This window comes from Nelumbo lutea, chromosome 7 (assembly GCF_056320005.1).
Source record: "Nelumbo lutea isolate HS-2025 chromosome 7, American lotus-T2T, whole genome shotgun sequence".
Lineage (NCBI taxonomy): Eukaryota > Viridiplantae > Streptophyta > Magnoliopsida > Proteales > Nelumbonaceae > Nelumbo > Nelumbo lutea.
Genome location: NC_142690.1, coordinates 28968148 through 29040087, shown reverse-complemented (window position 1 = coordinate 29040087; position 71940 = coordinate 28968148). Strand labels below are relative to the sequence as shown.

Here is a 71940-nt window from a genome sequence, read left to right as displayed (position 1 = left end):
CAGATATGAAGCAAGGTGTTTTTCAAAATATTCCCTAGCATTGTCTGATCTGAACACCTTTATTCGTATCCTAAACTGTGTTAGCACCATCTGATGAAATTGCCTCATTAAGGATGGTACCTCATCTCGAGATCTCATTAAGTAAATCCAAGAATATCGAGAGAAATCATCCGTAAATAAGAGAAAATATCGATAACCACCCATAGAAGGAACATAATAAGGTCCCCACACATCAAAATGAATAACATCAAAAAGAGATGAACATCTTTTATTATTAGCTTTAAAGGAATGTCTACAATGCTTTTCAAGTTGACAACCTTCACACTCCAGACTTAACAAATTAACAGACTCAAATAGCTTTGGAAACAAAAAACTCAAAGAAGAAAAAGGCAAATGACCTAAGCGATTATGCCAAAGCATAATCTGACTCACAAATCCCGACTCACTATCCCTGCTGACATGATGACCCTAATGAGGAGGAAGCACATCTAGGTGGTAGATTCCATTCACTTCACAACCACTCCCAATCATCCTCTTTGAATCCAGATCCTGCAAGATATAATGACTAGGAGAAAAAATTACTAAACGATTCAGGTTCTTAGTCGAACTACTAATAGATAATAGATTAGTACTCAATCTGGGAACATGAAAGACAGAGGGAAGGGAAGTGGTATCACTAATCTTGACAGACCCCTTCCCAGCAATGGGAACATAAGATCCATCAGTTGTGGAGACTGTCTCTGCCAAAACAGAGCTGGTAAGAAGAAAAGATAGTGGAACTATGGGTCATGTGCTCTGAGGCTCCAGAATCTATAATCCAAGGAGGTCCTTCCTTACCTGTAGTAGAAACATAATTTGCAATGGTATGTGAACTACCTGTATGAGCAAAGAAAGTAGAGTGTGCTCCACCAAAACCACCAGTACCTAGCTGTCCACCTGTTACTGAACTAGAACCGGCTATAACACGTTGGTTCAGAAACCACCCATATCTCTCAAGTTCGGCCCTCACTCCAACAGCTACAACAGACTCCAGAGTAGCTGTGTAGGAAGGGTCGGTATGCCACCAGTGACTGCCATGTGAGCATTTCCCTTCTTGTTTTTGAGTCTATTCGGCACAAGATGGGGATGAAACTTCCAGCAAGTATCTCTTGTGTGTTTGGGCTTCTTACAGTAGTCACAAATCAAATCATTTTTGTCTTCCTTCTTGATTTCACTGCCACCCCAATCTCCACCTTGTTTAGGTCTCACAGTGCTAACCATGGCTGATTGATCAAAACCAAAATTTTTAATCATCACATTTCTCCTGCTCTCTTCCCCTAACACAAAGGCATATGCTAGGAAGGGTCGGTATGCCACCAGTGACTGCCATGTGAGCATTTCCCTTCTTGTTTTTGAGTCTATTCGGCACAAGATGGGGATGAAACTTCCAGCAAGTATCTCTTGTGTGTTTGGGCTTCTTACAGTAGTCACAAATCAAATCATTTTTGTCTTCCTTCTTGATTTCACTGCCACCCCAGTCTCCACCTTGTTTAGGTCTCACAGTGCTAACCATGGCTGATTGATCGAAACCAAAATTTTTAATCATCACATTTCTCCTGCTCTCTTCCCCTAACACAAAGGCATATGCTTGGGAGAAAGTAACAATGTCCTGGAAAGAATATGTTGTCTTGCAATATCATACTTGGGATTAAGGCCAGCAAGAAATTCAAACACCCTATACTTCTCTAGGAGCTTCTGGTAGGCAGTTGCAGCCTTAGTGGTTTCCCAAACAACTGTCTCCAAATGGTCAATCTCCTGCCACTGGGCTTTAAGGGCTGAAAAGTAAACAGCAATAGGTCTATCTCCCTGCCTTGTAGCAAGAATCTGATTTCTCAACTGATAAGTCCTAGCAACATTCTCCCTTTGTGAATAGGTTTCTACAACCCCATCCCATATTTCCTTAGTTGTAATTGCCCACAAAAAAAAAAATTACTTATGTGGGGCAGCATGGAATTACACAGCCAAGTCATCACCATATAGTTTTCTTGTACCCACTTGGAGCTGTTAGTTTATGGTTTCACTTCTTCACCAGTGGTATACCCTAACTTCCCACGAGCACCAATGGCCATCTTTGCAGATTGTGACCATTCTAAGTAACTTGAACCATCCAACTTAACTGTAGTGTTAGAGTCGGCTGTACAAGGGTGGTAAAGTCCTTTTATGTTTAGTTATATATGTACTACTCTGCTGATGTGGCTCTCACTTAAGTGAGGGCACAATGGTAATCCTTGTATATCTTAGAAGAGTATAAATAAAAGAAAGGTCAATTGTAATGTGGATTTGATAGATTATTTATTCCATTAGTTTATAAAATATTACTTTTGAATATTATTCTTTTTAATTTTTAGTTCAAATTATTAAACATAAAGATGTATTATTTATTTGGATTACAAGTATATACAAATTTAATAAAAGTTATTTTACTTCACTTTTTAAGGGTCAATCAGGCACATTCTGTATTAGGTGACCTAGGTTTGTATTGCTTCATGCACACTTTTTAGTAGAAAGGTGAAGTATATTGGTGGTGTATCAGTGTGTATCAGCCAATACAATGTGATACGAACCAATACGCATCTATATCAACTCAATATGCCCCAATATGATACACCCTGTATCAGACGTATTGTATCAATATTTCAACCTTGGCCCAAACAAAGGAAGAGGGGTGTCAGATTAGTAGCTGTCACTAAAACTTCTACCAAACTCTCATGGTCAAAGATCCTAAATTGCCTTTTCATGCTCATGCTAGAGCATCCCTCAGCAGCGATGCATTACACCTTAACCCAAATATAGTGTTAAGTGAGCAAGGATATGCTAGGATGGTCCCTAGAAGCAGATCACCACCCACCATTCCCCTTCCACCTATTGGGAGCAAATTGAAGCTGGCAGCACTCCCAACTTCACTCTAGTCTTTCTAAGGACCCTTGAATCCCAAATGATAACCAATCTCTTAATAGACCACTTAAGTTTGTTCTTCAATCTCAGCTCAAGAGGCTCCAGCTTCATCTCTTGCAACATCATTACCTCTAGATTGTTTTTTCTCAGAATATTCCTTACAACCATTCTTCTTCTTTCATCTCTCAGGCCTCTAACCATCCAAGATGCTAGCTTCAACTTCAACTTTAAACTCCACAGCCACTGCCACTAAGCTTTAGCATTCTCCCTCTACTCTTCACCAATTATTCCCTCTTTCCCCCCTTCCTCCCAAGCCTCACCCCCTTCCCTGATGAGATTCCTTTTGTTTTGTTCTCTTCTACTTTTCTCAAATTGTTCAATTGCCTTCCTCACAATCCCTTCCCCTCCTAGGAAGAATAGGCCCAAAGAATTCCATGAAAACATTAAAAAAATGGGTATAGAAGAAAACACTAAAAAAACTGGGAAAACTTGGAAGGACTAATCCATGAAATTCCAAGTGAAGAAAATATTTTTATAGATCTAAATAGGCATGTGGAGGAAAAGTGCAGGATATGTATGGTATGGTGCATGGAGGGTTTGGGTTCAAGGAGAGCAATGAAACAACAAATACAATTTTAGAATTTGCAATTGCTTATGATATGGCAATAGTATATACATATTTTAAAAAGAAGGATGGACATTTAATAATTAAATTTATGAAATATCATAAGTGCACTGTATGGAGTTGCACAATCAATGCAATTGGCAGAACAACATTTTATTTTGCACCAACTGAAGGTTGCCAAAAGAAGATGCTTTAGTGCATGTTTGATGCACATTACTAGATGATTAGTCACTTTCAAAGTCTAATGTTTTTTCAGTTTATTTTTCTTTGACAGGTTGTAGACCACGATAGGCAAAAGGGCTAACATACTGAAACATGGAAATGCAAAATTAACCATGCATATTATTTGAAATCAGGGGCAAGGCCATACCTTTGAGATAACATCACCCTTGCGAATCCGAAGTTCAAATGGATTAAGTTCATATTCTGGAACTTCTCGAGGGTTTGATACAGCCATTGGCGTCTTCGTGATTTTCTGCAAGTACATATTGGATAAGCATTCTAAATTTGTGAGATGACTTATCAAGGATGTTTCAGCATTATCCATCAAAATATTAGGAAAACATTGAAATGGTACCGGAACTTTGGCTCCCCTAGCTTTCAAAATGTTGTAAACTTCAACATTTCCATAAAATTTAGCATCAGCAGCTGCCTGCCATGAGAGACAATGCTTTGTCAAGTTAAATACAAAATAGCAGTATCAGAATTCATAATTTCTGTTTGATATGGTGGCATTAATTTAGTTTGACTTCCAAAAGACACCAACACAATGAATTTAAGAATAGATAAGAAAGGAAAATACAACACAATGCAGATAGGAAGCACTACTATCAATTAATATTTCAAGAGATTGTAGTAGTGACATATTTGAACTAACAATTAACAACCATCAACAATAATAAACTTCAAAACAAAAAAAAAAAAAAAACAGAAATTTCAAACAAGCAAACAAAATAATAGAAAGAGAACGATATTTTGCAGCAATCAATGGAAGTAGACTGAGAGCATGTTGCCAAAATCTTACAATTTATGATACGATTCATGATTTGAATCATGAATGCCAAGGTTTTGATTTGAATCATATGTCTAAATCCTTCTCAGGAAAAAACCTCATGAATTTTATTTGAATCCTACAATTTGATTCATGAATCTTGCAATTTATATTATTCTTCAATACACTGTGATTCAATGCCCTCACTAGAAAATTTATATTGCAATTTATATTCATGAATCTTGCAATTTATTTAGTTATGTCAAGGGAGACTTGTTTTAATGCCCTCACTAGAAAATGATTTATTTATGAAACTTAGGACCAAACTTTCGTTTATTTTTTATCATATGTAACTTAAAGACACTGCTTAGAAAACCGGACCAGATCGGCCAGTTGACCCAGTTGAACCATGACCTAGACCTCTAGCCGGTTCAGTCATACCCTGAAAACCATAATTCATGAAAAAATGGCCAAAACCAACAGGCCGGTCAGTTTAACCGAAAAACTGGTGAACTGGGCCCAGTTTTATAAAACCACCAGGTCACCAAATGAATAGAAATTTCAAAATGGTAATGGCAAGAAATGAACTTTGACCTCTTATTTATATGCATTGTCTTCTTACCATCAATCCAATCTCTTTATTTTTGTTCATTTATGCCTTTTTTAATGTATAAATTGCTTTAATACACATGTATTTTAAAGAAAATATGAGTTGAGAGGTTTGAATTATAGTCACTTGTTTTAAAAACTTAAGAACTAGCCATGTATCCACCACAATCAAGTGTAATAATATTTGTAATTATGTGACCCACAATATATATGTTACATCTTCACGATTCAGCCTCCGGTTTGACCACAGTCGAACCTCTAACCCATGAATGTCTCCTTTTCCAGTTCTATGCCCGGTACGGTTCTCTGAGACATTGGTTAAAGAGCCATTGTATGTGGATTATTTGACTCTAAGTCAATTTTGAGTATATCATCTTAGGATTCTATTGTACAAGTGGTAAACTCTGTTGCTTTTAGGCACATATATGGTAGATATGGATTAAAAACAGGGTAAACTCACTTTCCTATATATATTTAGCCTTTTAGTATATCTAATATTTAATTGTTGACAAGCTTATAAAAAAGTAATCTTATGATTTACTATACAATTCATGATTTGATTTGACTCAACTTTCTCTACGATTTACGATATATTTTGAGAACATCAATTGAGAGCAAGGAAACCAGTTCTGAATAACATTCAACTAGAGAAAACAATTTCGGAAAACCAAATTTTATTGTTGAAACCAAAAATAAGTTCAATATGAATAAAATTAATCATGCACATGATTGATCAAAACCAGAAACTAATAATGCACATAAACATTGTTAAGACCCTTTATAATCTCATAACCTTATAAAACATCAATATTAGGTGTCTCAATGATTCAGATACGGGAGAAAGGAAAGAAACTGTGGATAAGCAAATAGGGCTGCAAATGAATCGGATTTTATCCAATTAGATTCAAATCTGATCCATTTAAATCAAATTTGAATCACCAAATTACACACAAAATCCCAATTCAATCCATCATGTATGTTTGTGCATATATATATATATATACATATATATATATATATATATATATATATATGATCAACAAGGAAAATTTTATTAAATGGAAATTGAGATTAATACAACAAGATGGAAAAACCAACAACCCAAGAATATAAAAGCTTACAATGATGCCTAAATTAATTGCCGTCTCATGACCCCTTGTTTTGCTAGTGTATCAGTCATCCTATTTGCAGTTCTTCCCACCCACTTAAATTCAACCGTTTAAGTCCTTTGAGATACTCTTTTTGAAGATAAATAAAGAAGAAAATTTATTAAGTAAAGAGTAAGCAGGATACAAATGTAGGTGATGAGCAACCACCCTGAAGAAAGAAGAAAAAAGCTACAATCTTCCAACCCTCAAAGGAAAAACTTTCCACTTCCTTAAAAGCATGCCTAAAATTCCTGGATGACAGCTGCACAAGTGCATATTGCCCATGGAATGATCAAGTTTGAGTCCCTTCCACCTCTAACTGTTGGAAACCCAATTGCTTTGCTAATTGTAGGCCATAGTTGTCAAGGCGATGCCTAGGCGACAAGGCGCCCTTGGGGGCTTGCCTCGCCCAGTCGCCAAGCAGTTTTGTGCACTGGGCTATAAAATACTTTTATATTTTTTATTTTTTGACATTATAATTATAAAATAGACATTATTAAACTAGAATATTCATTTTATGTGTTTATATACTAATTTCTTTTTATTATTTTCTTATTTTGTTAGGGTTTAATCAACGCAAACAACTGTTGTATTGAACCCATGGTTCAAAGTATTGATATACCTCTGTGTATTGGCAGAGGTGTATCAGTACTTATAAAGATACACCCCCTATATTTTTTATTTCTTTGGTTTTCAATTTCATTTTTAAATATATATATATATTATTTAAAAAAAATGGGTCCCCGGAAACACCTGTAAACAGGTATCGGGACCCCAAAGATAGAATACAATACACCTAATACGGGGCGTATCGTATCGAAATTTTGATCCTTGATTGAACCCTCAAAATTTTCAAAACCTGAACAAATAAGCAAGGGAAGAACTTAAAATTTTGTCTAATCAACACATTTTCTTCTCCCACATCTTCTTCTTCTTCCACCTTTTCTTTTCTTTTCTTCTTTCCTATAATAAAAGTAGGGGTTCAGCCCCTATATTTTTTGAATTTTCTTTCCTTTGTTCTTTTTCTTCTCATAAAATGTTGATTTTCTAGACTTAAACATGAAATTTATACTTTTATTATGAAAATTATGAATAATTATTAAGGAAAAATGGTTATAGAACCTAGGGAACTACCCTAGGATATATGGTTTTACTCAAAAAAAAAAAATTCCATTGCCTAGGTGGGCGCCTCTAGGCGACAAGGTGCCCCCCTCCCTGTCACCTAGCCTTGCCTTGGCGCCTTGAAAACTATGTCATAGGCCTTGCAGCAATACCATCAATTTGGCTTTCAAAGAATTTCCTTTTCCAATAGGCCCTAATAGAAGAACCTAAATCATTACCTATCACCTAATGACTCTCCTAAGTAGAGGAAATTTATGAAGTATATATATATATATATATATATATATATATATATATATATATATTATATATATATATGTAATATAATATAGTCAGGGCAGGTTTGGGGTCTGGGCCCGGGCCCCACGGTGACAGGTCAAATGGCCATCTCTACTTCACCTAGATGGTTAAAGTCCTTTAGATACCGTACCTTTTGGATAAATAGAACGATAGAAATTGCCTAGATTTGATGACTTAGGAAGAATGTGAGAACAAAATGAGTATTCCCTGGTGTTGGGATGCACATGTAAGTAGGTGCATGGAATGAGGAGTGAAGTAGAATGGATTATATACAAAGAGTGGCTCATAAGCCAATAGTTTAGGCTTTTGGGTTGTAAGTGGTGTTCATCTCTTGTTTACAACTCTTACGCACAGGTACGTGAATGAGCCCCCGGTTTTGGCGACTCCTCATGGTCCGTGACCCTCCTCGAGGCACAAGACCTGGAATAACTCCAAAATTGTCCACCTACCAAGGAAAAACTTACATTTTGCAAAATTAGCAGTTGGTTTTAGAACTAAAGTCGCTCAAGTATAATTCAGCACAGAAATAATAGAACAAGAATGCAGGACTAGAAAGAGAGCAAGAAGAGAAACTGTACCGTACTCCCCCACCGATCACGGGCATCTATATTGGCCTTCCGGCTGAGCAGAAGTTTCACAACTTCAGCATTTCCCTCACAAGCAGCAATATGCAAAGCAGTTCGACCATCCAAATCAATGCTATTTACATCAATACCCTCATTCAGTAAATCCTCTACTCCCTTCACATCCCCCCTGCAGGCCATGAACAGCAGCTGCATAGTGGAATCGAGATTATCCGGCACGGTGAGTTCCTCCACGGAGGGGCTCCGACGATTCGGATCGAGCGAAGACTGTCTCCCAAAACTGAAGCGGAAAGTATTCCGTGTGGGGTCTAACGAAGCCTGACGAGTGAAGCTGAACTTCCCACTTTTCCTCAACGAACTCATCGAGAACTGCCGGGAGATTCCCCGCTTTAACTTAGCAGCGATATCCATTTCCACGAGTTGAGTACTCAAAACAAGTCCTGATTTCCGAATTACTCAACAACCAGCTGTCATAGTCGCATAAAAACCTTCAGCAGAAAAAATGTAGACCAAAACAACAACCTATTTCTGAATCAAAATCGGCCGTAGAAACCAGAAACTTCTGAAACGCCTTCCAAGAGACCCTTCACGTGAATCGAAATTAGGAACTTGGAGGAAAGATGGAGAGCTCGACCGAGAGCTCCAGAACCAGAAATGGAGAGACAAATTCAAGATCAGAAATGGAAATCGCTATAGAACATACAACCCAAGAGGCCTAGATCCGCCTAAGACGTTAGAGGATCGTATAAATGCAGCTTATGAAGAGGAATCGTAGCTTTGAAAAAGGGGAAGAAGAAGAAGAAGAAGAAGCAGCATGGAATATGGATGGTATGGTCGCCAAACGGAAATCTCTGAAAAACGTCGTCTTTGCTTTAATTATTGCTGTTCATTAATTCATCAAAATCCGTCTTTGCTTTAATTATTATTGCTGTTAGTTAATTAAAGTATTAGTTCTACGTCCATTTATGGTGCAAGGAGACGATAAACGATAATGTGGGGTATGGTCTCTTTCTCTGACACACTCAACTGCCACATGTGTATAGGTGCGCAGTACGCATCCCGTTGACGACGAGTCGACGGCTTCACAAACTTCTCAATCGAATTTCCGATTCTTAATTTGTGTTCAATAGTAACTTGACACGTCGTAATCTTTCAATCAAAATTGCCCGTATCTTTCAAAGTGTCAACAGAACGATAACTTGCCACGTGTTAAGAGTTTAGACGAGAACAGGATCCATTAATCGTGTTCAATCAACGATGAATATTATACCTGAAAAGGATAGCTTTTGGGTCTTTATTATCAATAAAATAAAATTTTTAATATAATTTTTAAAATAAAATAACTTTTTAAAAAATACTGTTCATCTGACTGTTTTCCATTCTTTTGTTTCGTGGGGACCACCATCTCTGATGTGAGAAAGGCCTTCTCTTCCCCTTTTTTATCAAATATATGTTATTTAACAAGGGCCAGACCTAGAGTTTTTGCGTAAAACTCTAATGAATTCGGATGACACGCCATCGATGTAGTACGGAAACTTGCTGGCACATTAATTCATTGTAAAATATAATGACCTCTTTGGAGTTTTTTGAAAATCATAAAAATCTCTTTTATGTTTTTACTTTTAAAAAATATACAGTTACGGAGTTGACTCCCTCCCATCATATTGATTTAATATTTTATACTTTTGAAATACCTATTTTATCCTTTTTTTTTGTATCCATTCATATTTAATTTACTAAAATATCCAAATTCCTCGACACCTGAGAGCAGACGTGGAGAATAAAATACAGTGTTCAAAAGGAAAGTAATTAATCACTGGCAATTTCTAACCTATTCGGTGGGTATCCATCGCTGATAAGACGGGTTTTATGATTCTATATATACGGGTATAGATAGGGTACAATAATAGGGTATCCAACCCGCCCCTACCCTTAAATGTAGGAAGAATAGGTTAGGGAGGGTTTTTCATTTTTATGTACAGTTATGATTTAGATTCTCAAAATCAAACCCAATCGTAGATGGATAGGTTCTAAAATGCCATCCCTACATATAATTCAAACTCAATAATTGGGATGCTACATAGCGCATGCTTAACCCTCTACAGTGAAATTTTCTACAACACAATCAAGGATAATGCCTTTGACAAAAAATTTGCTCCAAGAAATGCCCGTTGCAATGCAGGATAAGAGAGATACCAAGGTTGAAAAGTAACAATCTATATAGCTGAACAACAATCCTTTGATTCCTCGTTGTGGTGGTTCTTGAAACCTCATCACCTAAGGGCTTTTTCCGCTTGTCCTCCATCCCTCCATCATTACAGTGTTCAAATGGGTACTCAAGCCAAATAGGAATTCGGTTGGTTGGATATTGTTGCTGCTTAAGATGGGCCGAGGGCAATAAGGTGATTTCGCTTCCAAGCCGAGGGTTGGTTGAAGAATCCAAGGCATGTTGTGGCCGAGGGTCAGTAAGCTAGACCGGCAAAGAGAGAGAGGGAGAACGTCAGAGGCCTCAGGTGAGTATTCGAGGCAGAGACTCCGGCAGCGACATAAGGTAGACGAGGCCTGAGGTTAGAATGCTCAGCTGAGGCCACGAAGGGAGCAAGGAAACTCTTAGTGATCTTAAGTCCAGATGATTACCTTAAGGGGGTTCCTTCTATTATACTTGAAGTTGCCTACGGGTAGGTGGGTGTGGATGGCGAGGATATAGTATGACCTTCAGGAGTGCACCCATCCGAGGCCACCACATGCGGTCGCGCTATTGGCCCCACGTCGTGCATCGGCCTCTACTTTGTTAGCGTGCTCATTTGGTCCGCCCTACATGCCACTGTCTGCCATGCATGTGCGTGCCATTAGTCTGGGACATAGGCACCTACCATGGTTTTTAAAACTGACCCTGTGATCAAACTGGTCAAAATCATTCAAACGGTTAACCATTCGATTCAGTGGTTCGCTAACCAAAATCAACGGTTTTGGAAAGAAATCCGATTTTTGAAAAAAATGAAATCAATAAAATGACCAGTTCCCGATCTGACCATCTGGTCCAGTCCGATTTTAAAAACCATGGCGCCTACATCAGATATCTACTATTCCATCCAATGAAATACAGTAAAATCCCATGGTAATCTGTCTACGGTGACTTTTAATCAAACATATAGCATACATCCAATATATACGCAAGTACGTAACAACATTCTCTTGGACGGTCTTTTCGTCTATTTGGTGAATATTCTATAATAGAGATAATTTTTTATGGTAAAAATTTATAGGTCATACGTCTCTCTAATCCTAGGGTAGGTGAGAAAGGATAATTGATGATCATAATTAGAAGGGGTTCTTGCCCATTGGTGCAACTTTTAGCCTTTAATATCAATAAAAATAAATTTTGTAATATAATTTTTAGAATAAACTAATTTTTTGAAGAAAATGATAAATGAGGACAAAAATATTGTTTACCTCCTTACCTTTCTTTTTCTTCTTCTTCTCCTTCTTCTTCTTCTCTGCATCTGAATTCTTCCAAACTTAAAGCAGAGCATAGTTTCCCTCTCCTCTTACTATAACCTATTCGCTCTATTTGACTCAGCTTGCCGTAGAAGATAAGCCATCTTACCCTCTTACTCGGCGCCTCATTGCAAACCCAACCTTCGAATCCTAAGCTGAAACTGTGCTACGGCTGCTAAAAAGCTCACAGTCTGAACAGGGCTTAGTATCCGAATCACTTTGGTTGCAATGTTTGCTTGTAGCATGTCTGCACTCCCCAGCAAAATCTAATACTCAGTTATCATGCTTTCAAGCACGGAATTGACATTCCCCTCCTCCCCATTCACCGTCCTACAGGGGTGGCACCACCATGCTCTACTGTAGCCTCGCCAGTTCCTCCTCCACTTGCCGCTCCTCCACACTTGTCTTAGCCGTCAGCGTTTCCGTTCTCTACACTTGGTCTTGCGATAGGTCCCCAACGGAATTGGCAAAGAGCCGGAACACCAGTCCGGGTCTGAATCTGCCAATCTAGAACAAGGCCTGCTCTAAGGAGCTGAACCAAGGGGGCGACAACACAAGGAACACGTCCCCGTGAGCCACTCTGGATTTCTCTTCCAAGTACTGTTGGTAGTGTGCCATGATAAATCTCTAAGGTCCTGCTCGTGTGAATCATTCGGAAGAGGAAGGAGGTGAATAAAATTTTTGCCGTTATTTGATATTTTTTCAAAAAATATAATTTATTCTAAAAATTATATTAAATAAATTATTTTTATTGATATTAAGGGCCAAAAGTTGCCCTTATTGGCAAGAACCAGTAACTAAAACAACCCCTCTTTGATGAAATAGGAGCGTATAAAGAAACAAACATCACAAATTTGCAAAAAAGTTTATACATGAATACGATGCCTGTAAACGCTCCCAACGTTTGAAGAGCTCAAATGTCTCAAATGGCAATTGGTAACTGTAGCCAGACGTTGGGAGTCTCCCGACGATGACAAGGAGATATTCCCAATGTACAACTGAAAAAGGCTTGTTGGGATAATATTGAGAGCGTATTATTGATAGTACGGGGTCATTCATTCTTTAATCTCGAAGTCAAAGGAATGAAAAAAAAAAGGCCTGAATTCTTTCTTTATACAAAATCATTTTCGCTTTGTTAAAAGTGCTTTCACCTTTAGCCTTTTACTTACATGGGGCATAACAAATTGGGATCTACTACTCATATCGGCCCCACAGCCATATCCCTCTTTATATCGGTAACATCTCCTATGAATAATAATATATAAGTACTGGAAATGGGTCATAACAAATAAGTACTAAAAATATTCTCAATGTATAATTAGAGTTGTTGTGAGGTCAATGTGAAGAGCAGATCTCGGCTTGGGCATAACCCATTTCATGGTTTCTCACCCCAATGAGGTAAATTAACAAATAACGACAATTCAGTCAATGAAGCGGTGATAATGGGTCAGAATGCTACAAAACCAGTTAATCCACATTGACTAGCTAGCATTGGGATAAAACCGTGAATTATGACCCTCAAATGTATTGATCTGATCTAGGGGTAAGCATGGGTCAGTTTTATTTCATGGAAAAACCTGGAACTTACCTTATAGAGGTGAGTTCCAGATTTTTGGAACTGGAACCTACATTGTTAAGGTTGATTTCACGGTCAATTCTAGCTTTGTTGGTTCTAGGTTCTACTCGTAGAATATGTTCTTTCTTTACTCTCCACCTTTCAAAAAATATAAAACATGTTCTTTAAAAACTTGATTTTCAATAAATATAACATATGGTTTAAAACTTATATTATTTTGTTGATTAAATTGAGTAATTTAATATGTAGATTATCATAATATATTAATATATGGTTTAAAACTTATCAATTATCATTATAATTTAAATTTTGTAAATATTCACATTGCTTAATATCAACAATCAAATACGAAAATGAAAACAAATGATCAAATCACTCAAGTAACTCAATGGTCAAGTGAGCCCATGGCCTTTGTAACCATTAATGCTTGGGATCAAATCTTCACACCCTAAATTTATTTAATGTGATGTATAAAGCCCCAATTTGGGAAGGCTTATTTTTAAGCATTTATTCAAATAAGCACTTATTTTAGGTCAAGATGACACCAATAAGCACTTATGTGTTGGGGAAAAAACTTTGAGTAATTGCTTATTCTAGAAAATAAACCCATTCTGAAGAAGCCAAAATTTTTGGCTTGTTTTTAAGCACTTCTTCAATAAGTGTTTATTGTGCTTTTGGCCTGCCACAAATTTTTCAAAATACCTATACTACCCTCAATTGAAAGAAGCACTTTTATTAAGGGTGCATTCGAGCTGAGACAAGCTGAATACCTAGTTATTCGAGCTTGACTCGCTGAAACACATTGAGGCTTGCACAGGAGCTTGATTTGGGCTAAGACTTGAGCTTAAATTCGACAACTGAAAAACTCATAAGTTTGAGCACAATTGTGAGCCAAATTTGCTATAAAAATAAAATTTGTAGATATAAAAATAAAAATATTAATATATGTAATATTTTTATTATTTATTAATATATTTGTATATACACTTTCTTTTTTATATATTATTTTTTATTTATATAATATATATACTGATGTTGGGTGACCCAACCCAGCCCGTTCGAGGCTAGGAGGCCCAACCCACGAGCGCCCGATCTAGGAATGAGATCCGCTAAAATAGAAGTTACTCTGCTCCCCTCGTACAAAGCCAACCATGGAGCGTCCATGCATCCTCACAGAGCTCTCTGACTGCCCTCATACGACACCCATCCCAGGCATTCATCTTCACCTACCTCTAGGCGGCTCAAGTATAAATAAGGGTGCCCCCTCCAAATAAGGGGGATTGAATACAATCTGCATCTGGACTTGGAACTGGTCTCAAAAACTATATTCTAACTCCCCTCTTTGTACCCCGTACTAACTTGATCATTGGAAACTCTGCCTCGGGCTCTCACCCGGGGCCTCTGACGTATTTTGCCTTGCAGTACCTCGGCCACTTTCCTTCAGCTTTTACAGTATTCGGAGCCCTCCCTACCTTGGCTTGCATACCTCGGCCTCGGCAACAAGCTCCTTGAACCCTAGAAGCATTCGGCCAACTTTCGAAGTCTAGGGGCAAAATTACTTTGTTGTCCTCGGCCATCCCGAGCATCAACAATTGGCGCCATCTGTGGGAACCATCGCTAGGGCATTACCTAGAAGAACTTTAACAAGCTAACAAGTCCTCAAGCTCCAACAAACATGGTACGAAGAACAAGAAATACACAAAATCTTGTCACCAACAAACAATTACAAGTCATGCTCAATCACTTGTAATACTTGACACAGCGAGTCGAGCAAAACTACCCCCAAGTAGGAGGCCGCCCTCAGTGTGGCCGCCAGGCCGGGGAGTCAACATAGAAGGGCCGGCATGGGTCCACCAGCCAATCGGTCCCTAGCCTTGGCCACGTGCAGTGGGCCAAGCCCTCAGAGTCTGGTAGCACCCGACCCGCTCTCTCGAACCACCAAACCTCCCAACCGAAGGGAGGACAACTCCAAACCTCCTAGCCGAATAAAGGAGGAGCCGAAATGATCGTAGAATAGCCGTCAGCCCTCCGGGCAACATCACCGACGCTGAAGGGCCAATCTGAGTGACGAAGGCGGATGCCACGATCGCCTCAGCGCCCATTCCAAGGCTGAGGGCCGGTGTCGAGCCTCTTTCCCTCACGTCTCGGACCTCCGGGACGTCCTAAATGACTGTTGTACTAAGCTCGAAGCACGCGGTCTCAACTCCAAGAACTCTGGAGTTCGTAACAAGCACCACCGCATTCGTGAAGACCGGGATGGCGTGCAGGCCATGCCCGACCCCATGTTCACTGAACTCCAAGCCGAGCTCAAAGCTGTCAAAGCTGAGATCCGACAGGTTAAGGAAGGCCGAACTGACACCTCGGCTGGACAAAGCAACTACTTAGGGAGATTGGATTTCTTCTCCTCTGATATCGTTGTCGAGCCTCTGCCTCCGAACTTCAAGGCTCCCGCCTTGGAGATGTATGATGGGAATACAGACCCAGACAACCACCTGGAGAGCTTCAGGGCACTCATGATCCTATATGGATACTCCAATGCCTTAGCATCCCAGACTTTCCAGGCGACCTTCAAGGGAGCCGCTCGGTAGTGGTTTTCTAGCTTCCCTCCTCGATCCATCACCTCATGGGAGAAATTTTCTAGCATGTTCCTTGCCCGCTTCATCAGTAGTCGACGCCCCTAGAAAAGGATTGTCTCGCTGATGACTGTCAAGAAGAAGCGAGGAGAGAGTTTGCGGTCATACATCAACCACTTCAAAAAAGAAGAACTTGAGGTCCCCTCATATGCTCAATTGCCAAAAGCCAGCCAAAGACGAAGTTGGAGTTCCTAGAAAGGGCTTAGAAATATATTGTCGTCGAAGAGGCTTCGACTACAGATGCCCAAGAGAGAGGCACAGAGCACCGGCACGGAGCCTCCGAGAAGAAGAGGAAGAACAGGGGATCAAGATTGCAACAACAACAACAGGAAACCACTGACTTTGGCCCTGGCTTACAACTAGTACACACCACTCAATTCCACCCACACACAGATTTTGATGCAGATCGGACAGGAGAAATTTATGAAGTGGCCTAAAAAGTGGAAGAAGAACCCTTGTAGGGGGAACCCTAAAAGATACTACAAGTTCCATCAAAGTATTCGCCATGACACCGATGACTATTATGATCTCAAAAATGAGATAAAGTCCCTCATTCGTCGGGGCCACCTCAAGTAGTACGTCGGAGGTGAGGCCGATGCCGAATCCTCTCAGCGGCAACAGTAGCACCAACAAGTAGAAGGCATCATCGATGTCATAGTGGGAGGCACGACCTCGACTCGCAAAAGCCTACGCCAGGAAACTGAACATCTAGGGGTCAACCCCCAAGAAGCAGAAGCAAGAACACCATTCCTTCACGGACGAGGACCTAAAGGGGGTAGCAGTCCCCCATGATGACGCATTGGTGGTCTCGATCATCATTGCAAACTTTGTAGTCAAAAGGATGCTTGTTGATAGTGGCTCCTCGGTCGACATCCTTTTCTATGAAGCATTTGAGAAAATGAAGATAGCTCAGGAGCGCCTCCAATTAGTAGATTTCCCATTAGTCTGCTTCTCCGGCAGCATCATCAAACTAGAGGGAAAGATCTCCCTACCATTCACAGTAGGGGTGGAGCCCCAACAGGTGACAAGGGTGACAGAGTTCCTGAATGTGAAGATCGGCTCACCCTACAATGCCATCATGGGGAAACCAACTCTTCACGCACTCCGGGCAACCATCTCCTCCTACCACCTTGCCTTGAAGTTCCCCACCGAGCACGGCATCGAAGTTGTTCGTGGGGACCAGCACGTTGCCCGTCAGTGCTATTTGGCAACACTAAAGGGACAGAATAAAGAAGCTCTACTACTAGAAGGGATCGACCTCAGGGAGGAGCCTGCAAGCCGAGGCCAGCTGGCCGAGGACCTCATCTCGGTCTCCCTAGACAAGGATGAGCCTGACAAAACAGTCCACGTCGGGTCCAACTTTCCCCCCAAGAGCCTATCCGAACTGGTAAGTTTCTTCAGACTTAATGTCGACGTCTTTGCTTGGTCCGCCACTAACATGCCCGGAATTGACTCCCCGATTATTACACACAGGCTGAGTGTGGACCCAAACTCTATGCCAGTTTGGCAGAAGAAGTGGAACTTTGCATCGGAGCATTGGAAGGCCATAGAGGAAGAAGTTGAAAAGTTCCTCAAAGCCGGCTTCATTCGAGAGGTTCACTACCCTAACTGTTTATCAAATATGGTTATGGTAAAGAAAGGTAATGGAAAATGATGAATCTGTATTGATTTCATAGACCTTAACCGAGCCTACCCCAAGGACAGATACAATCAGGTAATGGAAAATATTGGATTTGTATTGATTTCATGGATGCCTACTCTGGATACAATTAGATAAAGATGCAACCAGATGATGAAGAGAAGACCTCGTTCATCACCGAACATGGCACATATTGCTACCGTGTGATGCCTTTTGGCCTCAAGAATGTTGGGGCCACCTACCAATACCTTGTCAACAAGGTGTTCAAAGAACAGATGGAGAGGAACATCGAAACCTATGTGGATGACTTGGTAGTGAAGAGCCTGAAATCCGATACCCACGTTTCGGATCTAGCCAAGACCTTTGACACCTTGTGGAAGTATAACATGAAACTCAACCCCAGCAAGTGTGCCTTCGACGTCACATCAAGCAAGTTCTTAGGTTTCATCATCACTTAGAGAGGCATTGACGCTAATCCTGAGAAGATACAGGCCATACTAGACATGGCACCCCCGTAGACAGTGAAGGTGACCTAAAAACTCACCGGCTAAATAGAAGCCCTCAATTGCTTCATGTCAAAGTCAACCGACCATTGCCTACCCTTCTTCCGTGCAATCAAGAAACTGAAAGAGATTCAATGAACGGAGCAGTGCCAACGTGCCTTTGACGAGCTCAAGGCGTACCTCCCCATACCTGTACCTCTCGGTCAGGGAAAGAGCAGTTAGTTCAGTCCTCATCAAGGAAGATGGCATGCAAAAGCTAGTGTACTATGCCGGCAAGGTCCTTTGAAATGCCGAGACCAGGTACCCCCATATAGAAAAGTTAGCTTTTGCCCTCATGATTTCGGCAAGAAAATTCCAGCCATATTTCCAGGGCCACACTATAGTGGTCCTGATGAACCAGCCCCTCAAGGTTGTTCTGGCCAAGCCCAAGACCTCGGGGCGCCTAATGAAGTGGGCCATCGAGCTGTCTGAGTTTCACAAGCCCTGGCAGATTTCATAGTAGAATGCACCTTTAGTCGAGCCTTTTGCCAGCCCCCCAAAAAATGTTGAGGGGGATAATATAGATGACAAGGCTCAACCTCGATGGAAGCACTTTTTCGACAGTTCCTCCAATGCTAAAGGAAGAGGAGTGGGCCTCATCCTCCTCACCCTAGATGATGTTGTCCTGGAGTACGCGATAAGGTTTGACTTCCTAGCATCAAATAACGAAGCTGAGTACGAGGCCCTCATCGCTCGTCTGCAGCTTGCTAGGGACCTCAGCTCCTCATACGTCGAAGCCTTCAGTGACTCTCAGCTGGTGGTGAATCAAGTGAATGGTGAGTACAAGGCTAGGGAACAAAGTATGTTCAGCTACCTCACCAAAGTCCAAGATCTAGCCCACCACTTCCAATGCTTCTCCCTGCAATTGGTCTCACGAGCCGAAAACAAATGAGCCAATGCTCTCTCCAAGTTGGCAAGTACCTCGAGTGAATCCCTCGGCCGGACCATGCATGTCGACAGGGAGCCCACTATACCCTGCTTGAGGGAAAGCTGTACCGAAGATCCTTCACCTTGCCTTACCTATGATGCCTTCGTCCGGAGGAGGGTAACTATGTGCGACAAGAAATTCACGAAGGCATCTGGTGTAACCACCTCGGTGGGAGAGCCCTAACCCAAAAATCCCTAAACCATGGCTACTTCTAACCTACACTCTCCACAAGGATGTAGCTAGATTGGTGCAAAAGTGTGATCCATGCCAAAGGCACGCCAGCTTATGTCACAGGCCAACCACCACTCTCTCGACCCTCAACAGGCCATGGCCCTTTGCCAAATGGGGCATGGACCTCCTTGGCCCCCTTTCCTTTGGCCACAGGGGGTAGGAAGTACCTCATTGCAGTAGACTATTTCACCAAGTTGGTGGAAGTTGAGCCCTTGGCCGCCATCACAGCGCGAGCCATCCAAAATTTCTTTTGGAAAAACATCATCTGCTGCTTTGGCCTACCCTGCATGCTGGTCACTGACAATAGGAAAAAATTTGATGACGCAAAGTTTCGAGACTGGTAAGCCTCCCTTGGCATCAGGCAACAGTATACCTCGGTAGGCTATCCTCAAACTAATGACCTAACCGAGGTCATTAACAGGACAATACTGGATGGACTGAAGACCAGATTGGACTGAGCAAAAGGCTTATGGGTTGATGAACTGAACAGTGTACTCTGGCCTTACTGAATTGCACCTCGGACAGCCACGGGAGAAACCCCCTTCGGCTTAACCTACGATACCGAAGCAGTAATTCCAGCAAATATTGGCCAGCCGACCCTTCGTATTGAAGTGTATAATGAATCCGAGAATGATGAAGCCCTCAGAGCAAACTTAGATCTATTGGAAGAAGCTCAAGAACAAGCACAGATAAGGGTAGCCACTTACCAGCAATGAGTGGCCTGCTACTACAACACCAGGGTAAAAGAAAGGCACTATCAAGAGGGAGACCTTGTCCTCAAAAAAGTCACGGTCCCCGAACCCGGAGTAGGGAAGTTGGGCCCCAACTGGGAAAGCCCCTATAGAATCAAGCAAGACATCGGCCCCGGTACTTTTCACCTGGAACACCTAGATGGAAGACTTGTACCTCGGACACGAAACTCGGAGAATCTTCGGATGTAATATAAATGATTGTAATATCTTTTTGAAACTATTGGATGAATGAAGCAAAGTTCCTCTTTGGCTTAATGCTTAGTGCGTATACCTACTAAGTTCCTCCTCGACCACGCGATTGGTAGGGGCGCACGATTCCTTTGAGGACTGTACCACCTCGCTAGACCGATGCCAAGACTTAGCGAATAAGTAGCGAAGACCCTAACTATGACTTAATGCATCGGAATACACCAGCACGACCGAGGGCCCCACCTCAGCGATGGCTAGCTTCCTAAAACTTTCACCCTTAGCGCTACTAGCAATGGAAGCCTCCTTGGTGCGTTGCACTCGTCCTCGTCGAAACAAGTACATGGGGATATGGGATCCAGTCAAGCTTCGGCTCTGCCTATGCCCCATAGAGCCAGATGAGCCTTAGCTCTGTCTTGGACACCCCCCAATAGGGTAGGCCATCTCGGCCTCGCTGAAGCTAATGCACAGGGATATGGGAGCTACATAAGCCTCGGCTCTGCCTAGGCTCCATAGAGCTAGACGAGCCTTATCTCTGTCTCAGGAACCCCTCAATACGAAAGGCCAATTCGGCTTTGCCGAAACCAATACTTAGAAGATTGAGAGACAGACGAGCCTCAGCTCAGCCTCGGCCCCACTCTCATGTCGATAGGTCATCTTGTCACTTACTCGAAGGGAGGAGAGCTAGGCAAGCCTCATGCTCTGCCTCAGCCTCCCCCAATCACAGGCCTCTTCGGCCTTGCCTAAGTAAACACTTAAAAGGGTGTCAGTCCAGGCAAGCCCCGACCTAACTGTAGAGGTTTTGCTTCGTCCACCCCTTCGCCATGCTTCTGACGCACAAAGTAAATTGAAGAGAACTATGCTTGTCACACGCTGTATTTTTTTTTCTTTTGGAGGGGCAAGGACCCTTTGACAACTAAAGCGTAAATGCAAAAACGATGCAAAAAAATACAAGGAAAAACAACACACCAAAGCACAAGAGCAACAATTGAAGCAAAAAAAAAAAATGCCGTTGATTTTCATTATGCACAAAAATTTCTTTGGCTTTACAAATTTTTTTACGACCCCTCATGCCGAATATATGTACATTGTCAAAAAGAAAAAGAGAAAAAGCCTAGCCTAAGCCTCGCCACTAGCAGGAGGAGGAAGTGCAGAATCAACAGCTTCTTCTGAAGAGTTGGGGATCGCCTTCAAAGATTCGGCATCAAAATCTGGAAGCACCTCCGCAAGTGCCTTCTTGGTGTCCTCAATCCCGTCCAAAGAAGCCCCAGAAGTGAGATCGGCCAACTCATCCGCTCATTTCCCTACCTCATGGGCCCCCTTTTCAGCCTCAGCAGCCTTCTTAGCTGCCTCCTCGACCCTTTTTTCTACCTTGGCCTCCCGCTTGTTCACCTTGACGATGTCTACCTCAGCTTACTGGAGATGTTGTTCAGCCTCAGAAATGAGTCTCTCTGCAAGAGCCCTCTCGATCAACTCTTGGGAAAGGAGATCCTATGTCTTCTTCAACTTCTCCTCGACCTCCATGTGAAGCTTTTGTTTGTCACCGAAGTATCGCAAGAACTCGCAGCGCTTCTCCACGGCAGTGGTGGCGGCTTGCTGAAGCTTGTCTTTATTAGCCTCCAGCTTGTCCATGTTGGATAGGGTCAATTTCAGCCAATCCCATAGCCCAACAAAGTGAAGATAGACCTGCAATGAAAAAACAATTAGCACCCAATAGATAAACGAAGAAAAGAAGGAAAGGAAAGGGGAACAAGTTGTTACCTCGGCCAGGCTTTGCCACCCCTCCTCGTACAACCTGTTCAGGGTCATCCCCAACATCTGAAAGCAGTCTCATGCCATGAGAGCCCCACTTACCAACGTCGGGCCAACTCCCGCATTGCTGATAGAGTCCCCATCGCAGGTTTCCTACTCAGGACGGAAGACTTGGTCAGACTGGTGGGCGAGCTCCTCCAACAGCATGGGAGCAGAAAATGGTCCCATTCGCTCCTTATGGGGCCCCCTCGGGGCGTCACCGATAGAACCCCCAGTGCGGGCTACCTTCTGCTATGGTTGATCCCCTATGGCCCCCTCGGCCGGTCTCTTTCTTCTGCCTTGACCCCATCTACAGATCCTCTCGGCTCCTCAGCCAGATGCTGTAGCGCTTGCTCCTCATGCCCCGGATGGCCCTCCTTGATGGGCCCCTTCCCCTTCGCGGGGATCTGTGGAGTGGCCCCCATCGGGGGAGCTATTAAAGAAGTCCCTTTAGTAGGGACCTATGCTCTCATCCCCTTGGCAGGGACTTGGCAGGAAGACCCCCCCTTCGTAGGGGCCGATGCCTTCTCCTTCTGGGTTGGCGCGCTCTCGGTGGGCCTCTAAGGCATCTGTCCGCCAGCCTTTGCCCTCTCCTTCTGTATCACGTGGGCATGGTCTAGTATGGCCTTTCGAGCATCCATCGGCACTTCTACAAGCAAAACAACAGTTAGTACCATTACACAAAGACAAAGGTGAGGAAAACGTGGAAAGAAGTTGTGTGGCCTATCCTAATGAGGGGGATAAGGCTGAGTCCTACGAAAACCAATGGGATTTCCTCCTCTACCAAGGGTTGGGCTCAAACTCTCCCTACATAGATCAGCCACGCAGGATCATCACTTTCCTCACTCGTAAGCAAGGGACACTTTTCTCCGCAGATAAGTTGGCCTCTCCCCACCCCGGCTTGATGGACCAACCCTCGAGACAAGACAAAATGAAATATTTACTCTTTCAGTTGTGCACGGAAGAGGGGTTATCTACAGGCTTGGACTTGCAGGGATGGAAGTAGAAGACACCAGATTCGGAAGAGTGCTTCCTCAGCACGAAGATCGTTTGGAAGAGCTTCGGCGTCAACTCCACCCCGTGGAGCCGAGCCGTCACCCGCATTGCCACAATGGTTCCTATCGCATTGGGCGCCAGTTGGCTAAGGGTAATCCCATACACCATTAGCAGGTCAGAGATCAATGGATGAAGGGGGAACCAAAGACCGAAAGGGAGGAGGTGCTGATAAATGCAGATCTCCTCCTCCCGGGGAGTCCACAACCGATCACCTGCCTCGAGTAACCTTACCCCATAGAACGAAGGGATGAAGTATTGCCTCGTCAGGGCCTTGACCTAATCCCACTCCAGTGAACCTTTGAACTCTAGGTGAGAAGGATCAGCCTCGGCCACTAGCCCGACAGTACTCTCAACCCTCATTTAGGGGACAAGGTCGGGGTCTTGCTCCCTCTCGGCCTCCCTTGACGTTAAAGATGCGGCGCTCTCACATGGAGGGTCATTGCCTTGGTGGATGCCTTTGGCTCCCCTAGAGGTTACCTTCTCTCGGAGCACCTCCACCTCGCACCGAAGGGGAACAAAAACTATAGGGATTAAAGGAAAAGGGGAGAAGGGGTTCGAATGGAGCTCCCCTTCGATGCATTCAGAAGTTCATAGCACTCAGGTCCAAAATCTGAGAAAGACATCATTGGAGATTACCTAAAAAGGGGAAGTGAAAGGAAAAGAAGTGAAGGCAAAGTGTTGAAGACTGGAGAATCTGGATGCTGAGTTCACTCGAAGGTGAAAGCACTTGGAGGCAAAATGACAAGAAGTCTGCTATCGAAGCACCTATTTAAAGAGAAACGAATGGCCCAGATTTCTCGAGATCCAATGGCTGAGAAGCCATCGCCTCCACAGCCCAATCATGGCGCGCCACGTAACGCCCACCCTTGGAAGGCGAAATGATGCTCTAGCGACGACAAAGATCGTCCCTGATCCAATGGACACACAACGCCTCCACACCTGTGATCTAGCCGCGCCACATCCCCGGATGCCCATCCTTAGAAGGCGAAACAAGGCCCGCCCTTGGAAGGCGAAATGATGCTCCGGGTGAACCGACGTGTCCGCTCACTATGAACCATTGGCTTATGTGACCTGGCCCCGCGATTGTGTCCATCGGTCTGACCGAAAATCCGTTCCGCGCACGGACCCTTGGGCCTCACAATCCCTCGGCTTAAACAACCTTTGGCTTCACAGACCCTCGACTTCACAAGTCCTCGGCCTAAGTGGCGGCACCAGAGCGTCCGCATTGAGTGTGCCCCCACGGGTCACTTGTCCAAAGCAGTAGTGTTGTAGACCACTCGCAGCCTTGACCCAACTTATGAAGATGAACTAGGCAAAGATGCAAAAGAGGACGCCACTACAGGGTACACATCAGCTATCGGGCCCACTGGCGCTCACCATTTCTACTCCCATCAGCTGAAGCCGAATTTTTCTCCTTGGCCTTGGGAGTGGGGGGAAAGTGATGTGGGGTGACCCAACCCAGCCCATTCGAGGCTGTGAGGCCCAACCCACGAGCACCAGATCTTGGAATGAGATCCTTTATAGTAGAAGTTACTTTGCTCCCCTCATACGGAGCCAATCGCGGAGCGTCCATGCGTCCCTGTAGAGCTCTCTGACTGCCCTCATACAGCACCCATCCCAGGCGTTCATCTCCACATACCTCAGGGCAGCTCAATTATAAATAGGGGTGCCCCTTCCAGGTAAGGGGGATTGAATACAACCTGCATCTGGACTTGGAACTTATCTCAAAAGCTATATTCTAACTCCCCTCTTCGTACCCCGTACTAACTTGACCGTCAAAGATTCTGCCTCGGGTTCTCACCCAGGGCCTCTGATGTATTCTACCTTGTAGTACCTCGACCACCTACCTTCGGCTTCTACAGTATTCGAAGCCCTCCCCACCTCGGCCTCGACAACAAGCTCCTTGAACCCTTGAAACCTTGGGCCAGCCTTCGCAGTCTAAGGGAGAAATTACTTTGTTGTCCTCGGCCATCCCGAGCATCGACATATATATATACAGATTAACAAACAAGCCTATATATTAGGCTCGAGCTTGGAACGAAGCTTAGTTTAGACCAAGTCAAATCAAACTTTTCATGATCTAAGCTTGAACACCTTGTGAAAAGCTAGATTCATTCCCACCCTTACTTTTGCCAAACACTCATAAGCATTTATTTTTCCAACAAGGACTCCAAAATAGGGTCTAAATCTTTCCTAAGTTATTTTCTAGTAAATGAGTTCTCTACTTGAGAAGATTGTATTGTTTCTCCCTAGCAAAGTACCTTTGTTCTTGACAAACAAATTACATGTAATGTGGTCTTCGCTCAAGAAATAACCCACTTCATTCATGAGAAGACGGGGAAATTTGGGGTTTTTGGTCATAAGGTTATGACAATGCGAAGTGGGTGATGGAATTTTTGGGGTTTAGTGATAAATAGTTAAGGCTTACCAAAATATGTATATTTTGGCCAAAAAGAAATGTTCTACAGGCTCATTTGTAGTTTAATAGTAATATAAATATAAATACATACAAAAATACACTCAAAATGGTAGAACGGACTTTTATAAAGTTTTAAATGTTCTACACTCTACATTTTTTAAATGGAGGGTGGAATGGTCTCATTTTTTTATATAAGTACATTAACCTAGCTGACCTAGTATAAATTCATGTCAGATCGAATTGGTTCAAACAGATTTTCCACTTAATTTATTTACAAACAACTCAAGAGCTAGAACCTTCTAGAATAATAACATTTAATAAGATTTCAAAATAGCAATTAGGGGCATGTGCACTAATTAAGTATAAGGGCAAAATAGACAAAAAAATGTTAGAAGATTCTAGAAAAGAGGTCCAAAACACTATAAATAGGGACCATACCCATATGGGGACCCATTATGAAGAAACCCATTAAACCATTATGAATGATGAGGGAGCAATCCATATCCATTCTCTCTCTCTCTCTCTCTCTCTACTCTCTTTCCTAATCGTTGACTTCTCCCTTGGGCCACCATTCTTCTCTAAATCTTCAAAATCAGACCACTATCACTGCGTTACTACATTCCGTTGGCTTACATCACGTATTTATTAAAAGCTATATACCCTCAAGTTTGTGTATTACTAAAACACCTCTATAGTTTGAAACTACTTTATTTAGTTGACCTTTGCAAGAAACCATTTTTATTTCCACTTGAGAATGGTTATGTGACCTCTTAAAATGAGTAAAAATGTGAAAATGAATGGATTTAAGGTTATTATTTAAAAAATACCCCTTGTTGCTACCAAATATGGAGTCGAGGGAAACAACATACTTTCTAGTGTTTGAGGCAGACGGGTCCAACCTGCTAAGATAAAACAGATGCAAGAGGCCCCAGGAGTTGCCTAGGGGCAAAGACTTTGACGGTCAAGTTAGCCAAGGGTGTAAGGGGTTAGACCAATCAAGTGAGGAAACTTAAAGCTTAAGTCTGTGTGTCTTTACCTCAATGTGGGAGCCCCTTTTATAGCCGTAGTTGCCTTAGAAGATGATCAATTGGGAGTGGTTGATAGTAGTAGATGATGAATGGCCAAGATGCATCCTGTCAATGCCACATGTCAAGATTTGTAGGTTGACCAAATATTCCTACATGACTTGCCCCCCACTCTCGAGGCAGTAGCGACCAATGTCAGTTGGCAAGTTGTGTGGAGGCCTTGGCTTCGGCAATAGAGAGTATGGTGGATTCATGTTGAGGCGTCGGCCTTAGCTAAGGAACTCTTCTAAGTGGTTGTGTAGCGATTGCTCCTCCATTTATCTTTCATGTCAATAATGGATCATTCCAGGCCAAGGGTGTGGATGATGTCATCCATCTTAGGTCCATACACAAGATGGGGCGTCGTGGTCAACTAATTGAGGTCGTGTACAAGATGGCATGGGGGGTTTGGTTCGACATGTCCTTGAGCTGGAGTCAACGGGTGAACTGACCCCATCTCTTGGTGTCGTTTTGTCTCTCGAGGTCAATACCACGTGGATCCCGTCGGTTCAGGTTGTTAGGTTGGCCGATCTATGGCCGTTGGATCAATTGAATATGGGCTGTACATTTTCCTTTAAATAGGGAGGCTAGTTGAGCAAGACTTCATCATTTGCTTGAAACCTTTAGTCTTGAAGCTATTAAGGACATCTCAACTTTCCACAACTAGTTCCTTAAACCTCCTTTTGCAAACAACTTTGGGTAAAGAACTTCTGTCCTTGAAATACTGGCCTCGGATTCTGGACCCGAAGCATATGAACTTCCCAATTGCATTGCTCTCAACAACACTCCTAGTATTGATGAAAGTAATAGCAATGACTCTGAGGGCTCCTCTCCATGAAGGTTAGCAGCTCATACCCTGTGATGGCATCGACAAGATGATCAATCCTTGGAAAATGAAAGTTGTCTTTGGGACAAGCCTTGTTGGGACCTATGAAATCAAAACATATGCATCATTTCCAATTAGTTTTCTAAACCACGATCACGTTAGATAACCATTTAGGGTAGTGTGTCTTTCTTATGAAGCCAACATCAAGTATCTTGTCCATCTCCTCATTGATGGCTTTCTAGCACTCTTGTGCAAAGCTCATCTTCTTTTTCTGAACTGACCTACAGCTCGGGTCCATGCTAAGCCTATGTGTAATGACCAAGGAGTCAATTCCTAGTATATCAGTGGTAGACCAAGAAAACATGTTGGTATTGGCCTTGAGGAAGTTTACCAGTTTGAAAAGTGTGTCCTGAGGGAGGCGAGACCTGACTTGTACTATTTTCTCGGGCTTGGCCCCATCTAGGAGAACCGAGATGAGGTCCTCGACCAATTGGCCTTGATTGGATGGTTTGTCCATGAGGTCGAGCCCCTCCAACAGTAAGGCTTCCTTATTCTTGCTTTTTAGTGCCACAACATAGTATTGTCTGACTACTTGCTCGTTTCCCCTAACTACCCCTACACCATGCTCCATGGGGAACTTCATGGCAAGGTGGTAAGATGAGATGATTGCCTTGAGTGCAGGAAGGGTCATCCTCCCTATGATGGCATTGTAAGGTGAGACTATCTTCACGACCAAGAACTCAATCATCCAAGTGATATGCCAAGGTTCGGTCCCTGTAGTGACCGGTAGGGTTATCTTTCCTTCAGGTCTAATAGTTATTCCAAAAAACCCAATGAGTGGCATGTCAATGGGTTGTAGTCAGTCTGGTGTTAGTTGCATCTTCTCAAATGTCTCATATAATAGGATATCAGCCGAGGAACCATTGTCTATGAGGATCCTTTTCACCATTTAATTGGCAATGATCATTGACACTACAAACACATCATTGTGGGGCACAGATACCTCTCGTAGGTTCTCATATGAAAAGGAGATGAGGTCCTTTGACCTCGGCCTCTTTAGTGCTTGGCTCTGAATGTTATACTACCTGGTGTATGCCTTTCATGATGAGGCAGATGCTCCCCCTGAGGCCAAGCCCTCGGCTATGACTTCAATGACTTTGGCCAAGGGGCGATGAGTGTGGGGCCCGGTTTGTGGATATTGTGAGGATGATGCTGGGATGTTGAGTGTAAAGGTAGTGTTGAGAACCATTGGCATATTGCTCCCTTGAATGTGGCCAAGAAGGCTTGACACATGAGAGTGTTGGAGTATCTGTGTAGGAGCATGAGGGCCCAAAAGCTTTCCAAGTGATCCTTGGGGTCTGTACTCCCATCATAGGTCTCTAGTGTCGGGGCCTTGGAATTCGGTGGGAGGGGCTTAGAGATGATGGAATCCACGAAGGCCTCTATCCGACTAGAGGTGTTGGTCGATGTATGGCATCGTTGCTTCATCCAGGTCCTGGTTTTCTCTCACGCGGGATGGGCCAATGATCATTGAGGAGGTTGCGAAGGTCAAAAACTGGCGAGGGAGAGGCACAAAGCTGGCCTCTCGCCCCTAGAGGGGGAATGTAATGGCCTGAGTGCGGAGCACTCGCCATCGTCTCGGATGGTTGCAGCGCGACAATGTTGATAGTCGTGGTTCATGTGCTCAGCGTGGGACCCCACGAGGTCACCCCCTTGGTTGGGGAGCCAAGGGGTCTTAGAACGGGGCTTGCTAGTTTTCTGGCTGCTATTGTCAAATTCCAAGGGGTCGGTTCCCTTTGGGTCGCACAAGAACTAGCTTTGCGGGGTATGGACGGATCGCTTGTTGTGTTGTCTATGGCTTTCGATGGGGTGGCCACCCTATGGCTGGCCTCTTGCCGGACACCCTATATCGTCCAACCACTGGGCCTGGTTGTCTAGCCTATATAGGACTAGCTCGAACTGGTCGACCGTGACTAAGTTTTGAACATTAGGAATAGTGTTTTGCTTGTCAACCATTTCAAAAACACTGGTTGATTAGGTTAAATTTGTTTTCTTAAGGGAAGGCTTTGAAGACGGTTCCCACAAATATCGTCAATTGTTGTTGCCAAATATGGAGCCGAGGGCAACAACATATTGTTTGGTGTCCGAGGCCGATGGGTCCAACTTATTGAGGCAAAGAAGACTCCAAAGGCCCTGGGAGTTACCCTAGGGGCAAAGACTCCAATGGTCAAGTTAGCCAAGGGTGCAAGGGGTTAGACCAAGCAAGTGAAGAAACTTAGAGCTTAAGTCGTTGTATCTTTACCTCAATGTGGGAGTCCCTTTTATAGTCGGAGTTGCCTTAGAAGATGAGCAATTGAGAGTGGTTGATAGTAGTTGATGATGGACGACCAGGATGTATTCAGCTGATGCCACGTGTCAAGATTTGCAAGTCGGCCACATATTCCTACATCACCCCTAGTAATTCTCATATATAACTTTTAGAAACAAACCCTCCCCCTACATCATAACTTTGGTCCATACAAGGCATGAGGAATGTGTGATATGAGAACTGTTAGGGTTATTTTTTGAGGTAAAAACCCCAAATCCATGTCCTTTCATATTTTCCACTCATTTTAAGAGGTCATGTAACCATTTGCAAATGGAAATACTAATGGTTGATGGAAGGTCAATTGAGAAGTAGTTGAAAACTATATAGGTGTTTTAGGGAAACAACTATATTGCGTTTTAAATATATGTTGTACTTTAAATCAAAGTTTCAACCAATCATGTTAAATGCATCACATGTTCTATTTAATTTTTATTGGTTCACATTTCACAAGGTGTTCTGTGATCAAATCCCGCTGCCACCAAGGGTTGGGGGGGTTAAGGGAAAGGGGATGGGCTACCCCTGTTGTGTAGCCCCGTGAAGTGAAAAAACTTAACAACATTAAAGATTCGACTATCATTTGTCACTATTAGTTCTTCAAGTTTTTTGTTGCATAGTGTAGTTCATGCACCATACATTTTGTCATGTTTTAATAATAAATACAAAAGCTAGAGGGTAGTTTTGTTTTAGTAAATATGAAAACCATAAGGGTAATGTAACCTAACCTAGGAGTGATCATTGGCCGGGCCTAAGCAGGTTTTGCACCTAAGATAAAGGCTATAGTGTGGCCTTGGGTTTTGAGCCTGAAACATAAACTTGGCCTAGGCCAAGTCTATAACTTTTATCAATACATTAAACATATATAAAATTTTATATTATATGCATATAAATGTGTAGAAAATTTGTTGTATACATTCTATAATACTGGCAAATGTGCATGTGCTTTGCGTGTGGAAATTTTAGATGATGATAATGGTGGCAATAATATATTTTTGACTTTTTTTATTTATATTTATATGAAAATAAATCATATTTGTCACACTTAATTTTGTTAAATATGATGAATATATGATATTAGAGATGTAGCCAAATATTTTTCTACAAAACTTTTGTATTTTTTTTGAAATATTTATGATTTTTTTTAATTTTATTATTTAATTATGATATTAAGGATTGGCACATTTGTCTCAAAAGGATGAGATGTTGACTCACCAACAAAAGGAAAGCTATTTCATTTTTGGATTGCTTTCAAATTTTATATTTTATTTCCATCACAAATAAAAACAATTTTTCTTAATTTCACTTATTTTTATGTAATATGATTAATAGAAAGTATTAGAGATTTGCATGAATGTTTTCTACAAAATTCATGTATTATATTTAAGTTTTTGTGTTTTACATTTTTTTCATTTTTATTATTTAATTATGACATTAAGGGTTGACGCATTTCACCAACAAAACCAACTATTATTATTTTTTACTTCCACAAAACAATTATTATTGATCATATTTATTTTTCTTTAATATGATTAATATGAAATATTAGAAATGTGCCCAACTTTTTGTATAATATATATATATATATATATATATATATATATATATATATATATATATATATATATATATATATATATATATATATATATATATATATATATATATATATATATATATATATATTATTTTTTGCATTTATTTCTATTTTAAAAATTTTATTATTTAACTATGACATTATGGGTTAATCCATATGACCTAGATAGTTGAATTGCTTACCTACCATTAGGATGGAAGAAGGGTTTCGGTTTTTTATCTGTTTAAAATTAATATTATATCTAATTGATAGAATTTATTTATAAAAAAGTTTAAATATATACTTTAATGAAAGAAAACAAAAACTAATATTTTAAATATAAGATTTAATAAGAAAAAAATAAATAAAATGAAAAGGAGTAATTCAAATTAAATGGGTTGGACTACCCCAAATTATATAACCCCTAAAAAATATATAAATATTATAAACAAAAGGGATTTTTACTGTTCAATCTACCCCCAGAAATCTTAGCTCCATGGTAGAGGCGGGATGCATCCTGACCATAAATAGGATGCCAAATCTATGAACAGGATGTGGTTTATAGGAAACTACTAATAGACTAAGAGGGGCTGTAATTTCAGATTTGTGAGTTGGATTGCACTCTACTTATCCCAAAACAAAACAGATAGCGCAAGCCAGAATTTGCAGACTGGATTATGCGGGTCCGTCGGGCTGAAAACGATCGATCACCCCTATCCTGACCTCAAACTACAAGGGGCAGGTTAGATAAATCAATGTTAGGAGTTAGGACGTATTTGTCTATTTCACCAAAACCCCACGTAACGTGAGTAACATTCTTTCATTTATTATTATTTTTTATTAGAATGAGTTGATAGTGAATTCAATTATTCAATCTACACCCCAACTAACACCACCATTACTAGATGTTGCTGAACGTGATTTCTTTGTAACCCATAAGTCGTTATGGGGTATAGCACTTGGCTGGCGTGGGAAGGTATTATCGGTCAAACCAGCTATAACGCGCATGCATACATTTTCAATATTGGTGTCGGCAATCAATCGTTTTCCCAAACACAACGCAAGCAGAGTCGGCACTAAGAGGTTTCGACTTTCGAGGTAGGTTTATGGCCTCACCTTGTGTTAAGATGATGGACAATTGGGTAGGAAGACACTGTCCAAAAATGAATGAAAGGATGAAAATGCAGTTCTACTAAAACACTCAATTTTTTATTTGTTTTTTTTTTTTAGTTTTTTAGTCTAATTAGGTGGTGTTTGATAAATCTGAAATCTTTTAAAAAGATATTAAGTGTTTAAAATCTGAAAAGAGACATAATTGTTTTCTGATTTTTTAGAGGCTTTGAATAAAGGTTGTTTGTGTTGGATCAAACCTTCAGCATCTGAAATTCACTAATTTTGTTATTTTACCCCTAAATTAGACTATTTGGTTACAACAACGAGAGAAGAAGAAGAAGAAGAAGAAGAAGAAGAAGAAGAAGAAGAAGAAGAAAGAAGAGAGAGAGAGAGAGGAAGAAGGACGGAACTCGCCACCGCTAGCTTGCCAGACGAGTCACTTGCCGCTACTGCGTCAAGTGGAGAAGATGAACAGTGAGAGGGAGAAATGCAAGCAACATTTTCAAGGGCATTTTGGACTTTTGGTTAGAACTGAAATGCATCTAAACGCGTTTAGCGTTTGACCCATGTCTTGTTATTTTAGATCTGAAAATAATTTTCAGACCCAAATATAGATATACTTCTAAATACCTCTAATGTCTAAAAAGCAACATTTTCAGACTTCAAAGGTCTGAAAATTGTTATCAAACGCCACCTTAGTAGAGTTCTTATTTGTTTGTTTTCTTTTAGATAAGTTAGGAAAGGCGTAGGAGTTGTCTCATTTCCTATTTGTTTCCTTAGGAATTGGTTTCCTAGTTTGAGTAAGCTTGTAATTCAAGGCCTATAAAAGGGACTCTAAGCCTTTGTTTGTAGGCAGTGAACTTCAAATACAATTTCTTCAAAGAATTCCTCTTATTTTCTAGTGCATTACTGGAGTTTCAACTTAGTGGGTTCTAGGTCTTTTCTTATCAACGTGTACCTTGCACAATATCAAGCTCAACCACGACTTCCGTCCTGAGTCATCTTACTATGAGATTGGGACCCACTATGTGTGAGATGTGCAGTGTTGGTGTCAGATCATGTTGGTAGGGTGTTACAATGTATTTTGTTGGTAGGAGATTCAGACTCCTAGGGAGGCCATGTTCACGATTTTAGTCTTGAGCCAATATGTCATAGATAAGGTGAACTCGGAGATGACAGGTGTTCAATGCTTGCTTAGGTGGTGTTCGGTGTAGGAGTTGTTCCTCCAAGGCATTTTTGCCATGTCAGCACCATGTAGGCATTTGCTCTCTCTCTCTCTCTCTCTCTCTCTCTCTCTCTCTCTATATATATATATATATATATATATATATATATATATATATATGTATATGCAAATTTTTGGAGCCTATAACTTTGCGATCGGTTGTTTCATTGGAGTGATCTTTTTTTTTTTTGGTAACTTTTCAAGATCTATGTGTCCTAAAGGTGCCTTGCCCCACTATTTTTGCCAAAAAGAATCCCCTTCTTTGGGGATGCAACTTAGGTGGACCCAACTCAAGTCTAGATCAACCCAGGCTAGGCATGGGCCCAAAAGTTTGGGCTTTTAAATTTTTCAAGTTGGGCTCAGACCTAGACCTTAGGTAACCCAAATCCTGCCCAAGCCTAACCCGATTATATACATGTATATATAAGTATATACACATATTTGCATGCATACACACATATATGCATAATTTTTTTAATAAGCCATACATATGCACATACATGTGTACCAATTTTTAGTGTGTTGATTGACCAACCCAAGCCCAATCCTAGTGCATCAAATTCTAGTGTAGGCTGGATATGGGTTGGATAGTTAAGGCTTGACCTTAGGCTCGGGCCTTAGGCCCAATTCTTAGGGTCAAGCTTGGGATCGAGCTAAAACTCAGCCTAACTCGCGTACTTGCAATCCCTACCTTTTTTTTTCCTCAGATCCCAATTTTTAGCTTTTTATTTATACAAAATTTAAAAACTGAAATAAAAATAAAATAGTTCTAATATAAACCACATATATACATATATTACAAGGGGAATATAATTAAAAATTATTTAATTGATAAAATATATGTTTATATATATATACACACACATATTTATACATACATATATCTATGTATTTAACTTTTATTTAAGTTGGTGTTGTTTTACGGTCTAACCTGTCCAACCAAGATGGTTGAAACACTGAATTGTGACCCAGATGCTAAAATGGCTAGGTTGGTTTTTAAAACACTAAAGTAGGTGCTTGGCATCGGTGCTGAGAACATCCCACCAGTTTTCTGAGAAAAATAGTGTTGTGCATATGGAATTGTAAGTATTGTTTTCTCATATTTTTTGTTTGGAACTGGTGCTGCTACATAGATTATTTTCTGAGAAAACAACACTAATTTTGTTTGGTACCAGTGCTGACAGTAACATTTTCAACATGGTCTATATTATCCAACGTCCAAAATGATGCCACATCATTTCATCGCTGGTAGCAATGCACCATTTTTTGAGAAAATATTGAATTTGAGATCTTTTAGTGTTTTCAGAGATTTCTAGGATCATTTATAGTCCTTTTTGAGTTCACTTTTGCTACGACAGTGTTGTAGTGTAGGGCTAGAATTGAGAATGAAGGCCTTAGATTTATTATTGAGACTCAACCAAGACATTGTTTCATCTAATTTAAGGTGGGGCCACATTAATAAATCAAAGGATTTAATTTTGTTGTTTTAGCACAATGCTATGTAGCAAAAGTGGAGTTCACATCTCTGCCCCACAAAATGCCCCACAGCACATCCCTGCCGTGTATTGAGAGCATCTCCCGATGATGACATCATCGGTTCTAATACATCATCGACAAATGTTCCCAATACACAGCGTGGATGTGCTGTGGGGCATTGTGGGGCAGGACGTTGTGGGGCGGAGATGTGGTGGATTGGGCCATTATATAATTAATAAATGCTACATTATAAAAGCTGCAACTTGGGCTTAGTTTGGGAAAGCTCTGTTTTGAGAGCTTTCTCTGTTTAGGTTAACTACAAAGAGCTTCCCCCTAGCTAGTTCGGTTCTTTAGAGGTTACAATCACATGGTTACTTCATGAACCCAAAAATATGAATTTCAAAAGAGCATGGAGGAAAATAATAAGAGTTGGGATCTTTTGCTAACAAAACACATTCCAACCCTCTATCAACATGATCTAACACCGTGCATCTCACCATGAGATTAGGATCTACCATAACAGTGGGACCCTTCATGATGAGGGCGGATTTGGCCCTCCACTGACATGGTGACACATGGCACCTCAGAACAACTAGGTGACACCCAGAACCACTTAGGCAACAACTTGCCTTAGCCAAGTTGATGGTGTCCGACCTGGCGGCCTGGCCCAGGCGCGACTTGGTGGCTTGGCACGGGCGCCGACTGGCGGCCTAGCCCAGGCGTGAATTGGCGGCTTGGCACAGGCACCCACCTGGCGGCCTGGCTCAGGCGCCAACCTGGCAGCCTAGCCTAGGCGCGAACTAGCGGCCTAGCACAGGCGCCAACTTGGCGACCTGCGAGACGTGCTCGTCGATGAATTTGACATGCATATCCTAACACTCCCATGATCCTTGGAAGTTGGCCCACGTGCTGAACGATCCGGAGGGTGGTCAACGTGCATGGTGGTTACCTCCGGGAATCTCGGACAACTTAGACAATCTCGCGGAAATCTAGGATGCGGTGCGTGAATCCCACGCCAAACAATGCCTATATAAAAGCACCAACCCCAATGGCAGGGGAGGAGTATGCATATTCTAGCTCTCATACTTTGTGAATTTTAGCTCGCAGTATACTATGAGAGTTCTGATTTAAGCATCGGAGCGACCTCGCCGGGTTAGCCACCCCGGGTCCTCTAACATTGGTTCCTTGCAGGTCTCTAAAGAACTATGAAACTCAACAATCAATCCAGCTTGACACTTTGGTAAGCTAGCACCTAATAGGCAGCTCGACACTCTGTTCAGTTCGGCACCTAATAGGCAGCTCGACCCTCTGGTCAGGTCGTCACCTAATATGCGCTCGACCCAGTCGATTTGGCACCTAACCTGCCCAGCTCGGCTCAGTCAGCTCGACACCCAATCTGCCCCTAGCTCAGCCTGGTCAGCTCGACATCCAGGTCCTCATCCAGCAAAAGTTCTCCACTTCGGCCTCTGAGTCATCAACCACTTGGAAATAGACCAAATGATGAGGTACTTAGCACAAAAAATTGATTGATTCACCAAAAATTGATACATCACTTAATATATGAGATGCATGGTGTGAGATCTTGTTGGTACGTTGTTGGAATGTATTTTATTGGCAGGTGATTCAAACTCAAATAATGGTTTTGAACGAAAAAGCTCAGTGGTTAGAGCTACTCTTAATGAAGTTGGCGATTTCGAAGGAAGAAGTCGAGATGAATATCCAAGATATAGCTGAGGAAGAAAGCAAGTTATGTTTGCTTGGTAAGATAATTGTAGACAAAGCTGTTGAATGCTGGCTGGATTCGGGTTCTAGCTAAGGGTGTCAATGGATCAGTTTTGGATTCAACCCGTCCACAGATTGGAATGGACTAATCTGGTCCAAAATATTCATTAGTTTGGATCGAACGTGGTTCGTCGATAACAAATTTATATTGGATTAAAAATATATGTAATATATGTACCAATGGACCGAATTTGGGTTGAAACCAATCTAAATCAAAACAAATTTAAACAGATTGGATGGTTCAGACATTGATTTGAACCAGTTCCAAAGCTTTCATTAGATTGGATTGGACCTGGTCCATTTATAATGGACTCACATTGGACCGGATCGGATTAGATCAAATCAGTCCAATTGATACCAAAAACTGAGTTTCAGCTAACGCTAATAATCAAGCCAACTGGGAATGGTTTCTATTCAGACCTAACAAAAAGTTGACCAACCCGTGAACTAGAGTCTCATATTTAATTTAACTACCTGAATTTGAGATCATGGGAGATTGAATGGAAGCGATTTATTTTCGCTGGTGGATTGGATGAGACAACAAGAAGTCAAGAAGATCGAAGCCTCCAACTCCAATAGAAGTTTTGGATTGGATCTCTGCTCGATCCCTTGCGTCTGTGAAGAAATATATACTGCATATACGAGATTATTTATTATCGTCACAACATCTATTGTAATATAATTCTCCTTTATAACCAACGTACAAAGATCACGATCTCTCCTTGCGTGATTCTATGAGTTCAGTTCTGTTGGTCTCAGAATATTCGTGAATTTCCATGGATCTACCAATTGATATCTTCTACTCCAGGCTTAGGCTTAGATCATGATCATGTGTCCATTGACAACACCGAACACAGTTACATCAATTTGATTAATTGTCCCATTGCTACAGACGGATCAACCAGACTAGAAGATTCATGGAAGAAAGTAATCATCCACGTGCAACTACAACTACTTGTTTTCCAACATTGCGCCCAGAAAAGAGTCCAGCTAGAGCTGCAGGCGCGCTTTCGAGACCCAAAGCTTTATCTTCGACATAAACTATCTTCCCTTGTCTGATGTTTGGGAGAACGAACTCCAGAAACCTGGGGTAGAGATGAAAGTAGTCGAAAAGTACAAACCCTTGCATTCGGATCCGTTTGGTGATCAGACAAAACAGATTGTGCACTCCCTCAGGCTGCGGCAGGTTGTATTGGGAGATCATCCCGCATGCAGCTATGCGGCCGTGGGGTCGCATGTTGAGGAGGACAGCGTCGAGCATCTTCCCTCCTACGTTCTCGAAGTAGATATCAATACCTCTCGGAAAGTACCTGACAACAATCAAGCAGCACAATGTATGAACATGAAGTGCAAATTTCATTTGCAGTGGTATTAATGCAGAGAAGTTCAAGTGGACCGGGTGTCAATTTTGGTTTACTTTTTGCCTCAGATTTTGTTTGTGAAAGGTAAAATAGGAGAGATTATTAATTTGTTTTGGGGGAGTAAAGTTGGAAGAAAAATGACATAGTTTCCACGTTAGGGAATCGAGAGGGGAAACCAGAAAAAGCAAATTTTGCATTCAGATAAGGAGTAGAAATCAACCTTAATGAAACTTGGGTCGGGTTGGCCCAAACCCAACCTTAATGTTCGGGTTAAGGTTAGGATTGAAATTCATGAGCCAAGCGTTGGATTAGAATTGACCCCTTGGACAACCCAAACCTGACTTTGTAGTATATGTCATATATAAATATATAAATATATATTATATATTTCATACATCGATTTGTTTAGATGTATAGTAGGGTGTATCAGCTAGTATCGACCCATTTTTATAAATTCTACTTTTTCTTTTTCAATTTTGGTTCAGAGGGGCTAGTTTAAGTCCCGACTACCCTCTAAACCAGGCCCTGACCCGATACAAGGGCATATCGGGAAGGGCTCATACATATTGGCCGATACGAGCCGATACATAACAATTTTTTTAACCTTGATTGAATAGCCCTCACTATATACTATCATGTTTTTCTTTTAAAATAATAACTTCACTTAATCCCAAATAAAATTAATAACATGTTTTATGTTTTTTTTTGAATATTTTATTCTTCATCTCCTCTTTAATGTTTGCCGCCCATATTTTTGAATTTTATACTAAAAGAACCAATTAAAACATTAACAAATAAATACTAATAAAACATATATATATATATATAGTGAAAATTGAATTAAGATTTGAGATTAAATAATTTTATGAGATTTTAAGAGATGGGAAAAAGGTTGGGTTGAGCCCAACCCCAAGTTGACTTCGGATTGGGTTGGGTTGGGTTAGAGTTGAAGAAATTTAATTAGGGTTTGGGTTGGGTAGATTGATCGGGTTGAAGGTTAGGTTGGGTTAGGATTAGGGTTGAGGGTTTAGAACTTAGAGTTGGGTGGATTGATCAGGTTGAAGGTTAGGTTTGGTTAGGGTTAAGGTTGGGGGTTTAGAACTTAGGGTTGGGATAGGGTTGGGAACAACAAACAAATGTAAAACTAAAGCAAGTGCAAAATTTATATTCCGTTTAGACTTGCACAGCAAACAAACAACACTCCGAGGAAAGTAGTTTTGGGAATAAAGAGGAATAGGGGATATTAGTAAGATGACTAACCTTATCCATTTCATGGCAAACTGTTACAAGGACAAAAACAATGTTAATGTTAAAAAGTTTGTGAGGCATTAGGTGTGGTTAGTGCATCTCCTGCATTATCTCAAACAGTAGATATGCATTCTGGGTATGTATGAAAGTTATGGCAGGTGGAACCTTTGATGTAGAAAATCTCCTATCTAACATCTTATTGGAGCCAACTATTTGGGGGCCAGAGCAAGCCAGGTTTTAGGGGTATCTACGAGATGATGGCATTTCCATTTCTGAATGTTGATTTGGTGACATCTTCCTAGAAGGATGATATGGGGCACCAGGTGGAATTAGATAGTGAGAACTAGAAGCCTAGAGGGACAGTTTAAAGCAAGTCAAGTAATCCATTCTATATAATGATAATTAAGTTAAACTAATGCATTAAATAAGATAATTAATTGATCATTTAGCACAGCTTCCAGTTGATAGTTGATGGATTCCAAGACTCACCTTTTCAAAGCAGCATCCAAGTCATGCTCTTCTTTATAGTTGAAAGCTTCATCAAACCCTAACTTGTTCTTCAATAAATCAACCTTAATGTGTGCCAAGAAAAAGAAGTTAGTGATATGCTCCTCAGAGAGTGTGCCTATTAGAAACATCTCCTGTATTTGTATTTATTATTTATAGGAAAATGTTCACAATACAGGGTGGGATGTAACTACAAGGTCTGTGAAAAGCAGAGCCAAATTCCATAATGAGGCCCGCCAATTGAAGCAACCCCTAAAACTCCCAGCCCCAGCGATTTAGGGAATAACTCATGAAGTGAATGTGTCACTAGGGCTGCAAATAAGTCGAATCAATAAAAATCAGATTTGGATACCTCTCTTGATCCTAATAAATTGGATCAGATCCGAAAAGTTTATCTGTTTAGTTAATGGATCGAATTCGGATATACCCCGATCTGGTTGTAACGACAATATTATAAATTATATGTATCTATACATATTCTATATATTACTTATATTACATCATCACTTCTTTTATTACTTTTGCAACTCTAAATTATGTATTTTTAAGAAGGGAAAGGAAATATGCAGGATGATGAGGGAAACATAAGTGGCCCGAAGGCTTTGGGCCCATCCCCATCCCCTTAACCACAGCCCCGGTGGCAGGGGGCTTTGATTGTCTGAAGTTAGAGGGTGCAGATCGGGTTGGCCTGACTAAACATTTTCTAATGTTTTGGGCTCAGGCTAATTTGACAAAACCCAACCCAAGCCCACTCATAGACCTGAAGAGAAGTGAAGTAGGAAGTAAACCACTCTCCACGATTCCACCTTAGACGAAAGAGAATATAGGCAGCAGGAGGATTATTTATTTGGGAAATGTAAGAAATAAGATGATGTGGCCCCCACTTTGCGTGAGAAAGAATTGATATAACAGTAAGGTGTAACAAATTTCCATCAATTATGCATGAGTTATATGAGACAACAACGTACAGATTTAATTTTGGGAGTGCAAATCATAACTACAAACAAATGGATGCAAAACTAAAGCAAGTGCAAAATTCTTATACCAGTTCAGATTTGCACTGCACACAAACAACAAAAAGTGGGTCTAGATTGAAATTGACATAGAAAGCAATGTTGTGGGAGACTGACCTTTTCCTTGTTTCCAGCACTTCCAACCACATAGCAACCCATTAGTTTGGTAAATTGTCCCACAAGCTGACCAACTCCACCTGATGCCGCTGATATGAACACATTCTCTCCTCTCTTAGGAGAGCAAACCTCATAAAACCCAGCATAAGCCGTCATTCCAAGCATACCTATGAAGAAATCATCATATATATATGGCTGTCAGCCGGAGCAGTCAACGTCAAGAATTTAGAAATCAGAGTTAAAAGTATCAAAACTTTCTTCCCAATCTACAACCTGTTGGAAATTAAAGATTTACACCAACTATATGTAATGTGAAGGGATGAGAGATCCATCTTATGGATGCCCAAATCTTGCGGAATAAAGTGGACGAATTTCAAAAATTTTTCTCTCCCTTTCAACTGGGAATCGAATTCCCTATTTAGAAAATCACATTTTCAAGGATCAATCTTGAACCATAAACTGAACCAGATCTGAACAAAAGTAGTAGGAGAGAATTATACTTGATACGGAGAAGTAATATCTCCCAATGGAGGTGTTCACACCGAAAGAAGGATCCAAAGATTGCTCCCACAGAAGATGGCACAGTGTAGGATGGAGCAAAATCAACAGAGTTCTTCTCCAAGACCCTATTCATTCGCAAGAAATAGCAAAATGACATGTGACCACAACTTCCTATCAGTTCCTTCACAAGGAACTGATATCAAAAATGATTATTGACTTCTCCCACTGAACTGGAGATCAAACTGGCAAGGTAGGCGGCAAGAACAAGGAGGCGGCAAGAAAGAATTTTGCAGGGTTGCTTGGTTCTTTCTTCTGTGATTTCAGCACTAAAGAGGATGTGAATATCTATCTTCTAAAAGCTGACGCCCCTTCCTTCTTTTGTTTTCCTAAAGGATCACCTCCCAATCCAATTAGGAGTTGATTCAAATCTCATTTGGATCAGACATCCCTTTAGGTGATAAGTATAAACCCTTATCTTATCTGTACATTAGATCAGCCTTTTCCTAATCACATTAAGAGGTTTGCAGATATAAATCACATTCAGATTTGGACTCTCTGAGTGGATAGGGTTAAGACCCTATCCTATCTTTAATCCATCACAGAATTCGCCCCATATTTAACTAGTTAAACAACCTAGTTTGAAATGGGCTTTAGGCCCATTAAGGTCAAGTGCTCACTTAGCCTTCCTATTTGTTGCCTAGTTGGGCTTCCTTGTATAGCGTGGGACTCAAGCATTGATCTACACATCAGCCACATGGGTTCAGCCTACCCTTTGTCACAAGGTCTGGCCGAATACACTTTATGGACAGTGCACCCCCTGAAACCCATCAAATGGGCTCTATGGGCCCAACACTTATCCTAAGTGGTCCCTGGGCCAAGCCACCTTGTAACACCCAGGGATTGTGGGCAAATGCAAGATTAACCCATTAGGTATTATCCTCAATGGTCTTACACTTAAACTCTCAGCCCATAATGATCATACACTGCACGACAAGAGATGACCTCTCCCTCGGTTGCAAGGAACAGTGTTGCACTCTCTACTCATATGGATCCCGAGAATTAAAACTTTTTGCAAACATTTTAAAAATCATAATATATATACTTTTATATCTCATATAAAATATATTTTGCAAACAAATTTCAACGATTGAAATCGATTACCGGCAGTCTTGGTTTCCATCAGAGATAGTGCATCCCCGATCATTACCTTTGTCCGACAAAGAGGCTGATCCTATCACTATGATCACCTACTCAGATGAATTCTTAGACTGTCTCAACATACCCAGGTTTTGACCCCACTAAAGATCTCTCTGATTGGTACATCAAAGACAGCCCAATCCGACATATAGTGTAATATCATAATCGAGTCTAGGGGTCGGGTGTAATTTTCCAGTTTTGCCCATTTATCTCCAAGGTCCAGGGCAATACTGGAAATCTGGTCCAGTTCAAAAATTCAATTAATCATACACTGCATGTGCCTACAATCTCATCCTAGTAACTGAGACAGGCCACCCCAACCGATTTGGTGGCACATCAGTGTTAGCCTTATCAGGATAATTCTCCCCAGACCGACCCACTGGCTATGAACATTCTAAACTAACACGAGTCTCATTACGTATCCAGTTTAAGGGTATTATTAGACAGAAACACACCAAGGGAACATGAATAACATGAATCAAATATGTACTTTTATTCATTTAAAATAAATTCATAATGTACATCATTGTGATTGAAGTCCAAAATAATTCAAAGACAATTTCATGCAAGTCCAACATAATGATAATTGATAATTCAAGGACTATTTCATGCAAAGCTAAAAACATGTTCACATAGTAATAGTTTCCCAAATGAGATTGTTAGAGGACCTTAATCTGCAACTACCTATAAACATTTTTAGATTTACACCAACTCATTTGTTTTTGGGTTGACTGTTCTTTCATTTCGCATAAGCTTCTGTAATGCAATTAAAACCTGAAAATACAGATTCGAATGGCACCCAAAATCGAAAGAAAAACAGAGACCGAAAAGACACAGATTTATGTGGATTGGCTTATGTAAATCCACTGTAAAATCAATACACCCAAATCACTAAGAACCCAAAACCCTAAATACACCCAAAGTCTCACGATTTCTCTTTAAAAAAATACTCACAAACATGCAATCTGCTAATTTCAATAAAAAAAAAATGGAACCAACCTTTCCAAATCTTAGTTTTATTCAGGACCCACAAACATGAAAAATTAATAAACTGAGTGTGACAAAAATACCGAGAATTCCAGTATAGAAAGAAAGAGGAATGTCTGTGTGATGAATTTTGAAGAGGGATTCGTGCTTTGTATCTATAAGACTGTACTCCCATCCAGTTATCCCCCACACGAGATCGCCTGTTTTGAAGTCTGGATCACCAGAATCCAGAACTTTAGACACACCATACCCAGTTATAGCCTGCACGTTAATTTCCAGCAAGAAAATCAGAGAAGCAATCTCATCAACACTTCAAATCAGCATTAGAAGATTATTTTATTTTCTTCAGTTACGTTCTTTGAAATCTTCATTCTTCACCAATTGCAGCTCAGAATTTAATAAACAACACTTCCAACAACCAAATAAATGGCAACTTGAACAATAAAGAATTAATATAGAGTTACCGATCCAGGTTTGAAGGAATCACCGATGCTCGGCTCGCCGTCTGGCTTCGTCATTCGATTTCTCATGTAGGGATCGCAGGATAAGTAGAGATTCTTCACCAGAACCGCCCTTGATCCTTCAGGCACCTTCAACTTTATAGTTTTAGTGCTCAGAAACATGTCCGTCTCTTTCGGGAAGCCATTAACGTAGTCTCCTAGTAGAACCTGCTTGTTTCTCACCTCTTCTACTTCAGCCATTTGTGCTCTACAAATCAAATTACTCTCTCTCTCTCTGCTGAACCTGGAAACAGTTGAATGAAGCAGAGAGGGGAGCAAATATACAAGAAAACCCAGAAAACTTGTGGGGTTTATCTCCTCAACGTTGAGTAGTTGTAATATGGACTTGGGTTGGAAGAACATGATGAACACATTAATGGTGACACGTTGGTGACAAGTGTATGCTTGCCATATTAAGAAGGAGAACACTAATATCAAGAAATCGTCCTTCTGCCTTATTCCTACGTCTCCTCGTCTCGTATGCTTGCAATATGTTGACAAGAGGCCGAAATAAGAAAATTTGAGACGCGCTGTGGCATGATTCATGGCACATGGCAATTTTAAGGTATATTGTAATCACCTCCAACTTTCTCAAACAATTGCAAGTAGATCCCTTTGTTAAAATTAGGGGTTAGCAAGAAAAATAAAAAAAATTGAATCGAACCGATAAGATCAAATCGAATCGAACCGGTTAGTTCAGTTTCGATTAACTATTATAGAAAATCGGTGGTTAACCGAACCGATTGATATACATATATTTTTATATATCATGGTTTTTAAAAATGACTCGGACACCGAATCAGGGAGGGGTCTAGTTATTGGGTCGAATGGTTTGACCGTTCGAATCGAAAGGCTAGTTCGTTCTGGCAAAAAAATAAAAAATGATTAAATCAGTTCAAATGGTTAGTCACCCGAGTCAGCGGTTTGTTGACCAAAATCAACGGTTTTGGGCAAACTTCCGGTTTTAGGGAAAACCGAAATCGGTCACCTAACTGGTTCCCGATTTTTCCGGTCCGATCCTATTTTGAAAACCATGCTATATATTATACGTATATTTATGTATATTATATATTATATTTTCTATATATTATAAATTAATAAATATGCATTATATATAAATATATACATTTATAATATTATTATTTAAAACATAATAGTTTATATATATTTTTAGTTTTATTATATATTTATTTATAATATATATTATAAATATAAAAATCCAAAAAAAATGATGAACCAAACCAATGGTTAACTGAACCGGTCAATTAGTTAACTGATTGGCTTCATTTTGGTTTTGGTTATTGGTTTTCCAGAAACCGATAATACCGTGAGCACCCCTAGGTAGAATCGCTTAAAAAAGACATCAAAATGTCTAAAACACTCATGCAGTTACTATTGATGCTGGTTTCTAATGAAAAAAGAAAACAATGCAAAATCTATTAATAACAAAAACAAAGAGAATTTAAAGCTGCATCTACCTTTGAGTGATTGATATGAAGGGCAAACACAGCCTTAAGTCCGACATTTAGTTGAGCCAAGTGGCCAGATCTAAGTCCAACTCAACCATCACTTTGTATGTTTACCCAAAAAACAAACCATCACTTTATATTATTTTCCAACATTTTTTAATTTTATTATTATTAGATAATTTTCTATTAATTTTATACTCATTGTAAATAATTTTTGAATGGATATTAATTTTTTAATTTATGTTGTTAATTTTTTTAATTTATTAAGATAAATAGATTTTATCAAGTTTATCTTTTTATTAATTTTAATAAAATGTAGTTTTATTAATTTCAAATTTTCTTTTAGTAAAAATTATTTTTATTAATAATAAAAATTAATAATGATTTTTATATAAGTAATTTGTTAAATTACTTTTTATTTATTTAGTTAACTTTTATTGTTTTCATGTAGAATGTAAATTGATTTTAATTTTAAATCTACGAATTACTTGTTGTTATTAATATTTAATTTTTATCAAACATTGTTAGTTTAATTTGTCTTGATTTTTATTAGATTTCATAATTTTTATTATTTATAAATGGAATTTAAATTGATAAAACTATCTTTAGAAGTAATAAGTTTTTATAAATTTTATAATTTTTAGATGGAATGTAAATGGATTATTGCTTTCTGATGTTTTGTTTGCATTAATTAAATTTGAGCTTTCTATTGAATAATTTGTGATATTTTTTATTAATACCTTTATTTTATAAAATTAAATTTGTGAATAATTATAATTAAATGAAAGTAAATTAAGACAATTTTAAATTCAAAATGTAACTTAAATGGGTTTTAATTATAATTAAATGTATTTTACATTTTAAACATACACCCTAGTTTTATTGTTGAGTGAAGTAAATAATTTTTTATTTTGAAATGCAACTTACTTGATTAATTATTTTTAAATGGAAATAGATTATTTAGCCTATAAATTGCAATTAAATAGAATTTATTTTTTATTATGAGGTAAATAATAATTTTATGAAGTTAATTATACTGTAATTTGTAATTAGATGGAATTTTATTTTTTGTTAACAATTATAATAAAATGTAAGTGCATTTAATAGATATAAAATTATAATTAAATTGAAATGGATATAGACATTGATAGGTTTAATGAATTTTAGATAATTTAATTGAGTAACTGATAGAAGATAAAATTAGTGACATTAGTTATTGGAGGAGAGAGAGAGTTAATGGCGTAATTAATAACAGAGATAATTGAATGGAAAGAAGAGAGTTAATGGTGAGATAATGAAGAGAGATGATAAGAAGGATCTTAAAAGTGGTAGGCTAGTTGAATTATTTTGTTCAGTTTTAAAAGCTTGGACTCATTTGCAATTAACTTAAGTTATTACTATAATCATTTATTTTATTTAGTAATGCATGTAAAAAAAAATAAATCAGAGTGGCGCAGCGGAAGCGTGGTGGGCCCATAACCCACAGGTCCCAGGATCGAAACCTGGCTCTGATACGAATGCAAACCTTTTTAAGAAAATTTTTCTTTTGTTTCACCTTCAATCAATGGCTTTGGAGATTTTTTTGGCATAGACAAACCCTCACCACATCCACATATTACTAGATGTAGGCGATATATCTCGTGGTATAAATAATTTCTAAACTTTAACCACGTGCTTATCATTTTATGACAATTATAAATATTGATGAAGTGGTCAACTATTTAAAAAGAAGAAAGGAAGTCCGGTGTTTTTGCCCTCAAAGTTGATATGTCAAAGGCATAGAATAGTGTTACTTTTTTTTTCATGGGGCTATACAACGGGAGTAGAGGTGTAAATTGGGCCAGGCTACAACAAATGTTCATGGGGTGTGCTACGGCTCGACATGAATGTATGGGTTGTGTTGAGACTAGGGTTTCAAGTCAACAAGCTGAGATGACATGGCCCACACTATAGTGCTGTGCTGCCCGTGGCTCGTAGTGGACTACGCTCGGCCCGCCTGAAAAACTAGCCACTGGAGACCCCCCCCCCAATGCTTAGTTTCAACTTTTTTTTTTTGGTGGGGTGGGGGGGAAGAGGTTTAAAGAAATACCCCCAATAGCTATAACCAGCTATATAGGGAAGTATTTATGTATTTTGGTTTTGGGAGAGGTAAAATGACAATAATACCCTTCAAAAACTATATAACAACTAATTTAGGGGGGCATTTAAGTAAAATGATAAATGACTTTATAATGACCAAAATATCCCACGCCCAATTTGTGTTTGTGTTGTTTCTCTCCCTTCTTCTTCTTCTTCTTTTTTCTCATGGGTGAGCAAATGTTTGCCCAAATAGCAAGTACCACCCTTGGTACAATAGCTAAAGTTTTTTCTACATTATTGGCAAACAACTATTTTTCCATTCCCCTGAACCTCCTCTACTTTAAATATTTTCCAAACCAAGCTAATCAATTGAGTGGCCTTCTTTTTCTTTCCCCTAGTATCAGTACTAGGGGTGAAAGCTCCGTTAATATCAATAGCATCCATATCGATGCTAACATTACCATGTTGCGACTAAATATCATCAACAATGAACATGTTGGGGAATTGGTTTCGGGAGGTGCCGACCATTTTTTTTAATTCTGAAAAAAATAAAAATTAATTCAACTACACTTACCTGGATTGTTGGTTTAGAATCTCAATTTGATTTCAATAGTTGAAGGCTTTCAATTCCAAGAGTCTAAACCTCCCAAATTGCTAACTTGAGATATTTGAATTGTTGAGCAAGCTTTTTTTTTTTTTTGTTAAAACTTCAATAAAGTTGAAAATTGGAGAATCAAAGAATGTATGAGAGATTGAAACTTGAGAGAGTATGAGAAGTAGAGAAGAGATTAAGAGAATTGTTGAATTAATGTGATGAGAATGGTGGAGAATAGGGCTATTTATAGGAATTGAAAATATAATTCAATTGCTCAAAATACCCTAAAAACTAGTCATTTTTTAGTTGTTGGGAGGGATATTTTGTTCATTGTAAAGTTATTTATCATTTTGCCCAAAATGCCTCCCCAAACTAGCTCTTATATAGCTGTTGGGGGGCATTTTTATCATTCTTTCTCCCCCCTCCCCCCCTAAAACCAAAATACATAAATACTCCTCTATATAGTTGTTGGGAGATATTTTTATAAAAACAAAAAAACCCAAAAAGCTGAAACTACCATTTTAGTTATAGTGCATTATTTTACCCAAAAAAAAAAGTTAAGGGTTGTCTGGGTTGAGCTCAAGACAGGAGGTCAATCATGGGAAGTCTAGGATTTTTACTAAGGCTCAGTTTGGAAGAAGTACAAATATATACAAAATACGAAACCACTCTACATATTTGTATTTGTACTCATTCCAAACAGAGCCTTAGTAAAAATGTCCATCATGCGTATATGAAATAATGTTGATACGTTTCTTGCATGTGAAATGTGTTTCAGATAAGGAGAAGTATCTTGGTGCTCCGTTCTTTAATCGCAGCAAGAAGGCTTTGTTCTCAATGCTATACCAACATATCTTTGTCTGTTGTGAGTCTTCTCTCCACTATATATATATATACAATGATCTGGAAGAACTTTCTTGGAGATTTCTTTGGGGATCCTCCTCTTCCTCTCATCATGCTGTTGCAGTTTTGTGTATTGGGATAGAGTAGGATGGAGAATCCTTGTGGGTTTCTATACCAAAACATTTCCCGTATGGGTGTTTTATGTAGGGGTGAGAAAAAAAAAAAGAAAACTGAAAAACCGAATCAATCGAAACCAAACCAAAAAATTGGTTGACCGAACCGATCAGTTCAGTTTCAGTTAACCATTTAAAAAAACCGATAATTAATTAAACCGACCAATATATATATATATATATTAATATATATATATATATATATAATATATATATATATATATATATATATATATTTTATTTTTCAAAAAGGTTCAACAATTTGCCACTGTCAGACTCTCTTCGAAACTCGGAACTACTCAAGCTTTTTTATCTCTTTGAAGTTTGAAATTCGAAACCAAACCTTTTCAGCTTCTCTCTCTGTCTTTTTTCTTGTCTCTCTAGTTTCTCCATTCTCTTCTCAGTCTCTGTTACTCTTCTAATCTTCTTTGACTCTTAATATTTCTCAAACTACCGCGCGGCCCGCACCAACCACCAGCACCAAATGGCACCACTGGTCGCCGCCTCGCCAGTAAGAAGCACCAATGCCATTCAGTATGGTTGGTAGTTTTGAAGCATCTATTAACTGCCCGTGGGTGGTGGTTTTGAAGCATCTGAGATCATTCTCTCTCTCTCTTTTATCTCTCACCTTTCCTCTCTGCATCTCCACCAACAACCACTGGCACCAACCAGTCCAGCACCGACAGCAACCACCGACAATTATAAGGTTTTTTTTTTATATTTTAAATGCATAAAAAGAACAAAAAAAATTGAACCACAATTAACCTGTTTACCAATGAACCGATTGCATCGGTTCATTTTCAGTTTGGATATTTAAAAAACCGATCAGGTCAGTTCGGTTTTATGGATGCCTCTGTTAAACAAAGTGACTCTGATTCTCTTGTTTGCACTAGTGATTTACTCGATCCCTCAAGGCGATGGAATGAATCATTGCTCAACACTTATTTCGATGCTACCATAGTAGAGAAAATACTACACAGCTTCCAAATTCGATGGATGGCTGGTTTTAAAACTATATTACTTCTTTTTATTCATCAATGGGTGATCAAGCCTTTTGGCGCAAGTTCTGGGATCTTGTGCACCTTTTCTTGTGGAAGCTCTTGCAAGAGGGCTCAAGACAAGAAATAAACTGTTTCATTGTGAGCCTAACACCTTGTGTCCATTTGGTTGAGCTGCGATTGAAGCAATTTGGTTTGGTTTGGCATTGTCCTATTGTGAAGTGATTCACTTAGGCGATATTTGGTTTAAAGGAAAAAGTAGGGAAAAGAAGGGAAAGATATGGAAACCTTTACAAACCTTGTATGGGTTTCCCTACCTTTCCTTTCCCTATTTTTTCCTTCAAACCAAACACAGCCTTAAAGGAAAAGATTTTGTTTTTTTTTTTTATATATCAACTGACATGGAGTTCAAATATTATATGCTAAAAATTTTCAACATGAAGAAGTCAGAATTTACTGTAGGAGGCCTTTGAAGGTCCAACCAATGTTCATTGCTTGGCAACTACTACCACTTGTTTTCCAACATTGCAGCCAGAGAAGAGTCCTACTAGAGCCGCAGGCCCACTCTCCAGACCTTCAGCTGCATCTTCTACATAAACTATCTTCCCTTCTCCGATAAGTGGTAGAGTGAACTCCATGAACTTGGGATAAAGGTGGAAGTAGTCAGCAATCACGAATCCTTCCATACGAATCCTCTTACTGATGAGACAAAACAAATTGTGCACTCCCTCCAAGTGTTCTAGGTTGTACTGGGAAATCAATCCACATACAGAAATGCGGCCATGGAGCCTCATGTTGAGGAGGACTGCATCAAGCATCTTACCTCCGACATTCTCGAAGTAAATATCAATACCTTCTGGAAAATACCTGAAATAGAACAAAACAAATATTATGCGAATCAAAGAAAAACAAAACGAAGAAAACATATGTAGGGACAGTAGTAGGGTTGTCAATGGACCGGATATTGAGTATGAGTGCATTATAGATGGATCAGGTCCAATCCAATCCAATGAATATTTTAGACCTTTCTGGATTGGTCCAATTCGATGTCTGGACCATCCAAACTGTTCAAATTGGTTTTAGTTTTAGATTGGGTCCAACCCAAACTTGGTCATGTACTCTTATCTTATCTCAATGGACCAGATATTGGTTCAATCTGACCTAGTCCAAAATAAATCCATTACAAATGAACCTAGTCTAATTCAATGTGTCTTATCAGTCCATCCAATTGTTAGACAGTGTATGCCCTTAACTTCAATCAGAATGATGTACATTATGACATTTAATGTAAATAAATAAATTAAATATTTGATTCATATTAATATGGTATATTTCTGTGTAATACCCTTAAATTGGATACTTATGAGACTCGTGTTAGTTTAGAATCTTCACAGTCGTTAAATAGATATAGGGAGATTTATCTTGCCAATGCTGATACTGATGTGCCGCCAAGTTGGTTGGGGTGGCTTGTCTCAGCTGCCAGGGTGAGACCTGAGGTACATGCAGTGTGGGTTTTCTTGAAACCCTAAACCGGACCAAAATTCCAATATTGCCTTAGACCTTGGAGATAAATGGGCAAAACCGGAATGTTACACCTGACCCCTAGACTCGATTATGATACTACACTAGGTGTCGGATTGGATTGTCTTTGATATGCCAATCAATGAGATCTTTAGAGGGGGTCAAAACCTGGGTATGTTGGAACAGTCTGAAAATTCATCTGAGTGAGTGATCATAGTGATAGGATCAGCCCCTTTGTCAGACAAAGTGAATGATCGGGGATACACTCTCTCTGATAGAAACCAAAACTTCCGGCAATCGATTTCAACCGTTGAAATTTGTTTTGCTAAATATATTTATATAAAGATACACACACATACATATATATATACATCTCTCTCTCTCTCTCTCTCTCTTATATATATATATATATATCAAAATGTTTTAATTCCCGGGATCCATGTGAATAGAGAGTGCACCACTGTACCTTGCAGCCGAGGGAGAGGTCCTTTCTTGTCGGGCAGTGTTTGATCATTATGGGCTGAGAGGTTAAGTGTAAGACCATTGAGGGTAATACCTGATGGGCTAATCTTGCATCTGCCTACAATCTTTCGGTTTTTATAAAGTGACTTGACCCAAGGACCATTTAGTGTAAATGTTGGACCCATTAAGAGCCCATTGTGATGGACTTAGGGGTTCATTGTCTCCTACAGTGAATTCGGCCAAGCCTTGTAACAGAAGCTGGGCTGAACCCATGTGGCTGATGTGTAGATCAATGTTTGGGTCCCACACCATACAAGGATAACCAAATAGGCAATAGATTAAGAGGTTAAGTGAGCACATAGACTTAATGGGCCTAAAGCCCAATTCAAACTAGCTTAATAAGATTAATTAAATGAGGGCAGTTCTGGGATTTGGATCAATAGATAGGATAAGGAATTATCCCTATCCAATTAAAGAGTCTAGATCCAAATAAAGATTTGGACCAAGAAACTCCTAATTAGATTAGAAAGGCTGATCTTTATCTGCAAATAAGATAAAGGATTATCTTTCCCTCTTAAAGAGAGTCCAGATCCAAATAAAAGATTTGGATTAGGAAACTCCTAATGGGATTAGGAGATCCTCTCTTTAAGGTTATAAATAGAAGAGCAGGGCGAACCTCTAAAAACAACTCATAGTCTGCTGAATTGAGAGAGAGACAACACAGTTTGACGGCACTTGTCTTCTGCTCTTGTTCTTTCCTGCTCTTGCCACCCTACCCAGTTCGATCTCCACCAGTGGGAGTAATCAAGAATGGTTCTTGATATTGCCTTTTGCTGAAGAATTCGGTTCTTGCTGAAGAATCGTCCTACTGATTCTACTTCACCTCACACCATGTCATCTTCGGTGGAAGCAATCTTTGGCCTTCTTCTTGGGCGCGAACACCTTCATTGGGGGTTTACTATTACTCCGTATCAGTTATATCCCTCTACTCCCTTTTGGTTTCAAATCTGGTTGGTTTGGTTTCAAGATTGATCATTGAAAATGCAATTTTCTAAAATAGGGAATGCAATTCCCGCATGAAAGAGAGAAATTTTTGAAAATTCTCCCAACCTTCCTACAAGGTTCGGCCATCCATATAATAAATCTCTCATCCCTTCACGAATCTATTCAAATTAATTTTAATTCAGATGGGTCCAACCCAAACCTGGTCTGTTGACACCCCTAGACAATAGTTCAAAAAGGGCTTCAAGCCTGGAACTTCTCAAAGTGATGAGCATAGAAGTCGTGGGAGTAGGTGGTAGATTCTTGCTTGTGTGTTCTCTCATCATTAGTATTAATTGCAAACAAATGGTGTATGCACTTTTTTTTGTAAGAATGGTGTATGTACTTGAAAATTATTGAATTGTCCTCTATTTAGAAAATTAATCCACACTAAATACTTCAGGGAAGAACACACCCACAAAAAAGAAGGCAACTTGGTGTTACTTCTGTAAATTTCAAATATAACTGGGAAGGAGCACAAAGCTTATGAAGATAAATTAAAGTGCAAGGAAAATATCAAGAGAGGAGGTATCTTTTAATCATTAACTGTTGTCCAAGCATAGTCATAAACAATGGGATGATGGTATTTCAGCATTAAGTCATAAAGGTACTAGGGCTGTTTGTAAACAGCTGAAATGGCTGTAACTGAATGATTTACTGCTTTGTCTTTTAATTTCATTGAATATTTTATTACTTAAATATTTTATCCACTAAAATACAAAACAATAAGTTATTGTTGTTTCAGATGTTACCAAGGGCTCCTTTATCTGATTAAAATATCCAGTAAAAAGTGTAGCTGCATATCTAACAAATGATTAAAATGTAAACAATGGACAATAAATGTGCCAGAAACACTCAAAATGAATATAAAATATCCATAAATTTAGTCCATGTTTCCATGAGATAATTTGAGGTTCTCACATTTGAAGATGGAAACTGACCTTTTTAAAGCAGCATCCAAGTCATGCTCTTCTTTATAGTTGAAAGCTTCATCAAACCCAAACTTGTTCTTCAATAAATCAACCTTACTTTGTACAGAAGTGGGAAAGGAGGAAGAGAAAACAAGTTAGAGATTGCACTGTTGGTAACTACCAAATTCTGTATCATGGTCAATCCATTCTTTCGGAGTTCTTCAAGATACAGTGGGATTTTGGGTTATAAATGCAGAAAAATAGAGTTTTATATAAGAAACTCCCAAGCTTTCATAATATGTTGGCCTGGGCTTAGCCAGAAATAAGGTTTAGATTCTGCCAGCATCCACGTCATAAATGTGCATTCATGCAATATTATATTTCCAGTTCACTTCAACATAATATTTCTATTTGAGGAAATTAGAAACACCATTTAGGAACAAGACAATTTAACAACAGTTCAAGTTTATATTTATACATGGTTTGCATGCAAGGGTTCAGAACATCTTAATTGCATGATCCCAAGGATTTGACCTGTGACATTCTTTATCTTTTCAACGCCAGATATGGCATACCATCAAGAGGATCCATGAAATCGAAACCTTGGAATCATCTAATATAATTGAGCCAACTTGTGATATGAGCTAAAAGCCTAAAATTATGGTGCTTGCACAAGAAGTTTCATTGGAAATGATAACATCAGGATCTCACCTTCTTATTGGTTCCAGCACTTCCAACCACATAGCAACCCATTAACTTAGCAAACTGTCCAACAAGCTGTCCAACTGCGCCTGATGCTGCTGATATGAACACATATTCTCCTTTTTTGGGAGAGCAAACCTCATAGAAACCAAAATAAGCGGTCATACCCGGCATACCTATGAAGCAGTCAGCATATAAATGTTAGATGGAGCAATGTACTCCTTATCGACCGGGATGAAGCCAAAAATTTAAAAAGCAATTAGCCTAGTTTGCAACTTTGTGAACTTGGAAAGACAGAAAAAATACAATTTACACCCACCAAGTACATGATAGGTGAGATTAGAAACATAGCATTAGATCCTTAGCAGGATGAAGCAAAAAGATAAGAAATATTGATCAAGAAAAACTAGAAAGAAATTAATATAGATTGAAATTTGTGATCAGGAAAGATATATAATAGCTAATATGTATTTTCACTCAGTACATGATAATCAGAAACATATAAGAGTAGTCCAAGGTCTCTGAGTGTGTCCAAGTAAATGAGTCATTTATTAAATTGGAGACACTCCAAAATCATCTGGTTTGGACATGTCTGACAAATCATCTAACCTTTAAAATATCAGTACTTTTGTGAAAAATGGACCCTAGTGTCATTAGTTTGTGAAGATCTTGAAATAACTATTGTAAGAATTTATAAAAAAAAAAAAAAAAAACAGTTCTGGCTCAATCTCAAAATAAGGAATTAATGTTGTTTTGCCAGAAATACACCATATCCTCTTATAACAATGCATGTTACTCCATAAATCCTCTTGCCAGCAGTTCACTGGTTGGACAATGTATTCAAATGAAAGGATTCCTTATATATATTCCCATGGTGGAACCATAAAATTCTATAGAAGAATTCATTGTACATAAAATTCTATAGAAGAATTCAAGGCCATATTTTTCAAATAACACCTACTGATATGGGTAAAGTGAAGAACTTTAAAAAATCTAGCAGATTACCAAGAATTCCAGTGTAATAGGAAAGAGGAACATCAGTATGATGAATTTTAAACAGAAATTGAGGCATCTGAATGAGACTGTATTCTTCCCATCCCGTCATCCCCCAAACCAAGTCTCCTTCTCTGAATTCTGGATGATCAGAATCCAAAACTTTAGACACACCAAACCCAGTTATGGCCTGCAAGTTTTTAACAAAATCCAAATATAAAAAGCAAGATCAAGGATTCAAATTCAAATTAGAACAAGAAGATCATTTTCAGTTTGATTTGCCTGCAGGGTTCTTTGGCTTCTTAACCCCGGTTGGTTTTATAAAGAGAAGAGACAAGTAAACTAATTAAATGAGTCCTGTTGTTGAAACCAATACATCTGAGTTCGACTACACTCAATGAATTCTACTTCCACAGTACCTGAACTAAAATGCCAAAGTCCAAACTAGCCCACATTCAAACTATGAAATAAGGCATGCATGTTTCTTCCTAAACTACTAATTAATCGAGGGAAAAGGAGGGAAAACCAGAAGTATTATTACCGAACCAGGCATGAAGGAATCAATGTAACTCGGACAGTCCAGTTTCGTCATTCGACCTCGCATGTAAGGATCGCAAGATAAATAGAGATTCTTCACCAGAATCGCCTTGGAGCTTGCAGGTACCTTCAATCGGATACTGCCGGCGGTACTCAGAATCATGTCTGTCTCTTTCACGAGGCCAGTGACGTAGTCTCTTAGTAGAACCTGTCTGTTTCTCACCTCCTCTCCTTTCTCCATTTCTACTCTGAATTTTGAAACCAGCCCTCTGCTCTCAATTCTCAAGCGAAATCATCTCTCTCTCTCTATGTATATATATCGGGTTTGTATGGCATGGAGTTGCATTCTACCAAAAAAAAAAGGGTTGCAAAGGACGAATGGACGATGCACGTGTCACTAGCTCAATCTTCTATCGCTATGGTAACGTGGCATTCCTACGAATGTTCTCTGGCCCAACAGTTTGCTATTGACATGTCATTAAATGTGGGTAAAATAGTATTTACACAATATTTTTTTTTTATGGGAGAATGACGATTCAGCTTGTAATTGATGCCAATTGATAGGCAGCCATTGGTGTATAGAGTAGGGTTTTTTACATTTTGAACGTTTATTAGCCTGCAGTGGAATTTAGAAATCTACATTAAGCCTGTCCTTATTTTTAGTTGAAAAGAAAATTGAGGACCTGAATTTAGTTAAAGTATCATGCTTAGTTTTTGCACCCCACATACACATCTCAAGGTGCATTGGGAACATCTTGTGAAGTTGTGATTGGGAGATATTCCCAATATACAATTGGAATATGCTGTGGGGGGACTGAATCACCTACCAACAAAATACATTTCAACCCTATACCAACATTATCTCACACTGCACATCTCATACATGGCAGGTTCCACTTTTATAGTGAGTCCCAATCTTAAATTAAAATGTGCAATGTGCGATGATGTTGGTAGAGGGTTGGAATGTGTTTTGTTGGCAGAAGATCCCAATTCTTGTGGAGCGTAAATATCAATTGGTTTTTTTACAAATAGTCAAAGTGATCTCAACCTCCCTTGAAATTTTTGATAAAATACTCCTAGTAATTACCTGACTTGCCTACCTCTCGACATTGGCATATTGACCTAATGCATTAATCTTTTAAAAATACCCATTTTACCCTTATATACATACATTGAGTGAAGTCTAGAAGGGCAAATTTGGCAATTTCAATATATTAAAAAAAGCCCTAACAAGTAGTAAGGGCAATTTTGTAACTAAAGTCAAATCTAGCATTTTTAATATGTTAGGGGTTATAAGTACCCCTAAACTATCTAACGAATACTTAAAAGACATCTAATTTAAAACCTACTTAAAATACCCTTGATTTTTTTTTGAAAATCGAGTTTCGTTAAGTCTTGCTATTAAATTAAATAAAAAGACTCTTTTACCCTTAATTATTCTTCAAACTTTCAAAACATGCCACTATTTTACATTTCTTCTACTTAGTCTATCACCTAAGAATTTTGTTTATTGTAGTATGGAGAAGAATAACACCAATACCAACACATCCATACTTGATGAGGGGTCATTTGGCCCGACCTATTCATGTACGGACACATGGAAGCAACCCATTGATCGGATGATGATTTGGCATTTCCTACCACCTCAACGAGCCAGGTCACCTCGGGTTCCTCGGGCACATTAGCCAGGACCGAGGTCTAAGAAGCTCGTGATGACCCAACCTGTCGAGGTGACATGTAGCCAACTTCTAGAAGCAAGCTAGCTGTCTCCGACCTCTTCCGGATCATGCTACACGTCTGTGAGTCTTATCCTCATCTCGCCCGGATTGGACGGACTCGATAAGCCTTATCAGCTAGCACGAAGTCCACCTCTTGGTGCAGAGCGGACTCCAAGTAGCACGGGCCGAAGATCTCGGAGGTGTTTTGTAAGACCCACGACAACTCACCTATATAAGGGCATCAACCCCAACGATACAAGGTATGTGCAATTTATTGATCACTAGCCTACTTGCTATCAAGCTTTCAGCTTGCAATACTAACTTAAGCATTGGAGTGCCTACACCGGGTAAGCCACCTCGGGTTCTCTGATTATTGTCTTCTAGTAGTTCGACTGGCCAGTTAAGCAACCGGCGTCTGAGCTACGCTCCAGCTAAGAGCATCCAAATCGCGCTCCATCAATTGGAACCATTTATGGTAACCACAACATAAAAGCTAAGTTCCTACCCATCTTCTTTACTTTCTATGAATTTCAATGGCATCCTCAATCACCAGCAAGAGTGTTGAGATGACTATCACCGGGGGACAAGACTAGCATGCACTCAACCCAAAGACCCCCTCTGTGACCATTAGACAATTCACCATGCCCCTTACTCTTCTAGGGGTATTAGTAGCATATAACTCAACTTTCGTAGCCCAGCAAGTCAATGCACCTATGCCCCATGTGAGCACCCCTCTCCCTTCGGCAGAGCCCTCCACGGTTCCCGCTGGGATAGAGGCTAGGCAATTCTATGAGTTGGTACAAAGTGTCCGAATCATGCACCTACAACGGCAATCCTAGGAGCATAGATTCAGAGCATGCATGTCATTGCCTCCACAGCAATATCAGCAATACCAATATCAATACCAGTTTCCTCCTCTCCAGTAGAACTAGAACCAACAGAACAGACGATAGTCGCCTCCCCAAAACTAGTAGAACAGACGTCAGTCACATCCCCGAGGGTTGGTACCATCTTGAGTTCCAACCCCACCTCGGGACCCAGCACCAATCCGGTGCCCCTCGCCATCCAGGCACTTTGCAGATGACCCGCGGAACCAGCCCCAGCGCATTTGACAGAGCGATCGGCAGCAATGATCGCGGAATGAATAACAACTCCATGAGCAACATGACCAGCAACATCATCGATGAGACAACAGGCAAGTTAGTGACCAACAATCCGGAGTGAGGGGTGAGGATCCAGCCCAGGACCCATCCTACCACCACGGTGACCAGATCCCAGCCTTTGCTCATGAGAACGTCAGCAATAGAGACCAGCCCTCTGTCCATGACAACACCGAGGTGAATAGCACTAGTGAGGTGACAAAGAAGTGATGCTGCCAACGCGTACGCCGCACCTCAAGTAAGAGTAGCACCGTCCCAACAGCTGAAGCAGAGAAAAGAAGGGAAGAAATCAGCTCGGTAGCTGCACAGCTGACCTCAATCCAATTGAGTTGGCCTTCCCCCTAGCACCTAAGATCCTCATGGCCCCAAGGCCGAAGAACTTCAAGACGCCCGCCCTAGAAACTTATGATGGAAACTCTGATCTGAATGACCATGTGGGAAATTTCCAATCTTTGATGTTGCTCGTCGGGGAAGATGAAGCCATCCTCTGTATGACCTTTTCCGTGACTTTCAGAGAGACAACAAGATCGTGGTACCGAAATCTACCCCTGGGCTTGATCAGAAGTTGGAAGCAATATGTGGACCGTTTTACAACTCATTTTGTCACAAGTAAGAAGTGCCCGAAGTCGATGACTAGCCTTCTGAATGTGGTCCAATGGGAGAATGAGTCCTTGAGGGACTACATCAAGAGGTTTAATTCAGAAACACTACAGGTACTGAATCTTGACTGCGCCGTGCAGCTCACCGCGGCCCAAAGAGAAGTATGCCACCTTGATCTTTGTTGGAACCTCAAGTTGAACCCACCTAGTACTATGGAGGTGTTCCTCGAAGAAGCTGATAAATTTATCAAGGCGGAAGAGGCTCTCGGGTCCTAATTAGAGTTGCACCAGGCAGAGAAAAGGAAGAGAACTAAAGAAAAGGTGAGCAGCAGCAAGCAACACCAGCGAAAGAGCAAATCGCTGAAGAGAAGTATGTCACTGCGCAGCAGGTGAAGCAGGTTGCCAAGAAAGAGCCAGTCACCACCTCGGGGTTTTGGGTCAGGTCGTCGATCTAGAACCCCTCCAATCCAGAGAACAAGCTACACCACCCTGAACGAAAAATGGGGCAAAATCCTAAGGTCAATCAAGGACACTAACTATGTTAAATGGCCACCCAGTATGAGAGGAGATCCCGCAAATTGTAACCCGAACGTGTACTACCACTTCCACTAGGATATCGGGCATGATACAAAAAGTTGCCGCAACCTAAAGGACGAGATCAAGGAGCTGATCCGCTGTGGTTACCTGAGCAAATTCATCAAGTATGAAGATAGAGAAACAAGTCACCGACTTGCCGAGCAACGAAGAGATGCACCAAAGCCGAGCAAGCGGAACGACCGCAACCAGCAACCTTGGGATCCGCCAACAGAAGACAAACCGATCTGTGGGGTAATTAATATGATTACTGATGGATCAATTATAGCAGGTTATAGCATAGCAGTTGGCAAGACAGCAGTTCGGGAGCTTGATCACGAGGGTGAGAACCCATCGAAGTGCCCTCGGGTGGAGGAAGTTATCTACTTCACCGAGGACGATGCTTGCGAGATCCAATATTCGCATGACGACGCCCCCATTGTCAAGATGATCATGAATGACTTCAAGGTGAAGCGGATCCTGGTAGATTCAGGCAGCTCCGCGGACATCATCTTCTTGGAGGCATTTGACAAGATGAAGTTAGATCGAATTGATCTCCAGCCAGCATATACATCATTGGTCCATTTCAGCGGAGGCATGGTGAAGCCCCTTGGTAGGGTAACAGTGCTAGTAGCAGCGGGAGCGAAGCCCAACACCGTCTTGTTTGAGCACTCCTTCCTCGTGGTCGCCACCCCGTCCCCCTACAATGTCATTCTAGGTCAGCCCATCTTGCATGCACTTCGTGTGGTGGTGTCAACCTATTAACTTTCAATGAAGTTCCCAATGAACTACGGAGTAGGGTTAGTACAGGGTGACAAGTGTGTCTTCGTGGTTACGTCGAGCAAGTTCCTCAAGTATATAGTGAACCAGCATGGCATTGAAGCAAACCCGAAAAAGATATAGATCATCCTAGATATGAGATCACCCCAGACCGTAAAACAAGTACAAAGGCTAACTGGTCGAGTTGCTGCCTTGAACTAGTTTATGTTTAAACCGGCTAGTCGGTGTTTATCCTTCTTTAAGGCCATTAAAAAGAATGAGGACTTTGAATGATTTGAAGAGTGCCAGCTCGCGTTCGACAAGCTCAAAAAGTACTTAAGTACCTTGCTAGTTTTAACCCAACCTGAACTTGGAGACGAGCTAAGACTATACCTCTCCACAAGCAACGAGGTAGTCAGCTTGGTACTAATAAGAAAAGTAGACTGGGTCCAAAGGCCTGTCTACTACATTAGCAAGGTTTGCAAGCATTTGAGACCAGGTACCCCAACATCGAGAAGTTGGCCTTCGCACTAGTCATCGTAGCTCAAAAACTATGACCTTACTTCCAAGCCCATAACATCACCGTCCTAACTGATAGACCGTTGAAGCACATCCTACTGAAGCCCGAGGTCTCAAGCAGGTTGACAAAATGGGCCATCGAGCTGAGCAAATACGACATTCGGTTCAAGCTGCTCCCAGCAATCAAAGCATAAGTCTTGGCGGATTTTGTCGCAGAATGTACGTTCAGCATGCCGACCACTGAGGTGGCTGAGCCGACTAGCACATCGGAAGCATCAACTAATGCGACGCCCATTCTAGACAAGGAAGCCCCAGCCTAGGACGAGGAGCCATGGATCCTCTATGTCAACAGCTCATCTAATCAGCGAGGAAGCGGAGCTAGACTCATATTGTACGGGCCAAGCGAGGTGAAGCTGGAGTATGCTCTTTGGTTCAGATTCGAGGCGTCAGACAATGAAGCGGAGTACGAGGAACTGATAGTCGAGCTAGAATTGGCAAAGGAGGTTGGCACAAAACACATCATGGTGTGTAGTGACTCTCAGTTGGTGAATAACTAGGTGAATAGCGAGTATGAGGCTCGGGAACATGCCATAATGGCCTACTTGGCCAAAGTGAGGGAACTCCTGCTCGGCTTCCACTCTTGGTTTATCTGAAAAATTTTGAGATTAGAGAATGCAGAGGTCGACACACTATCAAGGTTGGCAAGCACTAGCAACATCACCATGAGGAAAGTGTACATTGAAGACCTGCTTCGGCCTAGCATCGTTAGGGTGGCAGAAGGAGTTGCTCCTGTGTTGCAAGCAGAACCAAGCTGGATTGACTCGCTTGTCGACTATCTGTTCCATGGGACCCTACCAACAAAGCGCAATCAGCGCGGAGGGTAGAGCGTCAGCCATCCCATTATGTTCTCATTGGCAAGCGGCTGTATAGGAGATCCTTTACGCTCCCCTACTTGCACTGCTTGCGACCCTCAAAGGCGAGCCAAGTGCTACATGAAATCCACGAATGTCTTTGTGGAGGACACTTAGGGAGTAGGGAACTCACCCAAAAAGCGCTAAGGCAAGGATACTACTGGCTACTATGAAAGTGGATTCACTAGACTGTTATCGACCTGAAGTATCCTCGGTCCATTCTACCTACAATCGGGCAAAGAAGATTCCTAGTCGTGACGATTGATTATTTTACAAAGTGGGTGGAGGTCGAGCCCTTGGTGGCCATCACAGCCCGGAACATAAAGAACTTCTGGAGGAACATCGTCTGTAGGTTTGAACTACCAAAGGTGTTGATCTCTGACAATGGGAAGCAATTCGAAGACACCAAGTTCTAAAATTGGTGCACTACGATGAGGATCCAGCAAAACTTTACGTCGGTGGCACATCCACAAGCAAACGATCAGGCTGAGGTGACGAATAGGCGATTCTTCGCAGACTAAAAGCTCGACTAGCGTGAGCCAAGAGTTTGTGGGTCGACAAGCTGTATAGTGTCCTTTGGGCCTATCAGAAAACTATGAATATAGGTGAGACCCCATTCAATCTGACATATGGAACGGAGGCCGTCATCCCAGTTGAGATTGAAGTACCAACCTTGCGGCTTGAGGCATACGACGATGAGCTGTAGACCAACCTTGACCTGATTGAAGAAGTACACGACCTAGCCTATATCCAGATTGCGGCTTACCAGCAGTGAGTAGCTCGGTATTACAACGCTCGAGTCATGCGACGCCAATTCTGAGTTAACGACCTTGTAATTCAGAAAGTGATGGTACCTGAGCCAGGTGTAGGTAAGCTCAGACCGAAATGGGAGGGTCCGTACAGAGTAAGACGGGTTTACGCTGAAGGGACATACAAGCTTGAGACATTGGAAGGGAGGCAAGTGTCGTATGCTTGGAACATCGACAACTTGAAGAAGTATTACTTATGAGCTCGGGTATCAAGCATCTGTTACATCAAAAAAAATTCTAAGTACAAATGACCACCCACTTAGGTGAACTGGTCAGGCTGCATGTCGGGTAAGTTACAAATCAAGGAATGGACCATGAGTCATTCTAAAGCCTAAGGGCCATAGTGCGAAGCTGATAGTGACCTTGGCACCAAAGTTGAATAAGACCTAGTTGCTTTTTTAGCATATGGGCACCGTAGGTAGACCTTATTTATGCCTCACTAGTGTATAGGCAGTTCGTGTCATATGCCTTACCATGCATGTTCACCTCGGTTGATAGCTACTTCGGGTTACCCCTTATCGTGCCTAGTTGTTTTAAAAGCTAAGCATCTCGGGAGAACCTACGCTTAGAAATTTTGTAAGTAAAGTTGTTGTACGTGATGTGGGAGAGAAGAGTTCTATTTCATTACAAAAAATAGAGAATAATTTGCACATCAATATCAAAAAAAGGAAGAAAGAAAAATCTACTAGGTCGAGCTCGAAGGCTCGGTACATGTTGTTTGTATAGGGGGTCCAAGAAAAGAGGCAAAAATTAGTCTTCATGGGGCTCCTTGCCCCCACCTTCACGAACTCAAAATAAACCTTGGCTTCCTCAGTTTCCATGACGTCCTCAGCAACCTCTTCAATCTCCATGGCATGCTCGTCAGTGGAACCCAGGCTATCCTTTTCAACGACCCTCTAGTCAACATTGTTATCACTTTCTTCATCGGTGTTAGAGTCCTTCTCTGTTGTAAGTACCATCTCTGTAGTGACTCCAATGGTGGTGACGGCTCCGAGGTCGAGCTGGGGGAATGAACGTCTGGCCAACCAGTGGTAGAGCTTGAAGGCCGTTCTAGCGAGGTCTTGTCTAAGATGATTGAACTCTAGAGAGTCTTTGTAGGATTTAACAGCAAGCACCTCAGCGCCCTTGATCCCTTGAGTAAGAGAAGCTTCATGCTCAGCGAAAGCAATCTTCTACTCCTCGGCCTTCGTCAGCCCGTCAATGTGCTCCTCCCTCGATTTCACCTTGGCTTCCAGCTTTCTAATGGCATTGACAGCCTTCACAAGTTTCATCTGGCACTCTGCAGCTGCAGACTCGACGGCTTGTTTCTTGGCATCGAAAGCTTTTGCCTTTGCCCCGGTAGCTTTTATCCTTGCAACCTGCTGCTCAGACTACTTGAGAAATGAGTGGATGATGGAGTTTGTCTGCAAGAAGAGCATAATTCACTAAGTAGAAAGAAAGTACAAACAAGGTATAGTGTTGAGATGGGAGGCATACCACCATGAGGTGACCCAAGGCTTTAGCGGTGAGTTGATGAGGCTGCAACTTGACATACTTGGAGACTTCATCAAAGAAAACCGCCTCCTTACTCGAGATGATTGGGTCGAGGCTCGGGTGTCTGGGTCACCTCGAGTTCGTGAGGCGGCGACTTTGTCCCTTGGTCTTCTTCGACTAGATCGATGACGGGGACTACCTCATCCCTGGCAGGAGCAACAGGTGCAGCGGGTGCAGTGGGCTTAGCCACCGATTTCTCAGAGGTGTCACCCCGGGATGCCTTCCTCTTCTTCCTCTTCTTCATTTCAGTAAATAGCGACATTATCGAAATATCAACCATGATGCTTGTGGAAAACGAGTAGAAGATTAGCCAAAGTGGTACAAAGTAAAATAAGCTAGAAATGATGAAGTGCGTACGCTCGAAGAGGCGACCTACCTGGAGGACTCAACCTGGCCTTAACAAGCTTATCCTCGGCCAAGTAGTCTCTTAGTATCAGGTTGAGCTCCACCATAAATTGCATCTTCTTCTTCATCTTCCTACTCAATCGATCCCTGGGGCCACTGATGCCTTTTCTCCAGTGAGTTGGGAAAGGTCACCCCATCAACAATAACAATGAAGTACCTACTCTTCCATGCTGGTACCTTGGAGGGATACTCATGGAGAAGCTTATATCCATGTCGGAAATCTATGTAGTAGCTATATTTTCCACTCCCTTGGGATTTTTCCTGATGGAACTGAGTGAGCTAAAAGTTTTGATATCTAAGGGGAGGTCGAAATCATGGAACAAAGATATGGCGCCAACCACGGCATGAACCAAGTTCGAGGAAGTTCGAGTGAAGTTGGTCGATGGTGACAACAAAAAATTTAAGGACTTCAACAATAGAAGGGTGAAGAGGGAAGCAGAACCTGACAATCAATTGCTCCTCAAAGACATTAATCTCTTTATGATCGTGTTCCCAGGGAAACCCTTCCAAGGTTAGGTTATAGCCATAATGATCAGGGAATTTGTACCGGACAGCCAATGCACTGATCTTCTTGAGTGTCAAGGTAGAAGGACCGAAGCAATCAGGCCCCTGAGGAGGACGAACATGATGTGAAGACAACGCCTTTCGTTCCTGAACCGAGGTGTCCACCTCGGCCAGACTAGAGTCTGAGTTCTGGGTCGAAGTGACCATCTCGGTCGGGCCAGACTCTAAATCTTGAGCTGAGGTGCCCTCCTCGGCTTGACCGAACTCCCCACTTTCCTTAAAAGGCTATGACTACTAGGCATGCTGGAAAGAACAAGAAGAAACGAACTAAGGCAAGGAAAGACAACTTACCTAAGAAAGGAGAAAGGAGAACAACCTCAGAGATGGGAGAAAGACCACCGACTTGGAAGCTAACGCGTTACCTCCAGAACACGAGAATTCAGATTAAGACAAAGTGAATGAGACCCTAATGCCCCTATTTATAGCCATTGTAGTTGATCATGGATGATTCAAATCAGTTTAATCCGACGGCTCCCATAAAAACCGGTCACATGACTTTCGAGGTCAAAAATGGTTAAGCCTGTGTTTTGACATCCGCGGAGTTTTTAGTCTAACTGATGTCAACGCGTCCCCGATACACGATCTAATTTTATGGTTGAGCCAATTGGGTCAATAAGATCTGATCTCTAGATCGGACCTCAGCCAAGACGAAGACCGAGCCAAATCTACCTAAGATCGTCATGAACTCCCCGCACCGGGTCAGGACCCCTGGCACAGGGAGTGGGGGGAAATTGAAGAGGGGTGATTTGGCCCGACCTATTCATGTACGGACATGTGGAAGCAACCCGTTGATTAGATGATAACTCGGCATTTCCTACCACCTCAGCGAGCCACGTCACCTCGGGTACCTCGACTAGGACCGAGGTCCGGGTAGCTCATGATGACCCAACCCATCGAGGTGACACGTAGCCAACTTCTAGAAACCAATCAGCTATCTTTGACCTCTTCGGGATCATGCCGCCTGTCTGCGAGCCTTATCCTCATCCCGCTCGAATTGGACGGACTCGATAAGCCTTATCGACTAGCATGAAGTCCACCTCTTGGTGTGAAACAAACTCCTAGCAATACGTGCTAGAGATCTCGAAGGTGTTTCGTAAGACCCATGACAACTCACCTATATAAGGGCATCAACTCCAATGGCACAAGGTACGCGTGATTTATTGCTCACTAGCCTACTTGCTATCAAGCTTTCAGTTTGCAATACTAACTTAAGCATCAGAGTGCCTACATTGGGTAAGCCACCCTGGGTTCTCTGAATGTTGTCTTCTTGAAGTTCGACCGACCAGCTAAGCAATCGAAGTTCAAGGGTACGCGTGATTTATTGCTCACTAGCCTACTTGCTATCAAGCTTTCAGCTTGCAATACTAACTTAAGCATCAGAGTGCCTACATTGGGTAAGCCACCCTGGGTTCTCTGAATGTTGTCTTCTTGAAGTTCGACCGACCAGCTAAGCAATCGAAGTTCAAGTTGTCCTCCAGCTAAGAGCATCTAGGTCGCGCTCCATCAATACCCATCTCTCCATTAGTTTGTGGTAGATTGTAGGAAAATATAAAGCATCCACCCATTTAATCAAAAAGATCTTCTTCGTTGTATAAGCTCAAAACCCTCATGATATCGCAATATTTCCAATATGTAGTCAAAGATTTATCACTTTTTCCCAGGATCCAACCCTCCAAATAATTGGTGAATCCCCCTCCTTGTGAATGCTTTTTTACAACTTGCTTTGTATGTATAATCTACTTCCTCCTTGCGAGTGAACTTGTCTTTGAATTGTTTCCCACCTATGTGTTTTTGTTGGAATCGAAGGATGAGTTACGTTGGGTCCAAAAAATGAAGAAAGAGTTTATGAAAGCTAGTGAGGATAGTCCTCACCTCCAAACATACTCGGTACAAATGAGGATGTTTTGCCATTTTTTTTTAGAGACGAAATCCTAGCATTACAAATCCACCCATTTGATAGAATTTTGAATCAAGCTCTATATAAGTCCATTATCCTTGGGTATTCATAGAGTGGTTGAATCCAATGATCATTTAGGTGTAAATGTTGAGCACATGCTGATTAGCTCAGGGGTTTACTGCCTTAAGCAATGAATTTGGCCTAATCTCTTTCAGATGTGGGGTCAGACCCTCATGGACTTGTGTGAGACTTTTGTGGGATCCCATGCCATACAATATCAGGCCCAAAGTGGCCATGCAACGCTTAGGGACACGAGCCTTTAAGTGAAATGGGCCTAAGGCCCATTACTAACATGATTAATTAATTGCCATGTGGTTTAAGTCAAAACTGGGCTTGGATTTAGCTATGGAGAATCTATCCTCTTAAGAGGATAATGTTTATTAAAAAAAAGGTTTTGATCCAAGTCAAATTTAGATCGTCTCCTAATTGGATAAGGAGTCTTGCTCCATAAAGAGATAAAAAGAGAAGAGGGTAAATTCTTCTTGAATTCCTCTCATTTTTTATCTCTCTTCTTCTCTCTTGAATCCCCAAAACCCTATCATGACTTAAGCTTTTCAAGAACTGATTTCTATCAGTTTTCAATATTTTTGCAAAAAAAACAGTAAAGAAATTCAGGCTCACTCATCTTACTTGATCCAATTTAGTTGGATAGTAGATTTTCTGAAATCAAAGTTGCTGAATTGGTTTTTCCTATACACTGCGCCATTTTCAATTGGAGGATGATTTTGAGACTGATATTGGGCATGAACTACCACATTGAGAATTGTGATTTATGGTCTTTGTATCAAGTATAATATCCTTTTAATTTGGTTTCAAATCTGATCCGATTAAATGCAAGATCGATCAAAAAATTCAGTTTTCAAATTTGTCGAAAAATTGGTTCCCGAAAAGGTAAAAAAAATTAAAATTTCAATAGCATAATTGAGCCATCCATACGATGAATTCTAAACCCTTCCAACACTTATCAACCACAATATTAAATTGAAAACTCTCATAGATGCACTCAAAATCAATATAAATTATTTTTGGAAGAATATAGATTTAGTTATTGCAATTATAGCCATTATTGTTTTTATAGTAAAGAAATTCATCACATTGATAGTAACATCAGATAGGATTTTAAACCACCACATAACTCCATAGATTGCCATCACTCCATGTAGGTTATCGATACATGTTACAAATAATTGGATTGGAGATATTAAAAGAAAAAGGTACAATTTATGCTTTACTGTCATCAACTCATCATATTTAATGTATCTTGTGATGAATTTTTAGTAGATTGGGAGCTTAAATATTGGTTGATATATTATTTAAGAAAATTATTGTGTTTATACCTTATTCATGGTAACTTCAACCATAGATTTATTAATGTATTGGATTTATGGAAGTTTCCCTAATGTAACCAAATGCATCCATAAAAATGACATGCTTATCCATTTCCAAGCTTGTCGGTATTATATGTGATACCAACATTTTCAACCTTGTTAATAACTACTAAATTGTTCTCTAAAATCTCAGGGGGGCAGCCAACCACCACCTTCCACTCAACTGGAGAAGAGGGATAAGTCCTTGCAAAGTTCATTTCAAGTTACAAGTCCCATCCAATCACTCTCTTAATATCTGCTTTTTTTTTTTCTGTTTCTTTTCTCCACTTGGACCATTAGATATCTAAAAGAACTAAAGTCCACTGCATGTGCTTTAGGCTCCATTTAGAAGGAGTACAAATACAAATGTGTAGAGCGCAAAACCTTGTATTTGCATTAATTTGTATGTATTTGTACTATACATATTTGTATTTGTACTCCTTCCAAACTGAGCTATACGTGCAAAGCAAGCAACAAAACACAAAGTGATGAAGTGCTGAAACTCCTGCATGGATCAACATGTTAGTGACAGACTCAAATGTAGTGGTGAACTGGATGGCAAATAATAGTCAATATATGGAAAGATAGGCAAGCCATAAAAGAAATTAGGCACTTGGAAAGAGAATTGGAAGTAAGGTTTTGCTGGGTAAAACAGACGGAGAACAGTCTAGTAGATGGAATGGAAAGGAAAGGGGTGGAGAGTACAGAAATTTTTTGGTTCAAATGATGATGCAATTAAAAATGGGGTGAGTGGATTGTTTCTTGCAGGGATGCTTGGGATACCATATACACATCATTCTTTTCATAAATCAATAAAATTCCTAAAGTTAATAACCAAAGAAAAAAAGCAAGCAACTAAACACATGCTATCTAACTTTATTCTTCCCTGCCACATCACAAATATGGTATAACTTTGTAAAATCTTTCACAATGCATTATGTTTCTCCTTTTGCCTTCTCTTCTGATTCTAGCTTGGAAGGTGAAGGATTTCATATTTGTAAGATGCATAATTTGGATCATATTATTCTACTCCTTGTTAATCCTCAAAGATTTTAGAAAGATTTTTAATACTTGTTTTCCCTTTTCTGATGGGACAGCACTAACTTGGTCCTCTTTTAGATTGTGTTTGGATGCTCAGATAGTGAATGAAAACGAGGAATATAAAGAAAGTTTTCTGAGAATGATTCTCTTGTTGGCATTTAGTCGGCCTGAAAAAACGTGTGGACCCAAAAATCAATCTTCTTGATCCCCCTTTGTATTCTGAAAACTGATGTTAGTTTTCCTATTAAAACCATCACAAAACCAAATAAATCTGACAAAAGAATTACAATAGAGCCACATTTACAAAAAAAGATGAGGTTAGTTAGAAGTGAATGCTTCAGATCCCATAACAGTCAAAGCCTTCAAAGCTTATCTTCATTATTTCTTGACAACCAAACTGTTAGAAAAGGAAAGCCATGTCTTTGTTATTTCCTTTTTCTTTTCTTTTTTTTATGGGAAACCAAGTACAGATGATTGCTGCAGAACTTACTACCAGTCAATATACAAGTTCAAGAAGTGAGACCAGGTAATCTCACTGCTTAAGAGACTATAGAGGAAAAGGGAGTTACACCAGTTGTCACTGAAGATACCATTGTCATCAAGATAGTGGGAAGAAGGGAAGACAGGAAAAGCTGAACTACAATTTTCCCTTCCCCAGTTTTCCAAGTCATCATTACCATCTGAGCCTTCTCCCAACTATATGGAGTTGACTACAAGAATCCTGTTTCACCATTCCGTTCTATTCAGGAACAAATGTTTATAAACTCAGAGAGGATAAAATTCCATTTTTACCAATGACAACATCAATTAAACCTTAATCAAATTATTTTCCATAGTTTTGATTCGTGTCTCCTTATTCATGTCCATTAAATTCTTAGAAAATTCAGCCATTGTAGAATCCAACATTAATAAAACAAATGGAAAAATGCCTGATATAGGTAATAAGTACAACTCCATAAAAATAAATATCATCATCATCATCATCTAGCCTTGTCCCATATATATGGGGTTGGCTACATGAATCCTGTTTCACCATTCTGTTCTGTTCAGTGCCATATACATTGTTTAATCCTAGGTGCTTACATCATTTTCTCATTTTGATCGGAAACTTAAATAATTTCTTATTACTTCAACCATAGTTCTTTTTGTTTGGCCGCTATCTCTTCTAGCCCTTTTAACTTGTAACAGATTACTTTTTCTAACAAGTCTGGAGATGGTCTTCTATGCACATGAACAAACCATCTCAATCTACTTTCTCTCATTTTATCACCTATTGGATCTT

General features: G+C 40.5%; 5 protein-coding genes, 1 non-coding gene and 1 pseudogene across 7 annotated transcripts in view; 3 read left to right on the top strand and 4 right to left on the bottom strand.

The window, feature by feature from the left end:
* The window catches only part of LOC148845909 (integrin-linked protein kinase 1-like), a 73392-nt gene extending 64142 nt beyond the window's left edge, over positions 1-9250 (bottom strand). Inside the window, exons 1-3 of one of the 2 annotated variants that reach the window (XM_088956031.1) lie at positions 8308-9250; positions 4137-4211; positions 3930-4034 (exon numbers count right to left, since the gene is read on the bottom strand). In XM_088956031.1, the coding sequence (XP_088812157.1) occupies positions 3930-4034; positions 4137-4211; positions 8308-8724 (597 nt within the window). In that variant the 5' untranslated portion in view covers positions 8725-9250. The remainder of the gene's footprint in view (positions 1-3929; positions 4035-4136; positions 4212-8307) is intronic. The other variant, XM_088956032.1, reaches the window with a different exon arrangement.
* Positions 9251-11936: 2686 nt separating this feature from the next.
* On the bottom strand, positions 11937-12464 carry LOC148845908 (protein ZW2-like; annotated as a pseudogene).
* Positions 12465-16861: 4397 nt separating this feature from the next.
* LOC148845907 (uncharacterized) lies at positions 16862-18117 on the top strand. The gene is made up of 2 exons (XM_088955905.1): positions 16862-17650; positions 17794-18117. The coding sequence occupies exons 1-2, from the start codon at positions 16862-16864 to the stop codon at positions 18115-18117; spliced, it is 1113 nt and encodes a 370-aa protein (XP_088812031.1).
* A 19520-nt stretch (positions 18118-37637) lies between these two features.
* LOC148845906 (2-alkenal reductase (NADP(+)-dependent)-like) lies at positions 37638-44895 on the bottom strand. The gene is made up of 5 exons (XM_088954939.1): positions 44384-44895; positions 44003-44180; positions 41235-41401; positions 40087-40169; positions 37638-38298 (listed from the first exon to the last, which is right to left on the bottom strand). Exons 1-5 carry the CDS (start codon positions 44780-44782, stop codon positions 37920-37922), a joined length of 1206 nt encoding a protein of 401 aa, XP_088811065.1. The 5' UTR covers positions 44783-44895; the 3' UTR covers positions 37638-37919.
* Positions 44896-47330: 2435 nt separating this feature from the next.
* TRNAM-CAU (transfer RNA methionine (anticodon CAU)) lies at positions 47331-47402 on the top strand. The gene has a single exon. It is a non-coding gene; the product is annotated as a tRNA-Met (tRNA).
* Positions 47403-50978: 3576 nt separating this feature from the next.
* LOC148845904 (2-alkenal reductase (NADP(+)-dependent)-like) lies at positions 50979-57074 on the bottom strand. The gene is made up of 5 exons (XM_088954937.1): positions 56748-57074; positions 56219-56396; positions 55223-55389; positions 54542-54624; positions 50979-51443 (listed from the first exon to the last, which is right to left on the bottom strand). Exons 1-5 carry the CDS (start codon positions 56982-56984, stop codon positions 51065-51067), a joined length of 1044 nt encoding a protein of 347 aa, XP_088811063.1. The 5' UTR covers positions 56985-57074; the 3' UTR covers positions 50979-51064.
* Positions 57075-59980: 2906 nt separating this feature from the next.
* LOC148845903 (uncharacterized) lies at positions 59981-61558 on the top strand. Its single transcript, XM_088955904.1, has 2 exons — positions 59981-60334; positions 60833-61558. Exons 1-2 carry the CDS (start codon positions 59981-59983, stop codon positions 61556-61558), a joined length of 1080 nt encoding a protein of 359 aa, XP_088812030.1.
* The last annotated feature ends 10382 nt before the right edge of the window (positions 61559-71940 follow it).

Coding starts and splice junctions, on each gene's coding strand:
- LOC148845907 (XM_088955905.1), top strand. CDS start 16,862: ATGCTTGTTGATAGTGGCTCCTCGGTCGACATCCTTTTCTATGAAGCA. Junction 17,651..17,793: donor GTTTATCAAATATGGTTATG/GTAAAGAAAGGT, acceptor GGATACAATTAG/ATAAAGATGCAACCAGATGA.
- LOC148845906 (XM_088954939.1), bottom strand. CDS start 44,782: ATGTTCTTCCAACCCAAGTCCATATTACAACTACTCAACGTTGAGGAG. Junction 44,181..44,383: donor ATTCCTTCAAACCTGGATCG/GTAACTCTATAT, acceptor ATTAACGTGCAG/GCTATAACTGGGTATGGTGT. Junction 41,402..44,002: donor TTTCTATACTGGAATTCTCG/GTATTTTTGTCA, acceptor ATTTCTTCATAG/GTATGCTTGGAATGACGGCT.
- LOC148845904 (XM_088954937.1), bottom strand. CDS start 56,984: ATGGAGAAAGGAGAGGAGGTGAGAAACAGACAGGTTCTACTAAGAGAC. Junction 55,390..56,218: donor CTATTACACTGGAATTCTTG/GTAATCTGCTAG, acceptor ACTGCTTCATAG/GTATGCCGGGTATGACCGCT. Junction 54,625..55,222: donor GTGCTGGAACCAATAAGAAG/GTGAGATCCTGA, acceptor GTACAAAGTAAG/GTTGATTTATTGAAGAACAA.
- LOC148845903 (XM_088955904.1), top strand. CDS start 59,981: ATGGCCCCAAGGCCGAAGAACTTCAAGACGCCCGCCCTAGAAACTTAT. Junction 60,335..60,832: donor TTAATTCAGAAACACTACAG/GTACTGAATCTT, acceptor CACTTCCACTAG/GATATCGGGCATGATACAAA.